General features: G+C 37.4%; 8 protein-coding genes across 10 annotated transcripts; 2 read left to right on the top strand and 6 right to left on the bottom strand.

Annotated features, from left to right (window-relative positions):
- The first annotated feature begins 12118 nt into the window (after nucleotides 1-12118).
- On the top strand, nucleotides 12119-16239 carry LOC111432325 (amino acid permease 4-like). The gene is made up of 6 exons (XM_023069154.1): nucleotides 12119-12257; nucleotides 12343-12576; nucleotides 12658-12751; nucleotides 12858-13072; nucleotides 13935-14074; nucleotides 15425-16239. The coding sequence occupies exons 1-6, from the start codon at nucleotides 12194-12196 to the stop codon at nucleotides 16076-16078; spliced, it is 1401 nt and encodes a 466-aa protein (XP_022924922.1). The 5' UTR covers nucleotides 12119-12193; the 3' UTR covers nucleotides 16079-16239.
- A 577-nt stretch (nucleotides 16240-16816) lies between these two features.
- On the bottom strand, nucleotides 16817-20103 carry LOC111432548 (20 kDa chaperonin, chloroplastic-like). The gene is made up of 6 exons (XM_023069485.1): nucleotides 19963-20103; nucleotides 19584-19771; nucleotides 18191-18370; nucleotides 17956-18111; nucleotides 17208-17285; nucleotides 16817-17123 (listed from the first exon to the last, which is right to left on the bottom strand). Exons 2-6 carry the CDS (start codon nucleotides 19761-19763, stop codon nucleotides 16950-16952), a joined length of 768 nt encoding a protein of 255 aa, XP_022925253.1. The 5' UTR covers nucleotides 19764-19771; nucleotides 19963-20103; the 3' UTR covers nucleotides 16817-16949.
- A 1879-nt stretch (nucleotides 20104-21982) lies between these two features.
- On the top strand, nucleotides 21983-23835 carry LOC111432326 (thioredoxin-like 3-1, chloroplastic). The gene is made up of 5 exons (XM_023069155.1): nucleotides 21983-22419; nucleotides 22895-22969; nucleotides 23069-23135; nucleotides 23228-23245; nucleotides 23567-23835. Exons 1-5 carry the CDS (start codon nucleotides 22109-22111, stop codon nucleotides 23666-23668), a joined length of 573 nt encoding a protein of 190 aa, XP_022924923.1. The 5' UTR covers nucleotides 21983-22108; the 3' UTR covers nucleotides 23669-23835.
- A 1481-nt stretch (nucleotides 23836-25316) lies between these two features.
- LOC111432552 lies at nucleotides 25317-29523 on the bottom strand. 2 transcript variants are annotated; one of them, XM_023069493.1, is made up of 4 exons: nucleotides 29283-29523; nucleotides 27832-29182; nucleotides 27004-27078; nucleotides 25317-25741 (listed from the first exon to the last, which is right to left on the bottom strand). In XM_023069493.1, exons 2-4 carry the CDS (start codon nucleotides 28696-28698, stop codon nucleotides 25622-25624), a joined length of 1062 nt encoding a protein of 353 aa, XP_022925261.1. In that variant the 5' UTR covers nucleotides 28699-29182; nucleotides 29283-29523; the 3' UTR covers nucleotides 25317-25621. The 2 variants fall into 2 exon arrangements, with proteins under 2 accessions (XP_022925261.1, XP_022925260.1); XM_023069492.1 differs by having other exon boundaries at nucleotides 27832-29135.
- Nucleotides 29524-31723: 2200 nt separating this feature from the next.
- On the bottom strand, nucleotides 31724-32970 carry LOC111432506 (protein DOG1-like 4). The gene has a single exon (XM_023069424.1). It carries the CDS (start codon nucleotides 32792-32794, stop codon nucleotides 31979-31981), a length of 816 nt encoding a protein of 271 aa, XP_022925192.1. The 5' UTR covers nucleotides 32795-32970; the 3' UTR covers nucleotides 31724-31978.
- Nucleotides 32971-36371: 3401 nt separating this feature from the next.
- Nucleotides 36372-45953, bottom strand: LOC111432505 (SPX and EXS domain-containing protein 1-like). 2 transcript variants are annotated; one of them, XM_023069422.1, is made up of 13 exons: nucleotides 45719-45953; nucleotides 44327-44469; nucleotides 42749-42787; nucleotides 42550-42642; nucleotides 42328-42444; nucleotides 42081-42176; nucleotides 40575-40688; nucleotides 40145-40198; nucleotides 39851-39898; nucleotides 39513-39663; nucleotides 38527-38692; nucleotides 37751-37820; nucleotides 36372-36799 (listed from the first exon to the last, which is right to left on the bottom strand). In XM_023069422.1, the coding sequence occupies exons 2-13, from the start codon at nucleotides 44411-44413 to the stop codon at nucleotides 36542-36544; spliced, it is 1293 nt and encodes a 430-aa protein (XP_022925190.1). In that variant the 5' UTR covers nucleotides 44414-44469; nucleotides 45719-45953; the 3' UTR covers nucleotides 36372-36541. The 2 variants fall into 2 exon arrangements, with proteins under 2 accessions (XP_022925190.1, XP_022925191.1); XM_023069423.1 differs by lacking the exons at nucleotides 42749-42787; nucleotides 44327-44469; nucleotides 45719-45953 and having other exon boundaries at nucleotides 42328-42458.
- Nucleotides 45954-47411: 1458 nt separating this feature from the next.
- Nucleotides 47412-49285, bottom strand: LOC111432507 (transcription factor ORG2-like). The gene is made up of 3 exons (XM_023069425.1): nucleotides 48946-49285; nucleotides 48084-48446; nucleotides 47412-47493 (listed from the first exon to the last, which is right to left on the bottom strand). Exons 1-3 carry the CDS (start codon nucleotides 49273-49275, stop codon nucleotides 47413-47415), a joined length of 774 nt encoding a protein of 257 aa, XP_022925193.1. The 5' UTR covers nucleotides 49276-49285; the 3' UTR covers nucleotide 47412.
- Nucleotides 49286-52286: 3001 nt separating this feature from the next.
- LOC111432509 (transcription factor bHLH101-like) lies at nucleotides 52287-54380 on the bottom strand. Its single transcript, XM_023069426.1, has 3 exons — nucleotides 54021-54380; nucleotides 52702-53061; nucleotides 52287-52371 (listed from the first exon to the last, which is right to left on the bottom strand). The coding sequence occupies exons 1-3, from the start codon at nucleotides 54336-54338 to the stop codon at nucleotides 52315-52317; spliced, it is 735 nt and encodes a 244-aa protein (XP_022925194.1). The 5' UTR covers nucleotides 54339-54380; the 3' UTR covers nucleotides 52287-52314.
- Between the last annotated feature and the right edge of the window lie 778 nt (nucleotides 54381-55158).

Here is a 55158-nt window from a genome sequence, read left to right as displayed (position 1 = left end):
ACATTGAAGCCTTTATGACAAATATCATATTGATGGGTAAGTTTTTCTTGTTTTGCAACTCACGTTCTCTCTTTCAAAAAGTTTTGTATCATTGTCAAGTGAAGGTCAGGTTCATTATTCGATCCAGATTTTGACAATAACATTTAGTATGATTATCATCAAAGCAACAAACGGGTTTATTAATTAGTAAATTATGAAAGTCAAAAGAGAAGACAAAAGTTGTCATACTTCTCTAGATCTTTGGCCTAACTTGGTTAAAGTTGTTGCATCTTGTCAAATTGGGGCCTAGGTAAAACCATGTTTTAACCCAATAAGATGTGGTTAATGGACGAACTAAAGTGAAAATTGGTGGACATGTAACAACTGAGTAACAAAGGGATACATGAATGAACTAAAGCCATATTTGAATGAGAGCGATCCTGAGGATAAGATAACGGAGTGACTTATACCAACAAGGTGTACCTTTCTTTTCGGTGGCTCAATTATGGAAACTTCACGATTAAATGTGCTTTGTTTTGAGCAATTTTATGTTGGGTGACCTCTTGAGAATTTTTCTAGGATGCAAGTGAGTGGGCATGAAGTATGCTGAAAGGACTCGTGTTGGTTTGTGGGAATAGTTTTCACTCTTACAAGCGTGGAGTAGGATGAATTTGCTAGATCGATGTTAGAGTTTAAGTTACATGCAATGTGTTATTTTAGGCCCACATGAGCGTCTGTTTGGGAGACTAAGATTGAAGTAAGAGAATGTTCGGGTTCCTTGATTAGCGAACATATTGTGTTTCTCTTGAATTATGCTTATTGTCTTATAACACTTTCTTTGCTACGTGGGGATGAATAGGGGTTTTGCTAGCCAATCCTTATACGTCAACCTGACTCATAGGGGTCTACATAATGATTTACTATCTGATAGTGATACAGGGTGATTTCCCTAGATGATGAATATACAATGTGGGGACTATTAAAAGGACGCCACCTAGACTACAATGAACCTGCCCTAAAAAAAAGGGGCATGGATGTATACAATATACCTCGATAGTTTGCTAGTCCAACGTTGAGTCTAACTATGTAGTCTACTAACCCTGGGGGACTAATTGACCGATGCACCAAGTGCTAAATTAGGGTCATGAGTATGCCTAACTATTAGTCTGTATGCTATTTTAGGAATTAGGGAGTCGAATAGACGATTCGTAGATGGTCGAAGCGAGTTTGGAACTACGAGCACATAGAGTATATGATAAAGCATAATTATAAAAACATAGAAAAGAAAGAGTGAATCATAACACCCTAAGATTCCTGAACACGGTATGAAACAAGGAAGCCCAGATCAATGGTAAGTCTCTTAAGTTTAGCAAGCTACTTACTCGTGCTACACTTCCTTTCTTATAGATATAATTCGAGGTGCTAGTTAATAACGATAGTACGAGATTCCACATCGGTTGGGGAGGAGAACGAAACACCCTTTATAAGGGTGTAAAAATCTCTCTCCAACAGACGTGTTTTAAAAACATTACGCCCGAGAGTGAAAGCCCAAAGAAGACAATATCTGGTACGCCAATTATTTTTAGGTGATTAAACGTGCACATGCATAGGGAAAAATTGGCCGTTTTTTTAGGTGAATTATGACCAAAATTAGGACGCCCATTAAACCTCTCCGGAGGCTGGCCCCCTCGTTATCGAGTAGCTTAAGCTTTTGCCTTAAAAGTAAAGTTTTAGAAATTGCAAAATGGTCCCCCAAAGTTAATTAATCAACCATAAATCCCTACCATATAATAAATATATACCCATCTTCAATTAAAAGAAATGGAAGGTGATATATTCTTAAATATGAGGTTGGAACATGTAATAACTTCAGCCATTATGACATAGTATGGGTGGATTTGACATTTTCCACATCAATGGTAAATTCAAAACTTTGGAGGGTATATCTGCAAATATATATAAGTTTAGTCCTTCGATTATTAAGATTGTGTTAACTTAATAACGTGTTTATTATACTCTTTCAATTTTCGGGTTAAGTTAGGTTGAACTATTAGATGGTTTGTTTTTGTTTTTTAATTATTTAAAAAAAACATACTTATCCACCGTACATATTACATAATTAAAACCTGCATAAAGTTTAAATATCAGATATTTATAAGTTACATTGCATCACTAATATCGATTGCAAATTCTAAATATTCATATATATATTTTTTTCTTTTGTAAGTAAGGGTTTAGTTTGAGTTAGAAGCGTACATAGGCCGGGTTGAGTTGGGTTGGGTTGAGAGAAGTTTTTGAACCAACCCAAAAATTCGGGTTAGTTTGATTAGTAACACTATATTTTATGGTTGGGTGCCATGGTTAAAAAAAATTAATTTTTTAAAAACTTTTATTTATCCATAATTCATAACTTTTCGATATAATCTTAGATAAAAAAATATTAAATGTTTGCAAACAAACACAAATCAAATAGTCAAATATTCGGGTTATAATCTTAGAGGCATTTTTGTATACACCATCCATGGCACCGTGATCCAAATTGTCCCTCCAGAGTCTTAATCATGCATATTATAACTACCTAAGATAAGATATGCTCGTACGTTTGCATGTCCTAGTGATCTCTACAAGTATTACTTGAGAAAGTTAGAAGGGCTACTTTGGACGATATTTGTCTCGAGTTTACTTTTCCGCTTGCTATGAGCTTCAAACTTCTTGTGTCATACAACGCGAGTTCAATCTCCTATGAACACGTTTGCATATGAATTTCAAACAATTTTTGAGAATTTATAGATTTCCTCCGTTTTCCCGAAATTGTGATCTTTCCTAATTTCTTCCAATTATCATATCTTGTTCTACCGAACTCGATTTCTTCATCAAAGTTGTGATCTTTCCAATCGGTTTCTTACCATTCTTGGACTTAATTGAAAATGGATCTTCTAAACATTTTTCTCTTTGAGATTCCTTCCCAAGATTTATTCAAATAATCTCATAAAGTAGATCGAACCATTTTTAGAAGTATTCCAACACCTAAACGCTCCATTTCAAGGAAAAGGTTATTTTTTAGCCCATAAATTATACTTTTGATTCTTTCTAGATTATGGGTCCGGTGATTCAAAAGCCTAGATCAATAGTTCGGAAAGGATTCTCAACCAATGCTCTGAACACATCAAATTTGAAGGTTGAAGACGATTTTTTTTTTTACATTTTTAGTCCCAATAATGACACTTTAGGTCATAAATCTCAACACTTTCACATTGAATAATGTCGTCTATTAGCTTAGATAAACATGCTAGTTTATGAGTTGTAAATAGACAGTTTCTGGTTATATATAGACACTAAACACTTTTGAAATCTCAAGATATTTTCCACCGTTAACAGTTATGTCATGTATAGCGACTCTATTTTAGTAGAAAAAATAGGATCGTTATAAAAAAAACATAGTAATTTCAAAGTCGTAAAAGAACTATTTTATGTATATATAGTGTGAGATCCCAAATCGATTGGGTAGAACGAAACATCTTTATAACAGTGTGGAAATTGAAAAGGGAAAGTCCAAAGAGGACAATATTTGGTAACCGTGAATTTGGACCGTTACATAAAACGTTCCCTTGAACAAGAATTCTTAGAACAAGGTCAATCTGGCTACCTTAAAGAAAAAGCTATGAAATATTGACCAAAAAATCTTGAATTCTAAAAGTCTTTCAAGAAGAACGGGAATGAGCAATAATTTGTACGACATAATAATTGTTAGGCACCAAGAACATTGGATATCCATCTACCTCTAATAAATTTCTTATCGCATCTATTGGCTACAACTTGCCATGTTCACATTTGTTATTGATTGCCAAGTCCATGCCCCAAAATGCCATTGACATAGGACTGTTTTAATGTTACAACCTACCACGCTTATATTTGTGATGAACATGTTCGTTCCATCCATTTTCATTATCATTTAATATAACTCCGCTAGCGTTCCGTACATATCATTTATCATATCTTTCATGCATACGTCGGAATTGTATTTCATGCTAGTTCGTCGTATAATTTATCACCGTGTTGGAGCCATTGGTGTATACTTTTAGGTGTTTAACATTTACAATTTGGCTCCAGCACGGTGTCACAATCGACGATGCAATTGTGTATGCGAGAAAGTCATCGAGGACAATGACTAGTTTAAGTGGAGGATTGTGCACAACCTTCTCACACGTCAATAGACAAGTTGACGTTCCTCAAGTGGCAAGGACCAAGACAGATAAGTACCATGATGCGACCATGAAGATGGTGCATCATCCAACACACCAAGAAGAGTGTGCATTAAAGCCAAGCTGAGGCATAAGAAAGATTGGAAAGAATAAGGTGACACGAGTGTCGAAGACAAACTCGAAGAAGGATGGGTAGGCATATGGGCCATAACCTCAGAAGTCGAGATTTCGGAGTCTAGGTATGCTGCTTTGAAGTTAAGTTTGTCTATATAAAAGATGAAAGCTCACCAAATTTAGTGTTAATCGAATATCCAATGGATGCTCTACAAGGCCATATGGTCGCTCGCAAAATGACGTCTCTCCACAAAGATTTGAAATTGGTGTTAGCTCTCCAACACCTTTGGGCTCTGTGGCGTAAGTGAGCTATCCTAGCACATATACATGTGTCAAAGTATCAAGGACAGTGTCGGATGCACGAATGTGCCGACATTACATCTCATCCTATGTTATGGATCCCGTAAATGACTTAGCATGAACATGGAAAGGTTCATGTCTCGATGAGAACTAAGATGGATGGATGTTTAGAACGTCCCAATGAGATGAGCAACACATGGATCAATTTGGATAGACATGCTTGAGCAAGACAAGATGGTCAAAGTGTCCTGAGACATGGGATGACCTCATGATGCATGGGTTGGTTGATGAGAACCAAATTGATTATTGAGATGTGACGTTGCATATGAGAGACCTTGGTCTAGAGTAGGTAAGGTGGAGCAGATTGACTTGGCCTAGTATAGAGGCAAGTTGGTTAGAGTCGCAGATGATTGAACATGTAACGACCCGGGAAAGAAAGAAAAAAAAATATAATAAATAAATAAATAAATAAAAGAGGAAAACGAGAAAACAAAAAAAAAAAAAACAAAAACTCAGTCGCCGGAAAACCCGCGAGTTTTCCGACGACCGCCGAGTTTCGCAAAACCCACTCGAAACCACGGCCACAGCACGCCTAGCCCTCAGTCCATGACACCCAACACCATCAGGATACCTGTAAAGAGAGAAAAGACAGAAACTACAAGAGAGAGAGAGATTTCGGAAAAAAAAATCGGCGAGTGTCCAGTTTCTCTGACGAACTCTCAAACCACCCTCAAATCAACACCAAACGACCTGTTACCACCACGAGAAGGGTCCCTAACGAAAGCACGATAACTCAAGGTGCGTTCTGTGCTTCTTCGTAAACGCCGTCGTCGGTAACCGAGGTCGGAAAATTGAGTTTTTCTTAATTGTTCATAGATCTGTGGTTTTAGGAACCTTTAGGCTACAAGACTTCCAGAAAAGAAAGAAGGACAAGAAATAAAGATGAAGGGGAAGAGAGAGGACCGAAATCGGCAACGGAAACGCCGTGGGAAGGAGAGAGAGAAAGCTAGCCGGAAAATCGGCCGAAGTCGGGTAAGGAAGACGAGACCCACGGATTCGGGTCAACTCGAACCCAGAACCTGAGAGGGTCAGCCCATTCTTCCCTCAGCTTCTGCCTTCAGCCCAGTCCAACTACAGCGGCCCAAACCTCAAACCAGCCCAGAAGTTACGGTTCAATTGAACCAACTTGAGACCAGACCCACGGTCCAATCGAGCCGGCCTGCAACCCAAAAAAAACTTTCAGCCCAACCCAATAAGCCAAGGCCCAACTGTAGTCTTGGCCTAGTAGCCTCCGTAGCCTGCGACCCAGACCACGACCCGAATCGGACTGCGACCCGCGCTTCGACCCGATGCTATCTCGCGACGTGGCTCGCTCTACTGCTGCCACGTGTCACATAGCGGCGCAGGCGGTCCCTCGGTTCTGCTCAGCGCAAACGGCTCGGGCTCCCTTCGGCGACGCTCCGACGGCTCCTCCGGCGGCTGTTCGGCTCGGCTCACTTATTTTCAGCTAGGTTTCCACTATTCTGACCCTCCCGGATCTGTTTTCGGCCCCGATTAAGGTATCCAAGGCCGTTTTAGAGCTGTATATCTATTAAATTATAGGTAAATTAATTTTGAAATACTAACGGAAAGTGGTGAACGGTGTGATAGGAAACAAACCCCGGTGACGTAAGAAGTAGCTCTCACGGAACGGAAGCTTACGTTTAGCTATTTAGGGAGTACTTCGGCCAAGGCCAACCAAGTAAGTGGCCTTACTATAGGATAGGATAAATAAATTTTATGAGTAATGATGATGTGTGGATTATGATGCTTGATAATATGTGCAGTATATACATATTTTGTTGAATGACGCTTGATATGTTTGACGCACGTTGTGACATTATGATGAGCATGATGATTGCATGATTTTTACCTTAATATGATGATGTTTTCCATATTGAGTATGCTAGATGATGATGAGTGCCATATTGCATCATGTTGTTAGATCGACATAGAACACAACCCTAAGAGCATGAAAATGATATTAATATAAATATCCACGAGTATGCATTACCTAGAGTAACAAAGAGATGAGACTAGAGGGTTGTGTCAGAAGAGACATTACGATGGATTTAGAGGGACCTCATGCATTTTGTATGTTCATAAGCATAGGGCTACTTCCCCTAGAGATGATGAGTGCGGACGCGCACCTTATAATGAGCGCAAATGCGCACAAGTGCGAATGCACACAGATGAGGGTATTCATGAGGCGCATGACACTATGGGATTCCGCTGACCTCCGGACGTCGCTACAGATTAGCTTGATCAGAGGGCCCAGGGGGTGTGCGAGTGCCCTAGGGACTCACACTCGCACGTGTGAGTCGTGTGTAGGGAAATACTACACATCCAATTTGTCCGAGACTGGAGGCCACCCCTAAGATGATTAGAGATAGGTCCCTATTCATGATTGCATGTGTTTGCATTAGCATGGCCCCTATAGTGGGGTCACTTACTGAGTATTTCTTCGAAATACTCAGGCCGTGTGCCATATTGTTTTTCAGGTAAAGGCAAGGCTCCCATGTACGGTTGACGGTGACATCGTGATCAGAGACAGTGGCGCGTGCATAGGATAGTTGCATATTTAAAATTCCTAGTCTTGGTTAGGATAGGGCGTTTGCATTTCATTCATTTATATTAATTAATTTGTAATCGTTTTATTTCATCTTTTTGAACTCCAACACGATGTTTGAAACACGTAAGTCTGGTAGTGTCTTCCAATGTTTAAATGTATTCTGAAGTTTTAAATTTTTCCGCTAATAAAGATGAGCATTCTTAGATTTTTATTCTGCATTAGAGATGAGCATGAGACGTTAGTGGCGACTCTAGATATGTAGAAATTTAGGGTCGTTACAGAACATGCATGCATGAGTAGTTGTGTGGCTGAACAAGCTTAGATTTCGCACGAGTGGTGTTCAGTTGGCGAAAGAGAACCTTATCTAATGTTCGATAAAGCCACAAAGATAGGCGAAAAATATGAATGAGGTTTGAATTCCCCTTAAGGGCTTGTGAATAGCGTGTCAAGGGAAACATTTCTTGTGAAGAAATCGAGGATTGAGAAGGTCTAGAATCAAAGATTCCGTTCAAGGTTCAAAGATGTGTTTTAGGCTTGAACCGGTTCATTTTTCAGTTGGTAAATTCTCTCTTTGGAGGGCACATTGAGGGCTTATTTTTGTGTCATTAGCTTCCTTTCATTAGTGTAGAGTTCCAAAAAGGAATCGAGGGTTGAAAAGGTCATAAACGGCCACTTAAACCTCACTCGAATTTTGAGTAAGGAAATGAACCTTGATGATATATCATGAATTTCTAAATGAAAGCTCATGAAAATTGCACGAATATGTTTGGAGATATAGATGACCAACTTTGGTAAAGTATTGAGTTGAATCGAGCTTCGAATCATGAGAACAAAGCTAAAAAAAACCGTTCGAGCTCTACCTATTTTCTGAAAAATGAATGCATGCACAGGTAGGTTAAGGAAGAAGAAAAGCGATGTCACCCGATTCAATTGAACCAAACCCAACCAATTCGGTTGAACTGAATTTTCAATATTTGGACAGTTATTTTGACCACAATGAGTACAATTCTTGATCCATTTTGATCAATTTTGTATAGTAACATGATTTTATACGTGAGACTTCATGCATGTTGTCTGTCTATGAGTCATGGATTACGTCTCTAGGCATGGTTGTATAGACGCATACTTATATATCATTTCATGTCCTATTTCTTTTCGTGGTTCACCTTCGTGTGACTATGTAAGCCCATAAGCAGTCCAATATTTACGAGAAAGTGGTATTCGCCTTATGGGTTTATGTGTATGTGCATAAGTCATGTATAGAAAAGTACAACGGTAACAACCCAAAATTTTCACATATTTAGAGTCACTACTAACGTCTCATGCTCATCTCTAGTGTAGAAAAACAACTATTAAAATAAACATCATTTATAACATAAACTTCGAAAACGCTTAAAACAACTTCTTCTTGGAAAACAAGTCATGGTCTTACGTGTTTAAATACAAAATACTGAAATTTAGAGAAAATAAAAAAAAATACAAAATAATTTAATGCAATGAATGAAAAACAACTTATTCTAACCTAAGACTAAGAATTTAAATATGAGTCTACCCTATGCCCGTGCCACAGTCTCTGCTCGCGACGTCGCCGTCCTCCATACAAGTGTGCCTTGCCTTTACCTGAAAAATTATGTGGCACACGACCTGAGTATTTCGAAGAATACTCAGTAAGTGACCCCACTATAGGGGTTATGCAAATGCAAACACATGCAATCATGATTTAGGGACCTATCTCTAACATCATAGGGGAGGCCTTCAATCTCGGACAAATTTGATGTGTACTTACCTACGCACGACTCACACTTGCGAATGTGAATCTCCAGGGTGCTCGCACACCCCTGGACCCTCAGGTCAAGCTAATATGTAATGACGTCTGGGGGTCAGCGGAATCCCATAGTGTCATGCGCCTCATGAACACCCTCATCATCATACTGTGCGCATTCGCACTCGTCATCATAATATGCACATTCGCACTCGTCATCATACTGTGTGCATCCGCACTCATCATCTAAAGTAACCCTAAGCTTATGAACACACAATATGCATGAAATTCCTTTAAGTTCATCATAATGTCTCTTCTGACACAACCCTCTAATCTCATCTCTTTGTTACTCTAGGTAACACATGCTCGTGGATATTTATATTAATATCATTTTCATTCTCTTAGAGTTGTGTCCTATGTCGATCTAACAACATGATGCAATATGGCACTCATCATCATATAAAATGCTCAATATGGGAAAACATCATCATATCAAGTGAAACGTCATGCAATCATCATACTCATCATATTGCCATAAAGTGCATCAAGCATATCAAATACATCATTCATCGAAATATATACTATGCACATCAAAACTCATATATCATCATTACTCACACATCATCATATACTCATACATCATCATACGCTAATATACGACGTCACATTATACAACTCATACATTATCATAACTCATATAATTTTTAGCCTATACTATAGTTAGATCACTTATTTGATTAGCTTAGGCTGATGTCACCAATTTCTCTTTAATGAATGTTCGATTCTGTCCTTTGTATCCAAGTAAACCAATATGAATCCATGACATCGATTTCACGTTCAATTCTCTAAATTTTACAATGATCCATGTGTTAGATTTCATGCGAGAATTAAAAACTTTGCATGAGTACAACCTATATATATATATATATATATGAAATTAATTCTATAGACAAAATTTAGGTTTTATTTAACGTAAAATTATAATAGCATGTGTTCGTATTTTTCAACCCATCAATTTGGTCAAATGCAACTTTTTTTTTTTAATAAAAAAATATTCAAATTCTTTTCTTTTCTCTTGAGCATCTAATTTTGGGTGTTACAATTTACCACATTAATCAGAATATATGTCAAATTAAGATTATTTAATTTAGTTTATTCCTTTTTCTTTTCACGTAGAAACAAATTAAAAATATTTAAAACAAACTACTTAAATGATAATACCTTTTTTTTTATCCTAATTTTTTGTCGGTTGGAAAAATCTTTTGGACCAACTCGAAATTTTGAATTAATTAGGTTACTATCTAATTTTGTATTCGTGAGTTGTTTTTATTATTATTATTATTATTTTAAAAAATCTTAATTATCAATAATTTATATTATATTAATAATTAAAATTTTATTAAGCTCACTCCGCCAAATATTTTAAATTTTTATAATAATTTTAAAAATATGAAATTATTTATTTAATTTTTTTTAAAGAAAAAAGTCCACTCAATCCTTTCAACTTTTATTTTTCTTTTACCTTTATTTATATGCATTTTCCCATTTCCACGTGTCTCTGTTTTTTAATTTTATTTTTAAATACCTTTTGACTTTTGAACCAAATTTGGTCTTCCCCTTCTTACTGAATGAAGGTTGGCCATTTGCCATAATTAAAATCCAAATTACAAAATAATAATAATAATAAAATATAAAATAAAAAAATCCAAGTATTCTTGAACCTTTTGACTTTTTAAATTTTTTTTTTAATCTTAGTTTAAATATGTAAAAATTTATACGAGCACGAGCAATCGGCTCAATGTTGTATTGACATGACATGAATCAATATTACTATTTGAAATTTTTTCCACTCCGACGTAATACTGTGCAACTTTTTTTTTATTTTTTTTTGTGTTACACGGGTGCTGCACGTATCAATTCTTAATAATGGGTAGTGAGTCTATCGTTAAAATCCACCCTTTATGTCATGATAATGCTTATCAGCTCGACTCAATTACTTAATATCTATGGGTGTTTGTGGGTTGAGTTGGGTCGGGTTGAGATATTTTTTTTTAGATCCAAACAAGTTACAATTTGTTATTGTTGTAATTTAGATCGGTTTCTTAAAGCTTTTGTTAGCAGCGGACTTTTGCGGTTGTACGGCTCTCACTCCCAACACCGAGTGAGTCAAGTCAATTTGGATTTGCGCTGTCTACAGCCGAACAACGTATTCTCACGTCTCTGACTCGGTTTTGAGAAGAAGGTTTTTGAAAACGGGAGCATAGAGATTTTTGAAAGAGAGTTTGAAGGTAAGGTTGAAATAAAGTTTGATAGTTGTTATATGCCCGCATCTTAAATATCATATAATTCGGGTTTGAAGAATTGACAACTAGTCGCATCTCCTTATAATATATTTTGAAGTGATTCAGGGCTGGTAGACCTAGACATGTAGTCATACAAACAGAAAATACAATAGTAAGACAATACAACATGAAATCAAATAAAGAGTTTGACATGACATGGGCATGCGGCCACAAACAACACGTCCTGAACGAGCATGACCATAACACAAGGAGAACGATTTCAAAGCAGACTCTCATTGATTAGATAGAAAAGATCGCCAAGAATAAATTTTCATGGATCGTAGAAGTCCGAAATATTTTTTATACAAAAAGAACTTAACATGAGGCAACACATATAGTTAGAGCTAGTCGATGTAGACCTACAGTATAATCCAAGTAAAACAAACGTGCTCACAGATAAGCCAAGTAGGAAGCATACCGACATTTAAGTAAGTCAAATTTTTATAATAACGAACAATTTCTAAGTTAAATAGATTATTATTCTCTTAGAATTTTGGACGAGTAGTATGACGATCTCGTCAAATTCAAATATCGAATACTTTTACATTTAAGATAAGATTTTTCCCGTTTGTGACGATAACGATGAAACCTAATTTTCCGACCCAATTCTAAAAGGAGAAAAATTTTGACTGGTTGACTTGCAAATTCTTAGATAATAATTGAAGGATTGAAAATCCCCAAGGGTCTTCCCTTCTCAAAACGTGTATATATATATATATATATTTGTGCATTTTTTAATTAACCTTTTTTTATACTTTAATTTTATTATTATTTTTAATTAATTATGTTTTTTGAAACTTTATTTAAAGAGATACCTCTCCTCCCCCTAGCTCCATCACCTTTCTCCCTTTCCCCTCACCCTTTCCAACCCTACTCCGTTGTCATGGCCATGCTCCCGATCAACGACTCCCCGAGCTCCGATGATGATGGTCGCCCCAAGCGGACTGGTAATTGATCTCCTCATCTCCTTCACCTTCTGTTCGTTACAATACATAATTCAATTAATCTATTCGCTTCTTCTTAAATGTTTAGGTACGTTTTGGACGGCAAGTGCTCACATAATCACAGCCGTAATCGGTTCGGGTGTGTTATCGTTAGCATGGGCAATCGCTCAGCTCGGATGGATTGCCGGTCCCATTGTGATGCTCCTATTTGCCTTCATCAGTTACTATACCTCTTGTTTGCTCACTGATTGCTATCGCTCCAATGACTCAGTTAACGCCAAGAGAAACTACACTTACATGCATGCAGTCCGCTCCTTCCTAGGTATGCAAAGTAACACAAACAAACCAAAAAAATTGATCAATCCATCTCCAGTTCCTTAAATAATATCGAGATTTGTTCCAGGCAGAGGTCAAACAATAGTATGTGGAGTAATACAATACATGGACTTGATTGGAGTCGCAATCGGGTATACAATCGCGTCGTCGATCAGCATGATGTGAGCACAAAACACAAACTTTCTCGAATATAGTTTATAACTTTCAGTTTTCGATTTTCGGGTTTTAATTCAAAAGCTTATTGTTCGTGTGGTTCGTGTTTGGCAGGGCCGTTAAACGATCAAATTGCTTCCACAAAAGTGGGGGAAAGAATCCATGTCGTATGTCAAGCAATCCATTTATGGTATCATTTGGAGTTGTGGAGATAATTTTGTCTCAAATTCCAGATTTTGACCAAATTTGGTGGCTCTCCACAGTGGCTGCTATCATGTCGTTTACATATTCAACCATTGGCCTTGCTCTTGGGATTGCCAAAGTTGCAGGTTTTAACCTAACCATCCCTTTATTTATTCTTTCGATTCGTTTCAAAATGATTAAAGAAATGTTTGGGAGTTCGTCACGAAGAATCGTTCATAGCTCGTAGCTTATCGATGTTTAGATTTACAGCTCAAAAAAGGGTTTGGGAGAATAAAGGTATTTGTTTAAAAAAGAGTGTACAATTTTATATTTAAAATATATTTTTTTTCTAATGGGTTTAGGATAATTTTAAAAATAAATGTGTATTAATTTTTTTAAAAAAAAAAAAATCAATTTTTCTACGAGAATGTTTTAAAAAATAATTAATAATTTAGAGTGTATTTAATATAACTTTTCAATGTAGAATTAAATAATAATCACTTTAAAATAAATTTAAAAGTAAAGAAAAAATACGTTTATAATTAATAAAATTATAAATATATTTATTTCCAAAATTTTAAAATAAGAATTTATAATGTACTTAATATAATTTTTCATTTCAAAAATAATTTTCAATCTTAATATAAAAAAAAAAAAACTTTAAAAAGTCGATTTTATTCGATAGATGTTTAGAGAAGAATTATCCAAAAATATCGACTCATTAATAAAAAATCTTTTAAAAGTAAAGAAAAAAATACATTTATAATTAATAAAATTTTAAAATAAGTATTTCAAATGAATTTTAAATAAAATAGAACTTAAAAATAATTTTCAATCTTAGTATTAAAAAAAATACTTTAAAAGGTCGGTTTTATTTGATAGCTGTCTAGAGATGAATTATCCAAAAATATCGACTCTGAAGTTATTAGTCGAGAACTTTACAAATAAATAAATAAATAAATAAATAAATAATTAATTAATTAATTAAAATATTAATTTGATGTGCAGAAAATGGGAGTTTCAAAGGAACAGTGAGTGGCATGAGTGTGGGAACAGTGACTCAAACCCAAAAGATTTGGAGAACTTTTCAAGCACTTGGAGATATTGCTTTTGCCTATTCTTTTTCAGTTATCCTTATTGAAATTCAGGTATTTTTTTTATTTTTTTTTATTTTTTTATTTTTTTTATTTTTTTTTATTTTATTCCCCTCACTTTTACCATTTTTAAAAAGTTTTTTTCCTTTTCTAGTTAAATTAATATTATTTTTTAAAATTAATTATAAATAATTCCAAAAAAAAAAAAAGATTTTAAATGAAAAATCAAAATTATAAAATAAAGTGGAATAAATACAAAAGTTAGTGAGCAAGAAGTAAAATAAAATAAGTACATAATATTCCCGAATAATGTAAGAATTAATTTATTATTTTTTTTTTCCTTTATTCTATAAACAAAAAAATAATCGAATATTTTTACCGTTAAAAAAATATATATTTGAAACTTCAAAAAGCTTATTCTGTCCACATGGACACTTTTAATTGGATTAGATTAATTAAAGTTTTGTTTTGCTTTAATCAAATCACAAAAATCCCGTCAACGGGTTGATCGATACTGTTTTAAATTGGAATCTTGGTTTCTAAGTATCTTTTAGAGCATTTCTGTCCCATTTTTTAAAACTTTCTTCTAAAATTGAAGCTAGAGACTCGAGTATACGTTGCCCGATTGTTGGCGACACTAATACAAAATTGACTTAGCTCACTTGCGGTTGAGAAGTGAGTGCTGCATAATCGTAAAGTCTACTCCTAAACAAGGTACGATTGTGTCAAGGACTTATCTGGGTTGGGTTCAAAAACATTAAAACTTTGGGAGTTGCATTAGTTAGGGTTGACTAGAACTAACCCGACTTTATTGTTCATTTCCATGATCATTTCCTAAATTAACCGACATGAGACTTTCATCCAACACCTCCCCTTAATCGAGGCTCGACTCTCTTTCTTTTGGAGTCTTAGTCATTTTTTACTATGCCTTCGAAGAGCCTCAACTCCTTTTTCTTTTGGAGTCTTTTGTTCGATGTTTGAGGATTCTATTGACATGACTAAGTGTAGGGCATGACTTTGATACGATGTTAGATGAGCACTACTCTTCACAATGGTATGATATTGTCCACTTTGAGTATAAGCTCTCATGGTTTTGCTTTGGGCTTTCCCAAGAGGCGTCATATCAATGGAGACAGTATTCCTTGATTATAAACCTATGATCATTCCCTAAATTAGCCGAACCAACTCACCCAAATATTTGGTGGTTGATTGAATTGAGTTCATTATTTAATAAGAGCCAACCGGACAATTGGGTAGGATTGAAAAATTATTTCAACCCGACTCATGAAGATTCTTAGTTCTTAGTTGACGGTTGCTAATTCTTTGTGTCGATATCAAACACGGAAGCACTTTTAACTAAGACGGGGATTTGATTTAACATAATCGAGATTATATCGAACACAGGACACAATCAGATGCCCTCCATCAGAAGCAAAGACAATGAAGAAGGCCTCAGGATTCAGCATTGCAGTGACCACAATCTTCTACCTACTTTGTGGATGCATGGGCTATGCAGCCTTTGGCAACAACGCCCCAGGCAACCTCTTGACAGGCTTTGGCTTCTACAACCCGTATTGGCTCCTCGACATCGCCAACGTCGCCATCGTTGTCCACCTCGTCGGCGCCTACCAAGTCTTCTGCCAGCCCGTCTTTGCCTTTGTCGAGAAGATGGCAGCTCAAACATGGCCCGACTCCGCCTTCATCACCAAACATTACAAGCTCCCCCTCTCATCCTCTCGCTCGTACAATATCAACTTCTTTCGACTTGTATGGCGAACCCTTTTCGTGTGCTTCACCACCGTCATCGCCATGTTGCTCCCGTTCTTTAACGACGTCGTCGGGATTATGGGGGCCTTCCAATTCTGGCCATTGACGGTCTACTTTCCGGTCCAGATGTATATTGTTCAGAAGAAGATAGCTAAATGGAGTGTGAAGTGGGTATGTGTTCAAACTATGAGCATGGGATGCCTTTTGATATCCATTGCTGCTGGTGTGGGCTCTCTTATTGGTGTTGTGCTTGATCTTAAGGTTTATAAGCCTTTCATCACAAGATATTGAACATTCAAAGCTTTGAACTTGTCATGTGTTGAGGAAAGGAAGTGGAAAGTCTTTCCTTTTAACTCTTTTAAGTATAATAGTTGTTTAATAGTTGTTTCTGTATCTGGTAATTTACGATCTCTAGTTCAAAATCAATACAATTTCGAGCAAGTTTAGAGGAAGAATTTGCCTATAACATTGTTATTAAACATCATTGGATGAAGACGTCACAATCTAGCTACTATCCACTTGAAATGTCACTTTATAAAAAAGAAAAACTATCAAACACATTGTAATAACGGTTGAAGATATTTAGTCTTCTATTATAGTTTACTGTATCGAACATTTATGGAGATTGACTATGATATGAGATTTCCAAATTATGATTTGAAGTTATGAAAATCATAACTTTGAGATCGATTGAAATGACATTAATCTCATCTAAAATACTATTAATCATTTTTCATGTAATGGAACAAAACCACAAAACGTCCTGTTTAGGAAGCCATGGAACGAAACCATGAAACATCCTGTTTAGGAAGCCATGGAACGAAACCACGAAACGTCCTATTCAGTAAGCTATGGAACGAAACCACAAAACATCTTGTTTAGGAAGCCATTGGACAAAACCACAAAACGTCCTGTTTAGGAAGCCATGGAACGAAACCACAAAACGTCCTGTTTAGGAAGCCATGGAACGAAACCACGAAACGTCCTGTTTAGGAAGCCATGGAACTAAACCACAAGGCCGCAGCAAAATGGAACAAGATCAACGAATTTCCTGTTATTACTCAAATAATCTCAGTTGCCTTCTTCAAAATCCCTCTCTTTAAGCGAAGCAAAACCACAAAAAAACATGTGTTTTATATAACCAATCACAGACTAAATACAACTAAGATAGAACTGCAATCACGTCTGAAGCCCTCAAAGCGATGAAATCAGATCCATCTTTGCCCTTGAACTCGTTCCCAGCATACTTCGAGTACATCACGTTATTTCCCGCTGCAATCGAAAGCGGTTTCTTGTTGCCCTCCTCGTCCAGATGACCAGGGCCAACTGCTATCACCTGAGTAAACCATAATTTTCAAGTCAATCACAGCTGATATGAATCTCTAATGAATCGAAGGGTGTGATTCACACGCTTACTGACCGTTCCGATCGACGGTTTCTCTTTGGATGCCTCTGTCAGCAGCAAACCTCCTGCTGTTTTTTCCTCAGCCGCAGCCACCTGAGATATAATTTAAGAACAAGTATTACATTTCTGTTATAATTCATGTTTCTTTGATTAGCTGCTTCATTATATGCCTCCCATGCTCCAAATCAATAGAACTTTTTCGTTCTTAGATTAGGAGAAGGATGAAAAACAATTGTAATATGATAAGAACATGTCAATGGCATTATGTCAGAAAGATTTTCTAGATAGGCCAGCGCCAAGCTTCTAAAACATGCACAATTGAATGTTCTGACTATCTGGTCTTATGGGATCAACCCAAGAAAGAAGGCCCCATATGATAACCATTGGGTTTTTGAAAATTGTGTTTGTTTATGTCTAAAGCCCAAGTTATCTCTCAGAATGAAAAACAAAAACAAGTTTTTTAAAACTATTTATAACGGCCCCAAGCCCTTTGGGCTTTCCCTTTCGAGCTTCCCTTCAAGGTTTTTAAAACGTGTCCCAAAACGTGTCTACTAGGGAGAGATTTTCACACCCTTATAAAAAAATGTTTCGTTGTACCCAACCGAACGTGGGATCTCACCCTACTTGCTTCCAAAATTTACCTTAGATTTTGAAAACATTTGTAAGTAGATAACAAGCCGTTATTAAGCATAATTTTCAAAAAACAAAGAACGAAAAGCCTAATGGTTGTCAAATGGAGGAGAAGAATCCAAGGGAGACAAACCTTGATCAAGACCCTGTCGTTTAGGGGCTGAAGATCTTTCGCATCATCGGTTTCTAGAATACCGACGATATCATCTTCCTTCAGAATAAGATGCTTTGAACCATTGAACTCTAACTCAGTTCCAGCATACTTGGAGTACACAACTTGAGCACCAGTCTACCGAATCAGAAGAGCATTGAATCAATTAACAGCATAAGAAGATCAAACGCCACTCCAAACATGTAGAAATTCGTACCTTTACACTACTTTCCACTTTGGTATTTCCAATTGACTTGCCTTCTCCAACCGCAACAACCTCCCCACCTTGAGGTTTGGACTGAGCCGTTGTTGGAAGTAAAATCCCTCCATCAGTCTTCTCTTCAGCTTCCTTTATTTTCACCAGCACTCTGTCGCCCAATGGCTTGATCGAAGTGTACTGAAACATAACAATGCACAAACCAGAGTAAGTTTCTTATAGATGGACTCAGAATACCATCTTCAACATGAAATGCACACCACCAGAAACTTATAGCTGTTTGGTTAAGCACCCATACTGGTTTCATTGAATTAAAACTTACCCATCACAATACATACACACTGCTAGCAGCTACGATTGTAATTATGTAACTACACCGGATTATGAAAGACGAAATATCAGCCCCGAGGGATGGTGTAACGGGCTAAGCCCACCGCTAGCAAATATTGTCCACTTTGGGCTTTCCCTTTTAGGCTTCCTCTCAAGGTTTCTAAAAGAGTAGGCTAGGAAGAGGTTTCCACACCCTTAAAAATCTCCCCAACCAATGTGGGATCTCACAATCCACCCCGTCCTCGTGGGCACTCATTCCCTTCTTCAATCGACAGGACCCCCCAATCCACCCCTTCGGGGCCCAACGTCCTTGCTGGCACATCACCCGGTCTCCGGCTCTGAAACCATTTGTAACAAACCAAGCCCACCGCTAGCTAATATTGTCTCTTTGGGCTTTCCCTTTCAGGCTTCCCCTCAAGGTTTTTAGAACATGTCTAGCACCCTTATAAGGAATGATTTGTTCTCCTCCCTAACTGATGTGGGATCTCACAATCCACCCCCTTCGGTGCCCAGCGTCTTCGCTGGCACTCGTTCCCTTTTTCAATCGATGTGGGCCCCCTAATCCACCCCCTTTGGGGCCAGCATCCTTGCTGGCACACCGCTTCGTGTCCACCCCCTTCCTTCGTGGCTCAGCCTCCTCGTTGGCACATTGCCCGGTGTCTGCTCAGCTTTCCCTCAAGGATCTGAAATGTGTTCTCTAAAATGTGTTTGTTAGGAAGAGGTCTCCACACTCTTAAAAAGAATGTTTCCTTCAACCAACGTGGGATCTCACAATGAAAAACGAAATATCAACCACTAAAATGGACAACAAAATGCCGAGACGGGAAGTTAGATGCGTGGAAGCAGTAAGAGGGGAATGCAGAAGCAGCCATTCAAGTAAAATGCAGAAAAAATTAGAAATATACTGTGAAGAAGCATATTTCACAGACGACAGTTCAAAAAAAAAAAAAAACTTAAAATTGGCTAATGCATTTCAAATTTGCAAATATAAGTGGCATATCCTCGTATGAAACAGAAAAGAAAGAGAAGATAATAAGGTGTAGAAGAATAGATGTTGTGAAACCTTTGGAGCAACCACAGTAGCAGCTCTAACAACCAAGCCAGTGTAAGATCTGTTGGCCCGACCCCCCACTATCATATGAACGATAGAAGGAGAGAATTTCACCGCAGAAGGACGAAGGCCATCGAAAGAAGGCAGGTTCCTCGCAGAAATTAGAGATCCTGTGAGCTGAGCTGCCGCCATTTCACGTTCTATCCACAAAAACACCCAAAAAATGATTAGAACGGAATCCTATTGGTGCGAAAAGAAATGCTCAATTTCAAGTGAATCCAAGTACATTCAATGTCAACAATGCAACACATTGCTCGGACACAGAAATGAAGAATCGAGAAAAATCGAAAGAAAACAGATAACGAATTAGAAATGAGAAAAGGATGAGCACCTGAAGATGAAGAGAGAGCCGCGGCTTCAACGGATTAGAAGATTAGAGAAGGAAGAAGATAAACCCTAGCAGCTCCAGCAGTTGAAGTGGGTTTTATCCGAGAAATTAGAGCCTTCTAGAAATTGCTTCCATAATGTGGACAAATAATGGACCCTCATTATTACTATTTCCAATATTCGTTTGAAAACCATATATTATTATCTCGAGCGTTCGATCGTCAAGTGTAGTGACACGATCGTACATTTTCAACCGTGTAGCGTCATGATTTTTACATGATTTTTCATCTGTCTTTGTGACTTTGTCGCACCTTAAGCGAGATTTATCTTAATTAATCGAACACAACTCGTGCGGAATTCAAACTTGTTCGCCCACACACACCACTTGTGCATGCATGTTTAATCGTCTGCGACCTAATTGACTTGCTTTTACACTAGAGCAAGTCACTTGGTTCGACCTTACCTCTACTCGGAACCAAGGTCGCTTGTATGCAACGTTGTATCTCATATTCTCATCTTGGTTCTCGATTAACACGTTTTTTATGTCAATGCTCATCGAGAACGGACTCATGTGTCATTTATATCATTGAGACATCCCGAACATCCATTCATTTGGGCTACATGTCCATGTCTTATCATTTATGGAATCCATATCAGATATCAGGTGCGTATATCGACCTCTAACACATGAGTTGGGGTACAATGTCGGCACACCCGTGATGTTCGAAAATGTCCTTGAAAGACCCATTTCAAAGAAAGTCTCCTGAGATGCTCGTCTCGCAATGCTCGCCTACACTGTGATAACGTATGTGTCATAGGGTAACTCACTTAAGTAACAGGGCCCAAAGGTGTAGAAAGCTGACTCCATGTCTCCCCCTATAGTACGTTTTGAGACATTTCTAATGTTTCTAGAGTAGACATCATTTTAACAAGTAGTCATACGACCTTATAGAGCATTCGTTAGATATTCGATTGACACCAAATTTGATGACTTTTCATCATATAAACAGACTTAACCCTAAAGTCATATGAAAAACTCATATCGAAACTCCGACGTTTAAGGTTATGGTCGGGGACCTTACTTATCCTTCTCTTCAACCTTTTTTATGCCTCAACTTAACTTCGACGCACACTCTTCTTGGTGTGTTGGATGATGCACCGTCTTTTTCCATCACGTCATGATACTTTCATCTATCTTGGCCCTCACGAGGCCAAATGAGCCACTTGAGGGTCATCACCTTGTCAGGGTCACGCCTTACTTGTCTTATTAGTGAGGTTGTGACACGTAGCACCAGATACCGTCAGTAAGTAGTCTTCCCTAGTTCCTTTTTTCTTTCGGTCTCAACCATTGTGTTTCTTGATTTGTATCTCCAACTTGCGTACACGTTCATGATCTGTCGACTCAATTTCCAACCCAACTTTGCCTTTTGATCCCATTCTGGATGATTTGACGAAAGAGAAATGACTAAAAGAAACCAACGATTCTCTCCTCTTAAACAACCTATATCCTCCACACTTAATCAGCATTCAATAAATTATCCGATAAACAATACGCATTCTATCATAACTCGTTCCCGACATAAGCCTAAACCTCTAGAGACAACAATCCCCAATGCCAGATGGATATAGGTTTTCTTACCACTTAACTTGCTTCTAGGCTTAGGGCTGCTTTCTTCCCACCATGTCCTTCCTTTTGTGTCGAAGAACTGGGGCTACCACCCCCTGACAAAGGCAGAAGCTAGGGCTACTGCCCCAGTGGAGGGTCGGTACCTTTCTTTTACGACCTAAATTCCTATTGTTCGGTCGAATTCGCGGATGAAACCGAAAGCTACTATGCGACCTCGATTCAAAGATTGAAATATGATCCTCGATTAATTTAAAAAAAAAAAAAGAATTAAATCTTCACATTATTTCAATTTATAATACTAAGAAATAGTCAGAAAAATTAATTTGATTGGATGGATATGCCATCCCTTCCTCCCACGTGTGGCCCCCAACTCTCACCTTATGGATAAGCCAAGCCCTTCCCAAAACGCTCCCATTTCAATCCCAAACCCCAAAAAACCTCAAAAAAGTAAAAGAAAAAACCCCTCTTCACAGATCGAAGCCATGACCTCCTAGAGAACAAGAGGAAGAGAGGATCTACAGATATGTCTGTGTTGGCTGCGACCACTGCTCAGATTCTGTACAGCGAAGCTCATCATAATCAACACCAAATTCCGAGCAATGGGGGGAGGCGGTGTTTTGTGAACAGAGATTTTGGGTCTGTTTTATTTGGTCGGAGAAATGGAGAGCGGCGGAGGTTGCGGCGGAGGGAGTTGAAAATGGGGCCGGAAGCTGGGTTTTGGCCGGATCTGTCCCGGCCGGCGATGGTGGAGATGGAGTCCATCGAGGATTCCGAGCAGCTTGATCGGATTTTGGCTCACGCCCAGGAACTGTCTCAGCCGGTTCTTATCGACTGGTTCGTATCTCTTCCTTCTTTTATCTCGAAAGGATTTAATCGTCATTTCACCCCAATTAGCTTAATTAGCTTTTATTATTATTTTTAACTAAATTACTAAAACACCCTTAATAATATCATTTAATGTTAAAAAAAATCTCAAATATTTTTTATATTAATTTTACACTAAAATATTTTTGAAACGTGGTACTAATAGTAAGAGTATTTTTTAAAAAAAAGTTTAGCAGTGGAGACACCGGTCCTAAAAGGGAGTGGATTGTGAAATCTCGGTTAGAGAGGGGAACAAAGCGTTCTCTTTATAAGGGTGTGAAACGTTCGCCTTAGAAGAAACCCAGAAGAAGATAGTATCAGCTAACGGTGGGGTTGGCTAATTACAAATATACCCTTGTTGGTGGAATTAAATTAGAGTGTATTAGTTATTTATGTAATTAAATTGAAATTAATTAATGGAATATTTGGAATGAATGGGGAATAGGATGGCAACGTGGTGTAGGAAATGCATCTACTTGAAGCCTAAATTGGAGAAACTTGCTGCTGATTATCTTACCAAGTAACATTTATTATTTATTTTTTTTTTTTTTACATTTCATTTATTTAATTATTTTAATTATTTACTAACTTTTCTCAGTAAAATTAAATATTTTTGCAGAGTAAAATTTTACTATGTGGATGTGAATAAGGTCCCTCAATCTCTGGTTAAACGTGGAAACATCTCTGTAAGTATTTTTATATATATATATATATATATTTTTTTACCTATCCTTCTCATTTTTTAAGTTATTAATTTATATATTTTCTTATTATGCAGAAAATGCCAACAATTCAGGTGATCTATTTTATTTTTTTAATTTTAGATTATTGATGTCATTTCAATCTTAAAATCATTTAATGAAAAATCAGCTTCGGGTGTTGGTTTTATGTTCTTAAAATCGTTTGAATGTGTTTTTCGATGAAACTCTCGGGTTAAAAGCTTTTCAAGAAGTGCTTTCTCGTGAAACATTCTCTGCATATTTGACTCCGGTGGAGTAGTTCCTTATCATTTTCAAGTCTTGTTGAGTACCCCGAAACGTCATTTGGCATTTTGGGTCGAGAGAGGGACAAATAAGGTGTTCGAAATTTTTGCAAAATTATTATTATTTTTTTTTAGCTTTGGAAGGATGGAGAAATGAAAGCGGAAGTGATTGGAGGGCATAAAGCTTGGCTTGTGATCGAAGAAGTTAGAGAAATGATTCATAAGTTTATTTTATAATCGAGTTCGAGTTCCACACGAGAAGCACGTTCCTCATTTTGTTCGGTTGTTCAGTCTCTAGGCAATGGTTCTTAAGACTTCATTATTTTTCGTTTACATGTTTTTATCTTCTGAAAATTTAATGTACATATATTATAAAAAAAAATATCAATGTCGATGAAAATGTTGTATGCAAATATAAGCTAATTTCAAGTTCATCCTATTTTTCAATATAATATTAAAAAAAAAAAAGACTTATCTTCCTTAGTTAGTCTTAAACACCTAAATGTGCCATTTGATAATCATTTAGTCTGATTCGATAACCATTTATCTAGTTAAGATAGATGGTTCAATGCTCTACCATTGAAAACAAGCAACCAACTGGTATTAAATCTGAGTAGTTTTATCATACACTCATGAGAGGTCATTTTGGGTGTGTATCTTTTGAATTTAGACCGCTGTAGATAAAAAAAAAAGTAAAACAAAAAAGAAAAAAGCTTAAACCCAGTTAATTTTGAATGTTTTTCGGTCAAATTGTCTAGCAAATAACTCAACCTGACACGAGTCGAGAGTGTATCTCAACAAGATGAACACAACTTAACATGACAAATACACACCCACTTACCCATTGTCATGTATGACTCCGCATAGTGCATCAACCATAGTCATTGTTATGATCATCACACCTTCCAGTAACTACGATTACAAAGTAGACTCACTTTGAGGTAGATTTACCATTCAAAATTCAACGATATGTGTGGAAGATATTCAAGCCTCCAATCTTTAAATCAATAGTATGTCTTAAACAATTAAACTATACTCACGTTGGTGAGATAGACTGATCACTATCTTTGGTTTAAGACTCAATTCAATAATCCCTATAATGTATCAAATGCATCAAATGCAAGCAGCACAATAATATCCAACATTTCCTCTATGACTTATCCTCTAACCATGTTGACTCACTTCAATCCTTTGTCTCATACGGGCACTAAACAATCAAGTTAACTGGCTCTAAAAATCTAACAGAGGTGATGTTTACCAACATGACCACCATTGTGAATGTAATCGTCCATACCACTAGTAGATATTGTCTTTTTTTAGCTTTCCTTCTTGGGCTTCCTCTCAAAGTTTCAAAACGTGTCTATTAGGCAGAGGTTTCCACACTCCTATAAGGAATGCTTTGTTCCCCTCTCCAATCGATGTGGGGTCCCACAATCCACTTCCCTTGAGCGCCAGCACACCATTACACCACCTCTTCATTCTTTTTTTTTTTCTCATTCAATTTAGGGAAGAGCAAAAAAAAAAAAAGTTTATACCAACTTCAGCTACTTTATATCGGTACTCTTGCCGAGTACTACGCTCTTAAAAAACAAAGTCGAAATAAAAGCAGATAATCATGCTACTAACAACCAAAAATTAATTAATAGCCTTGAAGTAGTTTCATTCTCATGTTAGAATATGTTTCAGTTTTTATGTGATATCCCACGTTGGTTGGGGAGGAGAACAGAACACCATTTATAAGGGTGTGGAAACCTTCTCATATCAGATGCGTTTTAAAGCCTTGAAGGGAAGCCAGAAAGGGAAAGCCCAAAGAAGACAACATCTACTGGGTGGATCTGGGCTGTTTTATTTATTTATTTTTGCATATACAACCAGAATTTCTTCCTGAGAAAAATTTACCAATTTTTTTTTAAAGAATTGAAAATCCTTTTAACAAATAAAAAATGAGCTCTGATGCAAGGAAACAGAGGTAAAGGGTATTTTGTATCCTGTCGAATAACTAATACCTTTCCCAATGTCAACTTCATACTCAGACAACCTAAAACATCACATAAAATCAAAACCCTATAGGATATATTTCATGATATGGGTACCTTAACTAAGTACTAAAGAATTCTATATTTGTGAGATCGCCTTAATAAAGTGGAGAATGGTAAAAAAGATCAAATAGAATGTACATAATGTACCGAATTACGTCGTACGAGCACCATGTGTCCTCGATGCCCAAATGCCGAACAACACCAGGAACAAAAAGATGAACAAAATAGCCCAATATCGTGCAAGACTGTATTTTATCCTGGTAAGCACAAACTACATAAATGGAAGGAATAGAAGTCAGAAGGCTGAGCATTGAAGTTTATATTTCCAGAAGTAAACAAAAAATAAGAAATTAGATTTGATGTTTCCAAAATTTATACATAAATTAGAAACGTTCAAAATGAAAAAAAAAAAGAAAAGAGAAATCTGAATGTAATAAAACGTCCTCTTAAAAAACTTGAACGAAAATATGGTTTCCGAACGGGGTCGAAAGGACTCGCAACAAAACCTTGCTAACTAAATGGCTCTAGCAGTTCCTCATTTATTCTAGTACCCTTCAGCAGGATTATAGTGAGTAAATCAGTCCTCATCCAATCGAGTGGATGTTGGGTGGGGTCAAAGACACTTAATTATCAAGAAATTAAGAAATAAAAAGCGTAAGTACCTCCCTGGTTTCCTCTTTGTTTTCCAGACCGTTCACATACTTACTCCCTAATTCCAAAAAATAATCCTTGGCCATATCATTGCAAATGGTTTTTATCATAGTTTTAAAAGATGCTATTAACTAACATAAAGCTAGAGCGAACCCAAACAAATTTTTGTCCTGTCTATCTCTTTGGGAATGTTTTGACATTTCTTGAACCATGAAACGTTATGAAATGTCTTTACTGTAAAAGCCAGTGACGAACTTCCTAGGAAAGCATATCAAATCTATGCCAAGGGTAGGGTATTGTATCCCTCCCTCCATCCAGCTACCTATAGATTCCCCCATCTCACTCTGTTCCTAACCAACCTTGGTAGGCATCAGTTATAGAAATGCAGAAATATACCGGGCAGACTAGTTACTTGTAAGCTAATTATGGTTTGCCTCCCTGCACATCTAGCATATGTGAATTACACAGGGAGCCCAGTAATGTTTTCAATAAATTGCATGAATGAAAAATTCACCAAATTCGTAACCAAGAATCAACAGAAGTTGTCAACCATCACAATGTTATATGTGGGAAACTGCTCCTTTTATTACTTTCAGGGAGATTTTCTTTGCTAAGAATCAACACTATCTTAAATATTCGAGCTGTAACTTGGACAACGTATGAGAGAAATCCCGTACCTCTTTATGGCTTAAGAATTCCATTAGTTTTATTCCTCTCGTTTTCTTCCATTTTAAATTATGGCCAATCGGAAAGCTTTTTGTATACTGCCTAGCTACCTTTGAGTGAGACCCTCTATACATTACCAAAGAATAAAATTGTTTCCTATAATAAAACATTGCCAGAAAATCAACTTCAGGGCCGTATAAAATGCATTATACTCACAAAGCGGAAGAAAACAACCACGGCTAACGCACAAACTCCTCCAAGAAGAATGTGAAGGCCACTTCTCGCAGTTTTCTGCACCAAAATAGAATTTTTTTTTTAAAGATATGGAGAAAAAGTCTAGCACGATCAAATTAAACCCAAAGGATATCACATTAGAGAAAAGGAAGAAAAAAATACTCCTAAAGTCATATTTTTTCTTTTTATATTATTCCTGCTTTCTTCATTAAGGAGATGAAATTTAATGAAGCTCCAAAGCTTACATGGACGACATAAACACATTTCATTATTTTTCTTAGTTGTGTAAATTGAATCCCCTCTTGAAATTACGGTTTATTATATTATAGCGCAATAGACAAGTTTCTTTTAATTCATGGATAGGCTTTTTTTGTTTTTTTTTTGTTAATTTTATCATATCAATCAAATGAAATTGTTTCCTATCAAAGAAAAGTGTATTATCATTCATTATATGTTTGTAACGTCCCAAGCCTAGGATTCCATAGTCTTAGTGTTTCAAAAGAGGCCGAGGATGAAATTTTTAATCAGAATGAAGATTTTTGTGGTCAAATCGCCAAAATAAGAACTGCCAAATTAATAAATGATCAAGGCATTAGTTTTTTTAATAAGAAAACAAGGACAGTAGCTTCCGACTTATGTAGTGTCATTAGGCATGATACTCAAGTGTGGCCTACTGAGAAGCTTAATTTTTCAGTAATTCCCAGTACTCTGAATTCCCATGTTGAAATAAGAAAATTCTAAATGAACTTTTTTTTCTATAAGAATAATCTATATTAATTATTATAATATAAGATAGCTATTAAGACTTACCTTCCCCAGACGAGGAGCTATTAGGCAAGCGAGCGTAACAGTAAGCAGTCCAGTAGCAAGGAGAATTCCAGTACCCTCAACAGCCCATCTGGTTGCACGATTTTCAGCATGAATAACATTTTCCGGGACGATATTTGGATGTTCCAAAGCAACCTGGGAGGCTGCAGTAGAATTATTGTTGCTACTATAATTATGAGGACTAAACCACAACGAGATTTCACAAAGTCGCTGCCTGCGGACAGCAGCAACAGCATCTGGATCTATATCAGTACTGGTATTAGTATGCGTAGGATTAGGTTCCCCATTAGCAGTTCTTTCCCTTAAAGCTTCATATTCCTTCAAAGAACTCACAACCTTTCTAAAGTCATCAGTTCTAATATTTTCTGCAACACATCCACAGATTTCACAAACTGTAGATCCATGATTGACAAACCACTTGAGAGCACACGCATAATGTACGAGAGCAAGGTCACTCTTACAAGAACATCCAAGCTCGACTAATGCATCTTCATAATGACATGAACCCATTTCAATATCAGCTTTGCAAATGAAAACCTCCCCATTAGGGCCTATGAACTCAATTGAACCAGAATCCCTTTTAACATTTTTTACACTTTGCTTCTCGGGCTTAGAATCCCCGTCGTTTTTTCTTGCTTCCATTTTCGGAGAAGTGATGCCAAGAAATCCTAAGGCAGCATCACCCCTTCTGTCCGATTCAGTACATTGACACACACGACAACTTGCCCCAAATTCCTTGCCTACACTATGGCGAGACTGAGCACCCAAATCTTCATCATTCCCAATTGTTGAACAACCATTCACTTCAGCATTTTCATCAACACACTGCAACAAAATTTCCTTTCTCATTTCATCAGTTATGGAGTTACAAAAGAGTTAAATAAACTAGTAATGTCCTTGGACTACTCAATCATTCTACTTCGATAAGCCCAACAATCAGCCAATTCAGACATAACAATCTTGCTCCCCTGATATAACTGACGAATTCTGAACAAGTGATACGATCAGTAGTTTAAGAATCGACCATCACATACTGCCTCAACGAACATATATTTTCGTCATCTTTACCCAAACACTAATGTAGCCAAACGCCATAATAGTACTTGTCGACAAGAAAAATCCCTACACCAGAGCAATTTTTTCGCTCCATGAACTTGAAATCTCGAACTAAAGAATAATAATTATGGACTTACAGCACTAGATCACCAGAATTCCTCACATTACAACTAAAACAGAATGTTCCCCTTTCCCATTCCCACAATTATCGAAGATAGCTCATCAAACTCCTGATAAAAAACCACGCAGAAAAGGTAATAAAGTCGGCAAGAGCATGCTAATTAGTTGAAGCGGCATTGAAACGACAACAAAATGAGATTCCATAGAATGATGTGCAAGTATAAACAAAGAAAAAGCAAAAGGTAAAAGAGATGGACCTGTTGCAAGAATCAATAATTGAGGCAATCGTTGAAGAAATTGGTAAGGGGCTACAGTGATGGAAATTCTGCCATCTCCCTCTTCGTGTGATTTACTCTGCATCTGCACTTTTGTGGCTAAACGATTGCCGTGAGAGCGCGAGCGAGTGGTATCTGCTAGCAACGATATCGACTGCCTTTCGAGATGTTGCCAACACCATACCATCTTTGTTATCTTTTCCATTGCTAAAATTTTGTTCTTCCTTAGATTTCAATCCATACTTATATTTTACACTAAATTTTACATCTCTTAATCACATCCGATACTTAGCTAAATACGACATCTCGGCCCGACCCAACCCGACCTGACGGTCTAGGAATAACGGTTAACTTTCACAACTCAATTGAGCTTCTACCGGCCTTTGCACTCTCTGACTAAACACTACTCGTACTTGATTGACTTTAGCAGGTCCTGACTGAATCTATACCCCTCATCTCGTGGTCTCATAAATTCTAGCACTATCTGGTCACTTGTCGTGTCTCGTCGGTTCATAACTTGGCTCTTTGGAGTACATCTCGATCTAGCTCTATTTGGGTACTCCTCGCATCGCAATGACTCATAACTTAGCTGCTCGAAGCTTGCTAAGCCACCGTGGATTCTCTATGGGCTATAGTTTGTGGGGTTTATTGCAAGTACTAGCCTTATGTTTTAGTTAGCTTCACGAGCGTCACTTTCATGCACACAAAACTTATTAAGTGAGTATCGCTTTTATATTCCCTAGGTCTTTTCGGGTATGCATCATATCCATACATAAGTGACTATCACTTTCATACACACCGACCATGTAGATATCATTTTCATACATATAGTATCCTCGAAAGAAAATATCATACACATACACCAATCACATATCTTGCAGAAAATGTTCGGTTCATAAACATGATGTATAGAACGTTCTCATAACACACCTGACTAGCATACATAAGATCAATCGTATATAGATCATAGATTATTATTTTAGGAAAACGTATAGCTATCATGCAACAACCAATCATCCCGATAGAATGAATACTTCATGTGCAGTGGAGCATTGTATCATCATTGAATTTGTTTAAAAAATACTCAGTGATCTCACTGTTAAACCGAAAAAATGCATTCACATGCTATATGTATCATGACGGATAGGACTTACTTTTTCATGACTATTCCTTGGGCTTTACTTTCTCTTCCATGTAGGGTCGAATGCATAATACCTCTTTCCATATGGTTCATGCTCGCATGAACCCACTCGGTGGGCTCGTTAATGTGCCCCCTAGGCCTGGTTAGCACGTCCATGTTGTCGAAAATCAACAGAAAAGAAAGGAACACAAATAATATCATGGGTTACACGTGTGTACATACCATACTGGAGAAGTAATCTATGATCATATGACATACAACATGTATGAGATTCCGAATTAAAAAATATGGTTCAATAAAATAATGCAAATAATACTTTCATACTTATAATGAAATAAATTCCTTACGAGACGTACATACATATAAATAGTATTACATTCATGCTTACCAAACGCGGTACATCATTGCGTCTCACAAGTCATAAACATGGTGATATTAACATATCAATCATAGTCAAACATAAAACAAAGTACATGTATCATAGTTCATTCAAATATCGAAACATAAATATTAATACGTAAATAGGGTCATGGGGTACGAGATATTCTTTCATCAAATAATTACATCTAACATAGCTTGTAGGCATTTCAACAAAAAGAGAACTTTCCTAAGGAGTGGTTCGAGACACGTGTCGATTGTGGATTGGACGATTCGCAACCTGAACTTGAAGCTTTGATCCAATCCGACTGGGGACTATCAAGTACACCCTTGTTACGTGCGTAATACGAGCGCATGTGTAACGGCCCAAGCCCACCACTAACAGATATTGTTCTCTTTGGACTTTCCCTTTCTGGCTTCTTCTCAAGGCTTGTGTCTATTAGCAAAGGTGTCCACACTCTTATAAAGAGTGTTTCGTTCTCCTCCCTAACCAATGTGGGATATCACAGTCCACCCTCTTTAGGGCTCAGCGTCCTCGCTAGCACTCATTCCTTTCTCCAATCAATGTGGGACCCCCCCTTCCTCCCGCCAAATCCACCTCCTTTACGGCCCAACGTCCTTATTGGCACACCGCCTCATGCCTACCCCCTTCGGGGAACAGCCTCCTCGATGACACATCGTCCAGTGTCTGGCTCTAATATCATTTGTAACGGCCCAAGTCCACCGCTAGCGGGTATTGTCCTTTTTGGGCTTTCCCTTTCGAGATTTCCATCAAGACTTTAAAACACGTCTACTAGAGAAAGGTTTCCACTATTTATCTTATAAAGGGTGTTTCGTTCTCCACCCTAACCAATGTAAGATATCACAACATGAAATCCACTTAATAATCCCTTGCAACGATTGGTGGGTGTCTCAACTATAATAAAAAGAAAGTAGGTTATGATCCAGATGAGCATGTCAAGATAAAGACGAGATGGTTGACAAATTCCTCTAGAAAAACAAAATGAGTAATGCAATATGACACAATTACATACCCAACAACAAGAGAACTTATTGAATTGAGACAACAAAGAACACAACACAAACAACAAAACCAATACCAACCTTACTATTTCAAGATCAAACCATTTTATTTTCCAAAAACAAAACCATTTTTGGATCAATTTGGTTCCTTAGATCGTCGTCCACAATCTCTTTGCAATCCCCACTCATGAATCCTCAAGTGCAACTCCGCAGCCGCTATGAAAAAATGAACCGTTTGTGATTTTGTCAATATCCCAACAATTTCCTTCAAAGTTGTAAGCCTTAGTTCATCAGCCATTTTCACTATCTCTTTCAAACCATCTTCTCTTCTTCCCAAAGCCACAGTCAATTGCTCTTCCATTCTTGTCATGCACTCAACCGATGACTCTCCCCTTTCCCTTTTGGACTCACTCGCCACATGAGCTAGCTCCACCATTGATGGATCAGCTATTGTCTCTTGATATTTCGCCATCTTTTCACTTATTTCCCTCTCTTTCTTAATCGTCGCCCTTTGTAACGTGTCGGTTTTCATGATTTGTTCGTAAGAGAGATCGGCTAGATCGCCCGTCGAGAGGCCATGGATTAGCTCGGGAAGACGACCTTCGAGTTGGAGACCGGATTTTGAGTAGAGTAAGTGAAAAGCTATGCTTGGTCGCCATCCTCCTAGCCATAGGAATGTGTCTTCCAATGATGATATCCATGTTGGCTTTAGCATTGCCAATGCATCTTGGTCTATCCAATGGGATTTCACCTTGTAGTAATGCTCGTAACACTCCATGACTCGTTTGATTAGCATGTCGACATCGTTCGAACATGTTGTTGGATCGGCATCGTTGGCTTTCGCTAAGGAAATGAGTTCGCTCAGGTATTGGTTTTGCTCGACCAACCAATTTTCGAAGAATTCTCGAAAGGTTTCGCTCTCGAGATTGCTTGACATTGGGTTCGTAGGCATATTGAGATCTTTCGAGACGAAAATGGTTTGTGTTCATCTGATTTGTGTCGGGTTTTATATGTATCGATGATATGAGAAAAGACAAGAATATTGATGTCATCCACTTGTTAGAAAAGTGATTCTCACATGAAAACACACCAAGAGGGGATGAAGTTGGATGAGATTTGGTTTGGTTTTTTGCAACTCTCAATTTGCAAGTGGTAGAACTGTGGGCTCCTCCTTTTAAATGAACATGTTGTTTCTTGTTTTGGGTATTGATTCTTTTGAAGATAGGACAATCAATCTTCTAGATAGTAGTGCTTAGTTTGACACTTCTAGATGTAAATTAGGGTTTTAATATAATTCGGTTTAGTTTTGATTATTCAGAATTTCGATTCGACACTTGATAACCCTAAAAATTTTCTTGTGATACGGGTCTGTGAGATCTCACATCGGTTAGAGAAGGGAACGAAACATTTTTTATAAGGGTGTGGAAACCTCTCTCTAGCATACGTGTCTTTAAACAGTGAGGTTGATGGTGATATGTAACGGGCTAAATAGGACAATATCTGCTAGTGGTGGGTTTTAGGCTGTTATTAATGGTATCAAAGCCAGACACGGGGTGGTGTGCTAACGATGAAATTGGGGTCTGAAAGAGGGTGGATTGTGAGATCCCACATCAGTTGGAGAGGGGAACGAAATATTCTTTAGAAGGGTATGGTATAGAGCCAGACACTGGGTGATGTGGTAGCGAAGACGCTGGGTCCTGAAAGAGGGGTGGATTGTGAGATCCCACATTGGTTGGAGAGGGGAACGAAAACATTTTTCCAACGAGGAAACTTGGCTATGAAGGGGAGTGGATTGTGAGATCCCACATCGATTGGAGAGAGGAACGAAGCATTCTTTATAAGGGTGTGGTATTAGAGACAGACACTGGGTGGTGTAGCAACGAGGACGCTGGGTCCCGAAGGAGGGTGGATTGTGAGATCCCACATTGGTTGAAGAGGGGAACGAAACATTCTTTATAAGGGTGTGGGAACCTCTCCCAACAGATGCGTTTTAAAATTGTGAGACTGACTGCGATACGTAATGGGCCAAAGCAGACAATATCTGCTAGCGGTGGATTTAAGCTCTTGTTAATAGTATTAGAGGCAGACACCGAGTGATGTGTCAGTGAAGACGTTAGGCCCTAAAGGGGAGTGAATTATGAGATCCTACATCGGTTGAAGAGGTGAAAGTGGAAACCTCTTCCTAAAAGCTCCATACGTAATGGGACAAAGCTGACGAGGAAAGCGATTGAAATGCAAAGTGCCGGACGTCTGCCCCAATAGGTCGGTAAGCTTCTACAAAAAGAAAAGACCAAAAAAAAGAACATAAAAACAAAAACCAATGTGTTGGAAATTGGTAATTTCTTGTCGTTTTTGTCCCCGAAACTCGTGCTTCGAATTTCACTCCCTCTCTCAAATGCCATCGTATTCAACGAATACTTAATTTAAAAGAAATACATTCATTTTTTATTATTTCCTTTTCGGCTCCGTTAATAAAAATATTTAAGAATGAATTTTTTTTCAATAATTAATCTTAAAAGTTTTAAAAATATATTTATCCTTCGTCTTCGATTGAAACGCTTTGTATTTTGTTTACGTTAATATCTTTCAACTTTTGTTTAAAGGTTTCGCTAATTTATGAGTATTTAGTTGGGTGACCCCTTCATGGTTCAACTCTAGCTAGCTTGATCAACCCCACGAGAGGTTGTCCTCTCGATCAATCTCAAAGGGTTGGTCAAGGCTTCAATAAGTTCCGTGAAAGTCGATTAAGTGAGTAAAATCAACTTTAAAGATCGAGAGAAGGTACTAGGAGTTGGCTAATGATCAACCCCTTTGGCAATCGTGTTGAGCTCGAACGGGAGTGATTGAGTAACCAGAAATGGATGCACCTTTTTATTATCTCTCACGACTCCTAATTTTATCATCTCGATAATTCGATGATATTCGTACAAAAGTAGTTTAGATGGGAGGGTATTTTTCTAGTACTTCATCTTCAAGAGTGTTCTTTTTTTATATTTACTACCATTCATGAGGATTAGATAAGGATGGATTATTCCTTTGTAATGTCAATCGGTAGGTTTTATTGAGCTCGATGATTGTGAAAGTGGAACGTTGAAATTAATTTTAATTATGTAACGGCTCAAGCCCACAGCTAACAAATATGGTCTTATTTAGACTTTCTCTTTGAGAATTTCTCCTCAAAGTTTTAAAACATGTCTACTAATGAGAGGTTTCCACACTCTTATAATGAATGATTTGTTCCCTTCTACCATCGATGTGAAACCACACAAATTGAGAAATGGTATCAGAGCTAGTCACTGGACGGTGCGAGACACTAGTTAGAGTATCCCTTTGAAGGGAACAATATCTACTAGTGGTGGGTTTGAGCTAGTGTTAGTTATATAACATAGAAAGTAGGAAGATTCAAAACGTTGACTTCTTACTCGAGCATATATAGTTTAAGTTATTGGGTTATGTTCAAGTTAACCTTAACCCGAGTTAAAACGGAGTTGTTTGAATGGTTGGATTTGTGGCTCGATGTGTCGGGGAATGGGGAGCTGATTGTTTTTGACCTCTGAAATGAGGAAAGAGAGATTAAATTGGAAAGAGGCCGTGGTCGTCATTTGCACAATAGGTCGGTCGGTAAGCTTCCACAAAAAGAAAGATAAAAGATGACAGAACAAAAGACAAAACCAATGTGTTGGAAATTGGTAACTTCGTGTTTAAGAAATGGTGTCTTCATATGCACATATAACCATATTATGTATGTGTTGGGCAATACGATTTTAAGATATAATATCCTAATAAAACCTAAAAACGAATACGCCTATCACAAGCCTAACACACGACCCGAAGTACACGGAGTTACACCTAGCTAAATTCTAGTAGAGTCGACCCAAAATGTAACCGTTCAAGTCCACTGTTATTAGATATTGTTCTCTTTGAGTTTTCTTTTTCGGGATTTCTCTCAAGGTTTTTAAAACACGTCTAGTAGGGAGAAGTTTCTATACTCTAAAAAATGTTTCGTTCTTCTTCTAAACCGATGTGGGATCGATCTTACACAAAAGTTTGGCCCGGGCCCATTTGGTCGTTCTCTTAAGCATGAAGTTTTGAAGTTTTTATACAATTCTAGTGGTAGATTGTGTTTGTGTCGTTGAATCCTAATCTTGATCAAGTTAGATTGTAAAATGAATCAATTTAGAACCAGATTTCCAATAGTGGTAATTAAATTACAACTTTTACAACTTATCTCTGGGTCGATCCAAATTTGCACAAGTGTTAATTTCTTTGATTTTACGAATTCTTGTTTCATCAAAAGGGGACGGGGACGAGGAATATAAGCTCGTCTCCAACCCTATTTATCTAACTTAAAAAATATGTTCCTCACTCTCTCCCAAATTCTTCATCTAAACAGGAAATCCCCTTCCCGGTTAAAGTGAATATAATCTCTTCAGGTCATTACTTGAAATGGTCCTTCTATATGTCAACCAAATATTCAAACTTACACTAAAGATAATCCTCGATGATTGATTAAGGGAACGATAAAGTTGTATTACGACAACTATCAATACCGACGATAATGTAGCATAGGATAATTAACCATGCTCTTGCTCCATAATGTTCATTTAGAACTCAAAAATGTTAATCCATCTGTGAAGGAAAAGGACCTCTCCTCATAGACTAATGAAACAATTATTCAAAACAAATATCAATGAAGTTCCTAAACATCATGGCTACTAGAGTTGAGTAACTTGTCTTCTTCGGTCGAGAGAGTACTCATTGAAATATGTACGTTCGGCTTCATGTTCATCTTGCTCCACTCGTTTTCAACTCGGAAGAATATCCACTGGAAACGTCGAAAGATCTCTAACGCAGTGATCGCAAAGACCGTAAGATAATTGTGGCGAAGATGAGCAGATAACTTATAAGTCCATGTACACCGCAATATCAGATTACTTCCAAGTACCCAGACATAAACCTGAGTATCATAAATCAATATAATCCAGCTAAATAGATATCATATTTCTGTCGAGAGGGTAATCTATTTGTGGTTTTTCGAATTACAACTCGAAAACTTGGTTATCTCAGGAAATGCATGAAGCATTTATGAACGAAATTGTAACGGCTCAAGCCCACCACTAGTAGATATTGTTCTCTTTGGGTTTACCCTATCGGGCTTCCCCTCAAGGTTTTTAAAACGCGTCTATTAGGGAGAGGTTTCTACACCCTTATAAAAAATATTTCGTTCTTCTCCCCAACCAATGCGGGATCTCACAATCCACCCCCCTTCGAAGTACAGCGTCTTTGCTGGCACTCGTTCCCTTCTCCAATCTGTGTGGGACTCCCCAATCCACCCCCCCTTCGGAGTCCAGCGTCCTTGCTAACACACTGCCTTGTGTCCACCTCCCGTTGGGGCTTAGCCTCCTCTTTGACACATTGTCCGGTGTCTGGCTTTAATACCATTTGTAATGGCCAAAGCCCACCGCTAGCAGATATTATCTTCTTTGGGTTTTTCGTTTCGGGCTTCCCCTCAACGTTTTCAAAATGCGTCTGCAAGAGAGAGGTTTCCACACCCTTATAAAGAATATTTTGTTCTCCTCCCCAACCAACGTGGGATCTCACAGAAACTATATTGGTGAAAGAAACCTTGAGGGGAAGTCTAGGGAGGACAATATCAGCTAGCGGTAGGCTCGGGCTGTTACAGAAAAGATGTACAGATGCTTGAAACAGGTTAAGCCAAGTGGCCAACAAGGAAGGTCATTAACAAAGCTCAGCAGTAAGAAACTATTCCGTTCCCAAGTTCGGGTTTACGCAGCCCGTAAGTCCCATGTTAAATCAACAAGGATTGAATCTTATTAGAAAACCATGTAGATTGATGATTATGGCTGACTTAAGAAAACAATTCAAGTGTTCGAATCAAGAACATTACCCATTTCTGCCCATATAGGAGATGCGATAAGAAGTGCGGTCGGTTGAACTTGAAAATCCGGGTGAAAGTGCTGTCATGAGATATAAACATACGTAAGCATAACACAGGACCATTACAGCTAAGAATTTCTCCAGACACTTGCACAAGTAAACCGTACAAACACATACAACCTCATAAATGTTCCCTGTAACGATCCTAGATTTCGGCTACCTAAATTTGCTACCATCATCTTAGCCTAAGCTCTTATGCGGAGTATAACTCTTAAAACATCATCATTTAAATAATAAATTTCAGAATAAATATACTTCATCCTTAAAAACACCGCCATAGTCTTACGTGCTCAAAACATAAATCATAAATGAAAATAGAAAATGTTAATGAAATAAATTCAAAAACTTCATGCACAACAATCTATTCTAACCTAAGTCTAGGAAATGAAAAATGCTTCTAGCCTATGCACGTGCCATGGTCTACTTGAAGTGAAGCCCAAAAGAGAAAGTCCATAGAGGACATTATCTGCTAGCGGCGGGCTTGGACCGTTACATTCTCTTTTAACATGGATTATTATAATAATGCCAAGTTCCCCCTTCCACTCTGTCCCCCTGACCCACCCACCCTCACCCCGAAGTCAAAACGGCATTACAAAATGGCCAAAATTCACCAAAAAGATACGAAAATGAATACCATATATAAATATTTATTTTCAACCAGGAACCCAACTATAGGAGGGAACAAAAAAACAGAACTGAAAAGAAAACACAGGGTAACTAGCATACCTCAAGTTCCAATCTCGTTTCACATCCCAGTAAAATGAGTATGACGAGTTCATAACACTCGATAGCAGCCACAGAGGTCGATAAACGTTGGTCCATTTATCAGGGAAGACATGATATTTAAGGGCGGATAGACAAATAACCGGTACTGCAGTCGAGTATTTTAAAGCTGCAATGATAAGCAGATAGAATCACTATGGCATGACAAGTAACAGATTTGAAGCGTAAGTACAACAACAAATTCACGGAAGCTAGTTTGGGATGGCAAGGGGCTCAAGGAAATCAAATTCTTTCTTTCATCTACCAAGACTGGAGCACTGGAGAGATTATGAAAAAAGAATCTTTTTCGGGCTGAATAAGTTTTACAAATGCATAACTATAGAACGCTTAGTTCGTGAACAGTCGTCATGCGCACAAGCTGGTCTGAACGCTTGTGGATATCAACCAACATAAAAAAGAAAAAGATGATGTATTTCTCCATAAAGAAAAAGATCTTATGGATACGAGCAGTTAGTCCTCTTCTGTAGTTCTTGAGAGAGAAGAAAAATTACGAAACTGTTTGTCGAAGAAATGAAGAGAGACTAATGTTCAAACGACAGAAACCCGAGTGAAAGAAAAACAGAGAAAAAAATTAAAAAGGAAATATAAATGCTACGCAATTCAAACAAATCTTGTAAGGAAAATCTAAGGAAGATATTAGAAAGAGAACACCATAGAGAAGCCCCGAGCATGGATGATTCTAACCGATCAATCCTATGAAAGTGTTTGCTTTCGAAGATCCTCTAGTTACGAAAAAGATCGAAGAATTCTTTCAAGGTAAATAGAAACACATAAAGATTCGTGATATGGTTACGGAGTATGGCTTCTCATTGGGGTCCCTTCACAAGAATTTTCCATAAACGTCTCTTGCAAAATATACATATTAGAAATACATAATTAAGACAAACATCGAGTTTTATAGAGACGCAAAAATAATCATGAGAACTCACCATTCAAAAGGGTTGCTTTTTCCCCTGTATCCTTGAATTGTCGAAGACATTGGAACAAACGAAAAAGATAAGGCAAAACAAGGACCACAGGGATTGCAACAGAGTGACTTCCACAGACAGAATCAGCTTCAAACCATGCAATGGTGGCAACCTAAATGAGTTCGAATCGACATTATTCGCAGACATGATAGCATAATCTCTTAACCCCTTCGTCCACCAGTTTGAAAAACGTAGGAATGCTATCAACATTTTAAAAAAGAAAGCTAAACGTGATCGAAGGAAAAGACGGTTGTAATCCACATAAATAATTAAGGCTAAGACAAAAGAAGAAAACCGACCTGTCGGTGAATCATTCGACACACTGATCTTTCCAAATCAGAAAACACCTGCAGCCAAAATAGCATTATAACACAATGAGATGTTTGTATTAAAAAATGATTCAGGAAACAGTTTCTGATCATGAATTCCCGAGGGCGAGTATGTATGTTTGACATTTACACCTTAAGCTATGATTCATGAAAATGGAAAAACACTCATAATCATTTGTATAAAACCGCCCTGTGGTACTACGACTATTATAAGCAGACAACAGATTTTGGAAATTTTTTACTGAAGAACAGCAGGGTACAAACCTTTGACATTGAAGTCAAAATATCAGCTATAAAAAAATCAGCAAATGTAATTGCCTGCATTGGAAAAACATTAACAAATTAACATCCAGCCATAGCAACCTAACTCCAACAATTCACGTGTAACAGTCGAAGCCCACCGCTAGTAGATATTGTCCTCTTTGGGCTTTCCCTTTCGGGCTTTAAGATCGTGGAACTATTTTAGCCAAAAATACATATGACACTCGACCTTAAAATAAAGAAAGTATATTCATTTCAACGGCACAAACATTTTGAGTCACAAAGAATATTTTATATGCATTTATTTGCATTAAAAAGTTGTGTATTGTCAGCTTTTCCTAACATTGAACATCAACTTCAAGGCTAGAAAAGGAAGGGAAAAAAAAAAGTAATCCGTATTTTACACTTTAACAGACTTGACCAGAAAACTTACCTGCAGTGGTACAACTATTCGCCAAAGAGTCCTTAGTAAGAAAAATCGAGATGACAAATAAAATATTTCGAAAGGGAAAACCAAAATTATCACAACAGCGAGATATAAGAGAACCTGCACGAAAAGTAAATAAACTTAATGTCATTTCGTCTACAGATAAGTAACCATAAAAAGATAGCCAGCTCAAATCTACATATCGTAATGGGAATACGATCATCGTCTAAAGTGCGCTAATACCTTATTCTATGAAGAAGTATTATTGAGAGCTAACATAATGCAAACTTGCGTGCAACAGGCATATTAGTTATGTAATGCACATCTGATAAAAAAAAGAAAAAACTAAAAGTTTTTCACAGGTTACGGAGAAAAAAAGTGGCAGCACTATGAAGCCATATCAAAGCAAGTATCATATCGAAGTAAACATGTTTTGCATGTCTAATAAGTAAATATGTTTACCATGTCAAAGTGATAAATAAAACGGTAATTATGTATAACTTTGGCAATCAACAAGCATCATACAACAGAACTTGCAAAAGGCCAATTCTAACGAGTTCAAAGCAAAAAAAGAACTTAATTGCATTTCCAAAAAAATTAAAATAGGCTAAATTATAGAACTTTGTACTTCGTTTCAAAAATACTCGTCAACCTTCAAAAGTTTCAGTACTCGTCAACCTTCAAAAGTTTCAGTAGTACCTATAGACTTTCAAAAAAAGTTCAAAAGTATTCTTACCGTACAACCTTATTAAAACATGTAAGTCCCAATAGGTCCCTTCAATTCTAACGAGTTCAAAGCAAAAAAAGAACTTAATTGCATTTCCAAAAAAATTAAAATAGGCTAAATTATAGAACTTTGTACTTCGTTTCAAAAATACTCGTCAACCTTCAAAAGTTTCAGTAGTACCTATAGACTTTCAAAAAAAGTTCAAAAGTATTCTTACCGTACAACCTTATTAAAACATTTAAGTCCCAATAGGTCCCTGGGTGTTTTCATTATTCTCCTTTCTTCTTGAAACCTATATACCTTGATTGAAAGGGTAATTTTAGAGATTGGGGAATTCAAGGGGAGTAATAAGGTATTGAAGAAGAGAGGAAAAAGGGTAAAACAGGGAAGTGTTAAGCTATAGATTGAAGCATAGGAGAGAGAGAATGGAAGAGGGGGGCGATTTGGTGTCGATAAACAATTTCTATCCATAAATTAACCGTAAAAGAATTTTTTTAGAAGGGTTATGGGTATTAATGCAGCTTTTGGATGTTCAGAGGTATTTTTTAAATGTGTTACTAATGGTTTACGCCCATACACTAATGGTATTAATCCTAACGTTTCCCATCCAATATTACTGGTAAGCATATTTTGGAACTTTTTTTTTTTAGATTAAGGGTATCATTTAAACTTTGGAAAGTTTAGGGGTATTTTTGAAACAAAGTACAAAGTTCACCGACGTTTTCTATAATTTAGCCATAAAAATATTCATCAAATACTAATAAAAAAAGGGGTATCTATTACACTGGTTGTGATGCAGCTAGTGATACTTCTCCACAAGAGTAAAGATAAAGGTAGGCTGTCATGCTAGTTGGGACAACAATAGTCATCCATGTTGCACACTACAAAAGAAATTTAGTCACGATTACAGATGGAGTTAGCAGATACAGTACACAAAGTATAAATAGCAGGTCATAATAGGGAAAAATATACAATAATAGCTTTGAGAACGATTTTGAATGACGAAGAACGTGCATGACTAAGATTTTTTACCTTCCAAATTTCATGGTGAGTAAGATGATTCTGATCGAGTTCAAATATCTTTGCGTAATTAACATTAGACTGGGAAAAGAACCATAAGTTAATTCCCCACAGCCAAACCATCATAGTCTGCAGTACCAAAACTAAAAAGTCTATTAGTAATCATACAAAAGTATTGATAATAATGGTCAAAAACATATTCAAGAGCCATTTATAGAGGAGAAATTCACTCACCACCAGAAGAAGAGGATTATAATACAAAAATGCCTCGTAGAGAAACAGGTCGCGCACATCTGCACTCATTCTCATAACAGAATCCCAGCCGATCTGTATTTGAACAAAACCATGGTGACAAGCAAATCAGATCAACTCATCTACAACAAACTACTGTTCTCAGTTAACCATTAAACCATAATGATCCAATAGAACCAACCTTGCAACAAACTACACCCCAGAAGATGAACAAGAAAACCTGGGCATTAATCGTAATTAGTAGTCTAAGGGAAAGAAAATAAATTAAAAGCAACAAAAGAAAATAAAGGAAGGCACATTACTAGGTTAGCATTAAAACTTCGACATGTGAGTCAAAAAAAATAAGAGAAAATATAATTTTGGTCCTTATTGATCTAATGTATTCCTAAGTTTGATAAATGTAGACACTCTGCTAATATTTAATTCCATTTTTAATATTATAGTGCTCGTGGAGGTGGGGTTTAGAACATAACTCTGTAATAGCCTAAGCCTACTGCTAGCGGATATTGTTCTCTTTGGGTTTTCCCTTTCAAGCTTCCCCCACAATTTATAAAATGCGTCTATTAGGGAGATGTTTCCACGCCCTTATAAAGAATGATTGGTTCCCCTCTCCAAACAATGTGGGATCTCACAATCCACCCCCTTCCGCGCCCAGCATCCTCATTGACACTCATTCCTCTATCCAATCAATGTGGGATCTCACAATCTACCCCCCTTCGAGGCTCAGCGTCCTCGCTAGCACGCTGCCCGATGTCTGGCTCTAATACCATTTGTAACAGTCCAAGCCCACCGCTAGCAAATATTGTCCTCTTTGGGCTTTCCCTTTCAGGTTTCCCCTCAAAGTTTTTAAAATGCGTTTGCTAGGGAGAGGTTTCCACACCCTTATAAACATTATTTCTTTCCCCTCTTCAACCGATGTGAGATCTCACAGTTCACCCCCCTTCGGAGCCCAGCGTCCTCGCTGCACTCGTTATCCTCTCCAATCGGCGTGGGATCTCACAAACTCTCTTAGAGGAAGTAGAGATTCCTTATTCACAAAACTATACTCTTAAAAAAAATTTGATCTCATTTTTTAGCAGTCCTTTTATTATGAAGGATTATTATTCATACAAAATAATGTGCCATATGAAGTTTGGAAATCCATGATGTTTCAAACCAAACGATTGATAATTTGCACAATTTCCCCGTCTCCAATAACTTGTTTCTCTCTTCAAAGTGTCCTCGTCCTCTCTTACTTATCTCTTTTCCTTCCTGTCCATTGAACTCTCCTCTCTTCCTCCCTCCAATCTCTTTGAAAAACTCTCTCTCTTCTTCTAAAATGTTAAATAAAAAAGAATTTATTTCAAAATATATATATATTTCCGCAATCGAAGTTCTGATACTCATAGCTTCTTCCCCAGGGATATTGAGCAGATCCCCAGACAATATATATATTTATGCAATCAAAGTCCTGATACTTATAGAGAAACATAAATTTCTATCTTTGCCACTACTTCCAAATGAAGCATAGAATATATTAAGAAGAATGCAAGAAAATATGGGTAACTTTCTAAACGTGGACGACTTGAATGTTGAAACCATTTCTCAAAATCCAATTTGTTGTTCCCACGGCTTCAATGATCATAATGAAGACATGATGGATACATTTTTTAAATATGGCACCTGAAGCTAAGTTCTTTTCAAAAGGAGAAATTCTTAGAAGAACATAACAGAAAGAGCTTAATGTGGTACATTTTTTGTTAGAAAAATAACTCCAAACCTTGGATCTCCATAACAAAATAGGAGATGGAACTATGACTGTAGGATTCATTGTTAACATGGTACTCTTCAAATCATCTGCCTCCATTGAATTCAACAAAGTTTCGTCCACACCATTCCCTGTCTCAGTCCCAGACAAATATTCTGCAAAAAGAATGTGTCATTGATAGATTAGACCCTACAAATGAAATGACGGACAAAAATCATAAAAAACGAACCAAAAGGAACTAGTACAAGGGCCTTATGATTAACTCCCCACGTTATATCCATTACTCTCATGCCCTAACGTGTTGTGCCCTAACGTGTTGTGTAGTTCCTACACTAAGATCCAATGATGTTAAAAGGACCTTATGCATATCCTACCGCGTTTTGGTATGAGTGAAAAACTTACAAACAGAAACGTGACTGAAAGATATAGGGAGGGAGTGAGCCCTTGTCTTTGAAGAGACAGACCTAGTGTAACTGCCCAAGCCCACCGCTAGCAGATACTGTCCTTTTTGGGCTTTCCCTTAAGGTTTTTAAAATGCGTCTACTAGAGAAAGGTTTCCAGCTAGGGAATGCTTCGTTCCTCTCTCCAACCGATGTGGGATCTCACAATCCACCCCCTTGGGTGCCCAGCGTCCTCGTGGCACACCGTTTGGTGCTTGGCTCTAATACCATTTGTAACAGCCCAAGTCCACCGTTAGCAGATATTGTCCTTTTAGGCTTTCCCTTCTTGGCTTCCCCTCAAGATTTTTAAAATGCATCTGCTAGGAAGAGGTTTCCACACCCTTATAGGGAATGTTTCGTTCCCCTCTCCAACCGATGTGGGATCTCACACTTAAGGAAGAGGCTCTAGTTTCATCGGCGGTGAAGTAATTGCAAATTCAGTGTCTGAAGAGGAATGGCCAGAAGATCAAAGAAGGAACTATAGGATCAGGAGGAAAGCAATTGGATCTCAGCTCAGATGAGAAAGGCCAACGGCAGATCTGTGGACCAAATTATCATTTCTACTATAACTCTTCTACAGAGATTCAAAATTGAGTTCGAAATCCCACTTTCAAGAACTCAATTCAATCCCAATTTTCCTCCCTACAAATTCCATATCATTTCATAACTTTAAAACACCATATCTATCTATATGCGACTAAAAAGACAACCAAGCGACAACACAAAACTCATCAGAGGTACTTTCTTCACCAAAATCAACAACATCTAGATGCAAAATTTTCAAAATAGCTTCCGATACAACAACACCAAGAACAAAATAATCATAATTAAGCAGCACAGATCGATACCCATCTCCAAAAGTAAAGGAAATTTAAGATGAGGACATAAAAAACACGCCAATGGGAGAGAGATTAACAACAAAAAAACAGAGTAATAGGGTTAGATCAGATCCAAAGAGACTTACAGCGAAAGATTGAATGGGTTAATCTAATTGAATGACAAAGTGCGAAGGTGTTTAGAGCCCGAAGGATCGCCCCCCACCCAATCTGGCGCGAAGGGTTGGAGGCTAAATAACGATTTTCATATATATGAGATTTGAATAAAGATTAAGCAGAAGAGAAAGCGTGAAATGCAAAGAACAAAACGTCCTCCATGCAAATTAAAACCATCAGCTTCCTTCCGTTTTGAATTTCATTTTCTCACATTTTCTTCCATTCCTAGACAAGGGAAGAATTGAATTTTGAATTTTTGGTTCACAATTTTTTATGATAAAGTAATCAAATTAATTTTTTTAAAAAATGTTTTAGCCATATACCTTTTAATTAATAAAAATAAAAAATATTTTATGAATAAAAGAAAAATATGTCCTAAAAAATAACAAAAAAAAAAAAAAGAACGGGAGCGTACACGAGTTGGATTGCACTGAAAAAAACATTCTAAACTGATCTTTTAGTATTTAATGTCACGGTCCTACATTCTCAACTGTGTGGCATCATGATCTTGATCCGCTCACAATCAGTCATGAAGGGATTCAAGCCCCATATTTATTAAAATTTTCTTTTAACTAAACTGATCTTTTAGTATTTAGTGTCACAGTCGTACATTTTCAATTGTGTGGCATCGTGATCTTGACCCGCTCACAATCAGTCATGAAGGGATCCAAGCCCCATATTTATTTTTCGCCTGGCTTTGTGGCTATGTCAGACCCTAGACGAGATTTATCTTCACCCACCGAACATGTAACGACCCAGATCTACCGCTAGCAGATATTGTCCTCTTTGGGCTTCCCCTCAAGGCTTCAAAATGCGTCTGCTAAGGAAAGGTTTCCACATCCTTATATACGGTGGTTTGTTCTCCTCCTCAACTAATATGAGACATCACAATCCACCCCCTTCGGGGCCTAGTGTCCTCGCTGGCCCTCTTTCTTTCCTCCAATCGATGTGGGGCCGCCCCCAAATCCATTCCCCTTTGGGGCCAGCATCCTTACTGGCACACCATCTCGTGTCTACCCCCTTAGGGACCAGCGAGAAGGTTGACACATCGTCCGGTGTCTAGCTTTGATACCATTTGTAACGACCCAGATCAACTGCTAGCAGATATTGTTCTCTTTGGGCTTTCTCTTTCAGGCTTCCCCTCAACGCTTTAAAACGCGTCTACTAGGGGAAGGTGTCCATGCCCTTATAAATGGTGGTTTGTTCTCCTCCCCAACCAATGTGGACATCACAGAACATAACTTGTGTAGAATCCAAAGTTGTTTGCACACACACACCACCTATGCATACCTGTTCAATCTTCTATGACTCACCCAACTTGCCTCTACATTAGATCAAGTCATTCGACTCGATCTTGACTCAACATCATCTAGGTTCCCAATTTAACATGACCCACATCTCTTGACGTCATCCCAAGTCACAAAATGTCATCGGCCATCATAGCTCACTCAATCATGCCATCAAGAACGGCCCCGCGTGTAGTTCATAATAAAAGGACATTCTAAACATCCATCCATCTAATTTCTATCAAAGCATTGAACCTTCCCATATCGATATTATATCATTTACGGATTCCGTATCAGATAGCAGAGTGTCGATGCTATATTTTTCATCCATTAAAATTTTTAATATTATTAATATTATAAGTTAATTTTGTGGTGCACATTCATTCCCTCTCTCTCTCATGGAACATCTCCAATATCTTAATACTCACCATTTCAGGCTCCATTCTACAGCTGCTTTCCATCTGTCACATCAAAATTTCATAATTACATTAATTTTATATAATCTTTACATTAATTACATACGCTAAAAAAAAATTTGATAATCAGAAAAACTCGATCAATCCAACACAACCCGTAAAAGTTTATAAGTTTTAGTTGGATTATGAACTTAGATCAGATTCAAATAAATAAAACTTTAATATATTCAGATGGTTACACGAACTCTCCTCGAATTTATTTTTAATTTTAAAATATATATTTTTACTTTTATATATATATATATATATTATTTTCGAAATCCATGTCGCAAATCTTAAATTATATGTTTGAAAAGAATATTTTATTTTTTATTAAAAATAAAATTTTTAAATAAATGACCTGAATAACTCGAACCAATCCAACTCAAAATATTTTAGCTCGGTTAGATTTATTATTTAACAAGAGTTGTTTGGGTTAAAAAAACATTTCAACCCGAACAAGTGAATTGGATCTAAAAAATGTCTCAATCCGATCTAATCTAATTTACGAACACCTTTAGTACATCTCGTATATTATAAAAGAAATAATTGTAATTAAATAAGCTAAATTAGAATAATAATAATATTATTATTACCTGTAGATGCAGATTATGGAAAACCTTCCCATCAAATGACTCAAAAGAAGAAGCATTCCAAAGAAGAAGACCATCTTCCTCCAAGCAAACGAAAAGCTCCGACAAGGAATTCCGGTGCCCGCGGTCGATATCGGTGCATATCTGAACCGCCATTTCCCGACGACCGAGTCGAGTTGCTGAAATGATTGAGGAGGAGCTTGTTGTAGCTGCACATTTCTTCCTTTTCTCCTCGTCACTATCAACTTCCTGTCCAACCATGGCTGTCATGAGCTCTTCTTTCTTCCTCATCAGCCCCTCCACCTGCTGCTGTAGCTCCGGTATGTAGCTCAATATCCTCGAGATCGTCGCCGGGTTGCTCAATTTCTTTTGAAAAATAAAATACCATTAACCAAAATTCAGTAAATTACCGAACGAGCGCATATATAATTCAACGATCAAGATACTATTTTTTAAAGTCACGCTAAAAAAATCTAATAACGAGTTCAAACATGATGAACCGATACAACCTGAATTTATTTTTTAAAAAATACATGATATATATATATATATATATATATTTATTTTTATTATTTATTCTCCCAAATTAAAAAATTAAAAAATAAATAGATATTTTAGGAACTAACATTTTATTTTTATTAAAAAAATTAAATAAATGAGTTCGAACAATCCAAACTAATTCAACCCAAAAATTTATGATCCTTTTGGATTGGGTTCATAATTTTATAAGGACGGTTTAGTTTGAAAAAATTTACAAGTTAATTCTAAAAATTCCAACCTGATCTAACCCAACCCACGGATGCTCTAAGTTTGAATTTACGAAATACTAATAATGTTTAGTCCATACTCTTAAGAGAAGTCATACCATATGATCGGTGGAGGGAAGAAGGGAGCGGAGAGACGAGTAGAGAGAGTTGATCTTCTTCCGACGATCACGCTCACTAGCATTATGGCTAAGTTTCTTGGCCACGTTCGAGACCTTGGTGCCACCATCTGGCAATGGGGTAGCGATGGACGGATAGTTGTCGAGCTCGACATGGGGTAGCTGCAACGGCGGTGGAGAGAATTGAACGTGAAATGAATGATCCGAAGGCTCAAAGAGGGAGAAGTGATAGTTGTGTTGGTGATGGAAAGAGATGGGATCATCCAATGGCCATTGATGAGGAGAAAACAAAGGAGAGGAAGCTACCAACATGATGATGGTATGAAAGTTGATGCATAAAGTGAAATGGAGATGCCCTTGTCTTTCTTCCCTTTTATAAAAAATCGATTCTCCACGTGTTCGTAAAATCTATTCATTATTATTCTACAATCACGACTCGAATTTTGAGGTTTTAAAAATTTGATCGAGACTAACAAACTGTGCAATGAAAATATGTATGAATGAAACAATGACAATTGCAATAAAATTTTATTTGATTTAAAATCAATTCACCGAACATTTAAACTAATGTAAAACGTTTACAAATACATATGTATTATGTTGTTTACGAAGAAGGGAACGAGTACGAGATACAAAAATGCATGATGGACACAATAGACGTCTCAGGTTGACATCCTCGTCTTGACCAGTAGCATCAGTCACAGAGAAATAAGGAAACTTGTATATATGTCGGACTTGGGTGTTGCAAGAAAACAAAACGTAGATTAATAGCTATGCATGAACAAATTGTTTTTACAAGTACTAGCAATGCCACAATCGAACTCTTGTGGCAGCTAGACAGTAATTGTGCGACACTTGTTCTAACTCAACGAACAAGTTAACTATATGGAAGTTGACTTTGTAGACAACCTTAGTGTATGATCGAGCCTCGATCACGTTTGAAAGAAATATTTTAGAAAACGTGAGCGACAAAATGCGTTGAAAAAATTTGAAAGAAATCAATGTTATAAGCTAAAAGCGAATAAGTAATTGACATGATTTTAGTGACAGGTTATACACCACTGTATTGACACAACAAGAAATAGTAAAGGTCTATTTAACATGAAAGCAGGTAAAAGTGATTTGGAATGAGCATACGGTTATAGACAACACGTCTTAGACAAACATGACCGAAACATTCAACATACGGCGACAGGCAACACACCTTAAACAAATAGCATACATATGGTAATAGCCATCGGAGAAGTTGTACAAGTCGACTCGTTATCTTTATTATACTAACCTAATCAACTTTGACACTTGTATTTGTTTATTATTTTGATATTACATGGAAAGATGAGCATGTGGAAGAGGGGCCTTATCCACGCGCAGATTGGGATGGTTTCGTAGGATCCTCGTGCCATTGGATGACATGCACAGGCCGGCGCCGGCAGCTCCACACGCATCGTCGCTCCTTGCTTACGCTGTCCCAGGCGCTGCACACAACCAAAGAATATATTCTTCACTTTTAGTTTAATATATACTCATCATCAAACTTGCCCCATTACATATAAACTAATATTTGTTTTCCTTTCCGTTCTCTATTCTATTCTTTTTAAATCCACCCACTTTCGGGCCCAGCGTCCTCACTCGCACTCATTTCTTTCTCGCACTCATTCCTTTCTCCAATGGATGTGGGACCCCACCAAATTCATCCCCTTTGGGGCCAGCGTCCTTATTGACACACAGCCTCGTCTCTACCCCCTTCCAGGAAGAGCGAGAAGGCTAGCACATTGTCCGGTGTCTGATTCTGATACCATTTGTAACGACCCAAGCCCACCGCTAGCCGATATTGTCCTCTTTGAACTTTTCCGTACAGGCTTCCATTCAAGGCTTTAAAACGTGTCTGCTAAGGAAATGTTTCCACACCCTTATAAAAAGTGTTTTGTTCTCCTCCCCAACCAATGTGAGACATTTCAGAGTGTTTTGTTCTCCTCCCCAACCAATGTGAGACATTTCAGTAAATTTGGTTTACGTCAAATTCTGCTAATTTACATGCTAATTTTGTTTCCTTCACCAACCCACGAAGTCATCAATATTTAGGGTTCTAGAGGATCGTCAACTAATCTCTAACAACAAGGAGTCTATTATGACTAACTCCCATATGTCACTCCTCTCGTGTTTAAGATGTTATTAGGTTAATATGATGAGGCTTTAGCAGGTTGCCAACTAACCTCTAGCAGTGATGAGTCTATTATGATTGGCTTTTAGGCACGAGGTCACTCCCCTCTCATGTTTATGATGTTATCCAATTACTATGACTGGGCTACTTGAGTCTATTATGATTGACCCACATGTATATTGGTTAGACAGGGAACTAGTTAGTTGCACACTTAGACCGATTAAGCCTAGACAGGTGACGTTTATGTTTCAAGACATGTATTAATGAATGTATAGGCCAAGTGAGTATTAAGTGACTTGTATGTATAAATGAATGTACAGGCCCAATGAGTCTTAAGTAAACAAGATCCGGTTATATTATTTTGAAGTAATTATGATTTTACAAGTGGACTACTTACTAAGTATTTTTTTACTCATCCATGTTGGCTGTACCATTTTTTATTTCAAATGATCCTTGAATTACATGACATGTGACAAGGTATTTTAGAGCTACGAGAACAGATAGAGAAACCAAGTCTTGTGCTAGGTTTAGTAATCTTCGTCCATATTTTAAGTTTCCATTAGTCATGAATTATATTGGACGTGATTGTATTTTTCAATTTCAACATCGAGATATTTTTAAATACTCATCCTATGTCTTTCTGTAATTACCCAATCTCACCGCTAGCCGATATTGTTTTCTTTGGGCTTTCCCTTCCGAGCTTCTCCCTCAATGTTTTTAAAACAAGTTTTCACATCCTTATAAAAAATGTTCCATTTCTCTCACCAACCGATGTGAGATCTCACACTTTCATTTTTTCAGATAAAAGCAAGAGTTTCGTGTACAAATGACGAGACTAGCTGAAGAGGCCATGAAATAAAGTTATGCTAGATAATTTTCGCATGTACGACATAGTTTTATTGTCATGTTATCAAGAACACCACTTTTTTTTTTTGGACGTTTGTTGATTTGAAAACTAAGAATCCCGATCCTCGAGATCGCTTTTCATCGACCCCTATGCACATTTGAATCCTTAATTCATTAGGTTGATTAATTATTTCAAATTAATGTTAGAGATAAATATAATTAATGTTACATATTACAATTTTAAAAACATCTTTGCCTCTAATCTTTTTATTAGACGGTATAATAATATTAATAATAAAGCATATAATATTATATCCATTCTCTCTTTTCTTTTCCTACAATGGCTAGAACTTTCTATTCAAAATCTCTTGCAGCACTCTTGAGGGAGTATTTGGCTTAGCCTGCATTAAACATAAAATAAAATCAAATTATATGATGCATATTTCATTAAGGCTTAAAACTTTAAATAAACAAGTAAAATATCTCCGTTTTCTTAAATATTTTTAGTTATTTAGAACTCGACAATAGGGCTTTCCTTCAATGTTTTAAAACGGATCTATTATGAAGAGGTTTTCACACCATGCAAAGAATGTTTTATTTCCCTCTCCTACTGACGTGAGATCTCACAAATTCGAAACCTAAACAATTAGACTGGATTGAAAAAATATTATAATCCGACCCGACCAGATCCAACCCACAAACATTTATATGGAAAAAATATTATATTATACCTGAACGAGCAGAGTAACGAAGTGCCTCCCATCAAACGACTGGAAGGTAGAAACGGTCTTAACGAGAAGTTCATCTTCGTCTAGAGAATGGAGAATTTGTGAAAATTTGAGTTTGAAGGTATCATTAGAAGTTAGTTGAAGCAATGCTTCATTTTCTCTTAGCCAATTCACAGCACATGAAGAACAACCCATCCATGGGGCCTCCTTGTTTTTCCTGACTTGCTTTTGTTGGTCATGAGTTATGGCATTAATCTTTGTCTCAAGCCCTTGCTTCCTTCTCCTTAGCTCCTCCACATGCTGTCTTAGCTCAGGTATATATTTCAAAGCCCTTGATATTGTGGCTGGATTACTCATTGTTTTCTGCCAGAAGTAATTTTGGACCGTCAAAAATAATCAAAATTTAAGGTCAGGTTGGATCGAGTTTTAGGTCTAATCTGTTTAAATCCAATTCATGAACACTCCGTAAACAGTTTAAGTCTAATGCTAGTAAATATTGTCTTTTTTGGATGACTTTTTCTTTCGAGCTTCCCCTCAAGGTTTTTAAAACGCGCATGATAGGGAAAAATTTTCACACCCTTATAAATAATGTTTAGTTCTCCTCACAACTGATGTGGGATATCATAATCCACCCTTTTTGAGGCCTAGTGCCCTCGTTCACACTCGTTCCTTTCTCCAATCGATGTGGGACTCCCTAATCCACCACCTTTTGGGGTCCAACATCCTTGATGGCACACCGCTCGTGTCCAGCCCCCTTTGAGGCTCAACCTCATCACTGGCACATCGCCCGGAGGCTTGACTCTAATACCATTTGTAACAGCCCACGCGCAGTAGATATTGTCCTCTTTGAGTTTTCCCTTTCGGACTTCCTCGTAAAGTTTTTAAAACGAGTTTGCTAGGGAGAGGTTTCCACACCTTTATAAAGAATGTTTCGTTCTCCTCCTCAACCGATGTGGGATATCATAATCCACCTCCTTTCGGGGCCCAACGTCCTTGCTGACATACCGCCTCGTATCCACCCCCCTTCGGGGCTCAACCTCCTCATTGACACATTACCCGGTGTCTGGCTCTGATACCATTTGAAATAGCCCAAGCCCACCGCTAACAGATATTGTCCTCTTCGGATATTGTCCTCTTTGGGTTTTCCTTTTCGCGCTCCCCCTCAAAGTTTTTAAAACGCATTTGACAGAGAGAAGTTTCCACACCCTTATAAAGAATGCTTCGTTCTAACCGACGTGGGATATCACAATCCTATTAGAATTTATATCCAAATTTGAAAAAGATATTAACACATTCATGCCTAACGAAGAAGCAAAACTTACCGTTCTATTTGTCGATGGAAGCAAGCAGCGAAGAGAAGTATAGAGAGAGTTCATCTTCTTCCGACGATCGCGTTCGCTAGCATTATGTTTAAGTTTCTTAGCTACAGCGACCGGATCATCGCCGCCACAGCCACCGCCACCACGATGACGACCGTCGCCAGCTGATGGTGGAGAACAGCTCTCAACCTTGACATGATGAGATGGCCGTGGTGATGAGAACTGAATGAACAGCTCCGATGAGCGGCCGTTTGTAGACTGAGGGTTCCCTGGAATCCACCCACCATGAGTTGTAGAAGATGAAGGGATCATGGCTAACATGGCTTTTGAAAGTGGGATGAGATTGGAAGAGACTTTTTTTGTTGGCTGCCTTATGGGATTGGTTTGATTTGCAGTCTACTTTAGGCATTATTTATAGGCGCAAGTCAAACAATTTTTTAAACGAGTTTCCACGCTCTCGTAAGAAATCCTTTGTTTCCCTCTCCAACCGATGTGAGATCTCACAATCCACCTTGAGCCTAACGTTCTCGTTAGCACACTGTTCCGTGACTAGCTTTGATAACTTTTGTATTGGTATTAGAGCTAGTTGTCGGATGGTGCGAGACACTGGTCGGATTTGGATTAGACCCTCTTTGCAGTAGACGCGTTTTAAAGCCTTGAGGGGAAGTCCAAACTCAAAGATGACAATATCTGATAGCGGTGGACTTAGACTGTTACAAAATTGTGAGATCCCACGTCGACTAGAGAGGGAAACGAAAAATTTCTTATAAGGGCGTGGAAACTTCTTCCTATCAAACGAGTTTAAAACTTTGAGAAAAAATTCGTAAAAGCCCAAAAAAGACCGTACAGACTAATTTAAAATCTTCTTCAAATCATTTCCATCAAAATAGGAAAAAAAAAAATCTACAAGATACGAAGCTCAATGATATTTGCAAAATAAATTATTATTTGACTTTGACATTTGTGAATTTTATATTAAGTTATTGATGCATACATTAATAATTTAGAACTTTGAACACATATTAAGTTGTTGAATTGAAAAAAAAAAATCAGTTGACAATCTGCAACTATTATATTTTTGTAGGAGTTAAAAGTTTCATCTCTGCACCATATGGACAAAAAAAAAAAAAAAAAAAAAAAA

This window comes from Cucurbita moschata, unplaced genomic scaffold, assembly GCF_002738365.1.
Source record: "Cucurbita moschata cultivar Rifu unplaced genomic scaffold, Cmos_1.0 Cmo_Scf00038, whole genome shotgun sequence".
Classification (NCBI taxonomy): Eukaryota; Viridiplantae; Streptophyta; class Magnoliopsida; order Cucurbitales; family Cucurbitaceae; genus Cucurbita; species Cucurbita moschata.
Note: the sequence above shows the minus strand (reverse complement) of the source record. Positions and strands in the feature narration are given on the sequence as shown.

Excerpts from the sequence above, each read along its gene's own strand:
- LOC111432505 (XM_023069422.1), bottom strand. The coding sequence starts at position 44,413 with ATGGAGGCAGATGATTTGAAGAGTACCATGTTAACAATGAATCCTACA. Across the intron at positions 42,445-42,549 it reads ATAATCCTCTTCTTCTGGTG|ACTATGATGGTTTGGCTGTG; the intron begins GTGAGTGAATTT and ends TTGGTACTGCAG. Across the intron at positions 42,177-42,327 it reads CTCACCATGAAATTTGGAAG|TGTGCAACATGGATGACTAT; the intron begins GTAAAAAATCTT and ends TTTCTTTTGTAG.
- LOC111432325 (XM_023069154.1), top strand. The coding sequence starts at position 12,194 with ATGGCCATGCTCCCGATCAACGACTCCCCGAGCTCCGATGATGATGGT. Across the intron at positions 12,577-12,657 it reads TGCAGTCCGCTCCTTCCTAG|GCAGAGGTCAAACAATAGTA; the intron begins GTATGCAAAGTA and ends GATTTGTTCCAG. Across the intron at positions 13,073-13,934 it reads TGGGATTGCCAAAGTTGCAG|AAAATGGGAGTTTCAAAGGA; the intron begins GTTTTAACCTAA and ends TTTGATGTGCAG.
- LOC111432506 (XM_023069424.1), bottom strand. The coding sequence starts at position 32,794 with ATGCCTACGAACCCAATGTCAAGCAATCTCGAGAGCGAAACCTTTCGA.
- LOC111432507 (XM_023069425.1), bottom strand. The coding sequence starts at position 49,275 with ATGTTGGTAGCTTCCTCTCCTTTGTTTTCTCCTCATCAATGGCCATTG. Across the intron at positions 48,447-48,945 it reads TTCCCTCCACCGATCATATG|AAATTGAGCAACCCGGCGAC; the intron begins GTATGACTTCTC and ends ATTTTTCAAAAG. Across the intron at positions 47,494-48,083 it reads TCCATAATCTGCATCTACAG|ATGGAAAGCAGCTGTAGAAT; the intron begins GTAATAATAATA and ends TTGATGTGACAG.
- LOC111432552 (XM_023069493.1), bottom strand. The coding sequence starts at position 28,698 with ATGAGAAAGGAAATTTTGTTGCAGTGTGTTGATGAAAATGCTGAAGTG. Across the intron at positions 27,079-27,831 it reads TAGCTCCTCGTCTGGGGAAG|AAAACTGCGAGAAGTGGCCT; the intron begins GTAAGTCTTAAT and ends ATTTTGGTGCAG. Across the intron at positions 25,742-27,003 it reads TGGTTGTTTTCTTCCGCTTT|TTTGTGCTTACCAGGATAAA; the intron begins GTGAGTATAATG and ends CCATTTATGTAG.
- LOC111432509 (XM_023069426.1), bottom strand. The coding sequence starts at position 54,338 with ATGTTAGCCATGATCCCTTCATCTTCTACAACTCATGGTGGGTGGATT. Across the intron at positions 53,062-54,020 it reads TTCCATCGACAAATAGAACG|AAAACAATGAGTAATCCAGC; the intron begins GTAAGTTTTGCT and ends TACTTCTGGCAG. Across the intron at positions 52,372-52,701 it reads TCGTTACTCTGCTCGTTCAG|GCTAAGCCAAATACTCCCTC; the intron begins GTATAATATAAT and ends TGTTTAATGCAG.
- LOC111432326 (XM_023069155.1), top strand. The coding sequence starts at position 22,109 with ATGTCTGTGTTGGCTGCGACCACTGCTCAGATTCTGTACAGCGAAGCT. Across the intron at positions 22,420-22,894 it reads CAGCCGGTTCTTATCGACTG|GATGGCAACGTGGTGTAGGA; the intron begins GTTCGTATCTCT and ends AATGGGGAATAG. Across the intron at positions 22,970-23,068 it reads GCTGCTGATTATCTTACCAA|AGTAAAATTTTACTATGTGG; the intron begins GTAACATTTATT and ends ATATTTTTGCAG.
- LOC111432548 (XM_023069485.1), bottom strand. The coding sequence starts at position 19,763 with ATGGCGGCAGCTCAGCTCACAGGATCTCTAATTTCTGCGAGGAACCTG. Across the intron at positions 18,112-18,190 it reads AAGTGGAAAGTAGTGTAAAG|ACTGGTGCTCAAGTTGTGTA; the intron begins GTACGAATTTCT and ends CTGATTCGGTAG. Across the intron at positions 17,124-17,207 it reads AGAAACCGTCGATCGGAACG|GTGATAGCAGTTGGCCCTGG; the intron begins GTCAGTAAGCGT and ends TGGTTTACTCAG.